This window comes from Chenopodium quinoa, unplaced genomic scaffold (assembly GCF_001683475.1).
Source record: "Chenopodium quinoa cultivar QQ74 unplaced genomic scaffold, ASM168347v1, whole genome shotgun sequence".
NCBI classification, from domain to species: Eukaryota; Viridiplantae; Streptophyta; class Magnoliopsida; order Caryophyllales; family Amaranthaceae; genus Chenopodium; species Chenopodium quinoa.
Window position 1 is genome coordinate 7678911 of NW_018745410.1, and position 72089 is coordinate 7750999.

A 72089-nucleotide genomic window follows, 5' to 3' on the forward strand; every position below is an offset into this window, starting at 1 on the left:
TTTTCATATCCTCAGCCATATTAAGAACAACAAAATCAACATGTATATAAAATTTACCTACTCTAACGGGGACATCCTCTAAAACACCTAAGGGGTATTTGAAAGAACGGTCGGCCATTTGTAGAGTAATATTAGTGGATTTTAATTTACCCATATTCAACTTGGAACACACAGATAATGGCATGACACTAACGCTAGCACCCAAATCACACAATGCAATATCAATCATTATATTGCCTAGATGACAAGGGATAGAAAAACTACCCGGATCTTTTAATTTAGGTGGAGATTTATTCTGAAGTACGACACTAAACTCTGCAGTGAAAGTTACTGTCTCTACCTCACTAATAGACCTTTTTCTTGTCAATATTTCATTCATATATTTTACATATGATGGAATTTGTGTGATTAATTCAGTGAAGGAAACTGTTACCTTCAAATCTTTTACCATCTCCAGGAACTTACCAAACTGCTCATCCAAGTTTGTTTTCAAGTGGCGATTGGGGAGTGGAAGTTTGATAACTGGCTTTGGAGCATTATTGCACTTATCTGGAGTGGCCACCTTCTCTGGAGTCGTACCCTGCAATGTAGAATAAGATATTAGTATTATGCTTTAGCCCTGCAGGGCTATTAGCTACATTGTCAGGTTTAACGGAATCAAGATTAGCGTTATTTAATAAAACAGGTTCATCAACTCTGGGCATAGGGGGCCCTTCATAGTTTGAACCACTCCTCAGAGTAATTTCATAGGCTTGATCCGTAGGCCTGGTCGGTTGTGCTGGCAGAGCTCCTTGTTGGTGGGCTTGTAGAGTAGCGAAAAGTTGCGCAATATGATTATCTACTTTATTGTCCGCTAGGATTGAATCAATTTTCGCATCTCTACTCTCCATGTGCTTCTGAATATTGACCAGCATCGTTCTAATCTCTACCAGAGCAGGATCGGAAGATGAGGAAGGTTGTTGTGGTTGGTTCTTCTTGCCAGCATTGGGATGGTAATAATTCTGCTGCTGTTGCTGTGGCGCCTGTGGTTCTTGTGGTGGTGAATTTTGAACATTAGTAGTCCGGTAGGAAAGGTATGGATGATTCTGATACCCAGGATTGTAGGTGTTGGAGTATGGGTTATTTTGCCTATAAGCTTGAAAGACATTAACTTGCTCCACTGAACTCCTGCAATGTTGTTCTCAATGACCTATAATTCCACAATTTTCACAGAAAGCCTCATTAGCATTATTATTAATTGCAGAAACATTAGCTACATTAGCAGTGCTAAGATTATCTAATTTTTGGCAGATAGAGGTCAATTGAGCTGGCAAAAAGGATACAGAGTCAACACTATGCTTTCCTTTGTTAGAAAATCCTCTAGGATTCCCATATTGGAAATTATGTATCGCCATATCTTCAATAACCTAACCTACATCATCAACATTAAGATTCATAAATCTCCAACTAGCTGCAGAATCTAAAATTATTCTAGAAGAATTTGCAATGCCATTGTAAAAGGCTTGGATTAACTGCCATTGTGCTAAATTATGATGGGGGCATTCTCTTTGTAGGTCCTTGAACCTCTCCCAAGCCTCATATAAAGATTCATCGGCTTCTTGGGCAAAGTTCTGAATTTCACTCCGTAGTATGCCTGTTCTCTCTGCAGGATAATACTTGTTATAAAAATTCAAAACAAGAGTTTCCCAGTCAGTTATACCAAGTCCAGTTCTATTTAAGCCATTAAACCACAATTTAGCTTTTCCAGTTAAAGAGAAGGGAAAGAGAATCTCCCTGATTTTGTCTTGTGTGACCTCGGCTTGCCTGATGGTATTACAATATTGACAATAGTCGGCAATGTGAAGATTTGGGTCTTCACCCTTGGCTCCACTAAATTGCTTCCTCTCTATCATCGTTATAAATTGAGGTTTAATTTCAAATTTTACCCCATCAAGAGACGGAGTGGGAGTGAAATGCGGAAAATCTGTAAGCTTTGGTTGTGAGTAATCATTAAGCTTCTTTGGAGCCATCATCTCTGATTCTGGATCTGATGATACCTCTTAATCGCTAGAGCCAGTTGGGGGGTCTCGGTGATTATTATTATCACTAGAATCCGCCAGGATTTGCTAGTAAAGATTTTTCTGTCTATGGAAAGAACGTTCGATCTTAGGATCGAACGGGATGTACCCTGATCTGGAACACTTGGGTATAAAACAAAAGAAAAAAAAAAAAACTAAAAGCAAATATGAGATTTGCCTCAAAGAACTTACGTTCTCTAAGACCAAAAGAAATAACCTAGACTACAAAAATAATAAGAAACAAAAATAAAACCGTTTCCCCGGCAACGACGCCAAATTTTGACAGGGTATAGTTGTATCCCCAAATCAAAAGTAATTCCTAAATCCACTAAGTAATGTAGATTGGGAAGTAGGGTCGAATCCGCAGAGAAACGGATCTTTCTATTCCTAATTAACTAATGTAATCTAGATTAAGAGGTAACCAATATTTATATTTGATTAATAAACTAAACTACGGAGATTAAGAATAAGGAGAAAATATTATATAAAAGGATCTAGGGCATAGGTTCACCAATAAATAATATTCCAAGGTTGAATATAATAATCATTCATCAATGCATAATTAATCAGATCATAAAGGGCTTTCGCTACGTATTACAATCACACAATTAATTTACCGGTATTAAATATCATCTTTTGAATTTCGACTTAACCATTTATAAGTAAACATGCTTATTGAAACTAGACCAAAACATCAATTCTCATCTGTCGAATCTCGAATAAATATTGTCAAACTCATGCATAAAAGATCAGGCCTAATCTAGTCACAAAGCATTAAATCAATCAAGAGGAAATTAATCTAGCATTGACAATTAACAACAATAAATTACCCCTTTATATTATTTATGGAACCCCACAAACCCTAGAAAGAAAACTACTCACACATAATAAAAGTTAAACTAATCAAAGCAATAAAGTAGGACATGATCAAAGGAATGGAATAAACAACTAAGATTAAGAGAAGAGAAATAGTTACCAAAAAAAATCTGGAATTAAGAATAAAGTAGAGAACAAAGTATAAGAAAGAGAAAATCTAAGAAAACAATTAAGAGAGTACAGAAAGAGAGTAAGGAGATCCTAAAATTGTTTTACGGAGAAGTATTTATACTCCGTACAAATCCTAAACTAAAACAAACTTAAACGACGAAATTAACCCCTAATAATTACACGCGCCCGATCAGGCGAGGCACTGCCTGATCGGGCACCCTTTTTGCTCTTCAGTACAAATCTCGCGCACGGCCAGGTGCGTAACCGAGCGCCGACCTATGCTTCTCCCGCCCGTCCGGGCGCGCCTCTGGGCGCCAGCCTCTTTGGCCGGGCGGCTCTCTTGGCCACTAATTGGACTATGATTGGGCTCCAATTCTTCGGGCCAATCTGGGTTTCCTCTTTGGGTCTTGAATACTCGGTCCAAATGCCCAGTTATCACCTATATTGAGCCCTTAATCACCGGTTCGATGGCTTTAACCGGCCCTAGGCTGTAAAATCTGGTCATGCTTCTCTAGTGCTCGTATTTGCTTTATAATATCTCGGGAAAATACTCCAAAAGTGTAAATCCCTGCAAAAGTCAACCAAATCTACGAAAACACTAGAAAACACCAATTAGTAATAAAAGTGGTTCTAAAGAGACAAAAACACTACTAATTACGACCAAGGGACGGGGGTAAAATACTATATAAAATAGACACATCATGAGTCGGTCAACCACATTAAGTCAAGTATACACCTTGAGTCGTGTCAAGCTATGTTTGTCAAAACGCTTTGAGTCGAGTCATGACTAGTCATATGTGTTAAAAACATATTGAGTATTATGTAATGAGTCAAGCAACACTAAGCCTTAGGTTAGCTATAAAAGAAAAGATAAGCAAAGTCCTATAGTCCAAAATATAAATGTAGGCACAAAGGATTTTAAGCAAAAGGACGCAAATGGCTTAGCAAATCAACTAGAGTCAGATTTTGAGAAATCATCTTAGACTTAGTAAAATCCTGAAGGATAAGGTTTTCAACAGAGTTTCAAGACATCGGAAGCTATCAATTCCAAAGAGCAAGCAAGCAAGAATGTTCCCGGATTTTTTTCGAAACACCGCGAATATAAATGCATGAAATTCTTCTAAGATAAGAGGAGTTTTAGAAAAATATACATGGATCAATAAATTAGAGATGAAGAGCTTTAATTTGCAAAAGATTTGATCATATTTGGTTGAAAGGAAATGACCAAGTTGTAGGTTTAGAGCGAAATTGAGCAATGAACAACAAAAACGGAGAACAAAGGAGTTTTTAGTTGTCTGGCGCTGATCTTTGTCGCCTGGCGACAGAGCTAAAACTTGCGACATGTATTCCAGCGTGCGCTGGTGCGGCGACAAAATATGTGACCCTCGTAAATGACTATGCGGACCTTATGAAGCAATTTTGGGTTCCTTGGTAAGCTAGTTAGCCCCTATAAAAAATTTTACATGATTAAGTAATCGGCTCGATTACAATCACATTAGATGATCGACCTGATAAAAATTCGTCTCACTTAGCTTAAAGCGCCTAAACATTGGCTCATTGCAAAAGCACCGACATAATGGTTCACAAGCAGCAAAATGCGCCGAGGTACTAGCACCGCGGAAATTTCAACAAACATCACAACATTAAAGTTCAAGCGAGCTTTAAGGATCGACAAGCATTGGTCTTCGCTAATTTTCTTTGGAATATTATCACAACAATTGAAGATGGCTGCTAGCAGAGTTATCTTTGACAGCTTTCCCTAACTTATGGAGGGTTGCCACAAACAACTAAGGATGGCTTCAAGCGAAGTGATCTTCGACGGTGTTCCCTAGGATGTGAAAGGTTGTTAAAAGCAGGAGGTGGCTTCAAGCAAAGTTATCTTCGATCATATTCCCTAGGATGTGGAAGATGGTCATAAAACAGCAAAAATTAGAGGCAACTGCAAGCGTGGTAGTCTTTAGGCGATATCCCTTAGCTTGAGGAAGACCGTCACAAATCGGTTACTACAAAGACGTGTGCTCGACGGTGAAAAATACGCGTTTCCTAACTCTCTTATCTGTTTTTACTAGCGCTAGTTTGCAGGTATCGGTGTTACAAGAATTATTTGGGATCGTAGAACGTTCTGAATCATTCTCCGTCCCTATCTCTACTTTGACTTTTGTTATCGAAACATAAGTTTCTCCAAACTCAGTCAAAGTGGGGGCTTCTGTAGACACCTAAATAAGTCTCCCCAAAACCATACCCAGTGATGAAAACCTTTTATGTTATTTGATTATCGAACAAAGCGAAAGCATAAAAAGTCTAGTGATGAGGATGTTTTTATTAAAATATCTCTTCTTTCTGTTTTTGAAAATATCCTTACCATATTAATTAAAAACGTGAATTCTAGTTTATTTTTATCCATGATATGGGTCCAAAAATAGTTTAGATGGACGGGGCTTGAAAAACCTTTCCAACGTTATATTATAAGCCCAATTCCGATGAATAATGAGGATGTTATGGCCAAAATACTAAACTGGGCTCAAACTGGATTTTACCTACGGCCCAATGATCATGTGGAGGGATCAAAGTATTAATCCTAGTCCTAAACTAATTAGAATTTTTTAGAAGCTTCTATGAGTTTCTAAAAGATCTTAATTATCCTTTTTGAAAAGATAAAATCAAAGAGTTTGAAATTGAATAAAACTTTCCTTTTTTTTAAATCCTAATTCTATTCTAATGTAAAGATGTTCAAAGATAGTAAGATATTATTTTTTTGCTTAGTAATATTTATCCAAATCTTATATGCGTTGATAGATCTTGAAGTTATCTTTCCAATGATATATTATTATATTAATTCCGAGCTATAACGAAAAAGATATGAATTGAATACGAAACTTTATCCAAACCTAACACCCTTCCACTATTTCGGCCATATATTTTTATCTAAAAAAGATTTTAATCATATTTCAATTGGGTTGGAAAGTAGAATTCAATAGATTTCCAACGATATATTTTATGACTTATTTGAACTTTTTGAAATGTGTCTAAACCAAGGTATTATAAATTGTACTTGTATGGTGGAGACTTATTGTCTATGAACTTTGGGACAAGCTCATGATCCGGAGGTCTTTGTGGAATAAGAGCAACCTTTGATCGCCATCTGGAAAAGAAGTCAATGAAGCCTTATTCTTCCCCTTGCTTAAGCAATTAGAGATCGCGCAAGGTAGTGGTGAGCTCGATGTTATCTTCATATTGGGATAAAAATGCTTTTCAACGTCACTCCAAGTGGAAGTTTGTTTTGCACCGAGGTTATAAAATCATGATCTAGCAGTTAGGTCCAATGAAAGAGGAAAAGTACATGCATATAGGCTTGGCTCAACCCCTTTCAATGCCATAATTCCAATAAAGCTCATTAAGTGAGTCCTAAGATTGTATGTAACCTTAAAGGTTAGCAAATCCTTAGTCAAGAACTTTTCTGGGAGAGTCTTGCCACTAGGTTGTGGTGCAAGCTCATAATTGAAGTACTTATTCCCTGAATTAGCTCGAAGGATAATTTTCTTTAGGGCCTTTACTCTTTCTGCTCTTATTTTTTCTTGCAGAATATTTTCTTTTTCTTTTTCTCCTTTTATTTTAGCCTTTTCTTCTTTTTTATGAGCCTACATTTGGGCTTCTTCTTCTCGTAAGGCCTTTAGGTTTTAGAGCTCCTCTTTAAGTTTCTCCAATGCTGCTTTGTCACCCATGATTGGACTGGTATGCGAATGTGGAATATGACCTAGTAATGTGTGTCACGAGAAATTGAGCGCGTTCACTTAAACCTTTTCTGCCAAGCATTCAAACAATGAACCAAAGTCAAAATGATTGTTTTACTTCTTTTTTTTTTAAATTCTTGTAATACGAATTAACTTTAAGCAAGTTTGAAGAATGTCAAAAAATTCACGAACAACCATTAATGGAATGTTATGATTTGTGTTGACTTCAACAAGGTAATCATCTAAGGATTTTACTTTAAATGAATTGTTTTCGAAAAAGGTAGAAGAGAAAGACAAAAAAGTTGGATTGAAAATGCTCATCAAATTTTAGGAATATTAATCAACCCGAACATACTCCTTAAAATGATCAAATATACTATGCTATTTATTGATCACTTAGATTGCAATAGAGATCTATATCATTTTTTTCAATTATGATTCTCATATTGCTCGTCTTTAAAGGATAATATATTACTATTTGCTTAAAAAGAATGATGGCCTCCGAATGTAAAATCCAAGAAATAATTAAATCAGTTTTCTTGGTTTTATCATTCATTATCTTCTCCTTATTTATTGAGAATAATATTTTCTTTTGTATCGTACTTTTTTTTTTATATAAATTTTTTTTAAGAACGACATTTCTTTTTTTTTTTCGTTCTGTTTCTCTCTCTCTCTCTCTTTTTTGTGTGAAGCAATCATCCCAAGTAAAGTTCTCGGGATTTTCTTTTTAAACCATAGAAGAGGTAAATAAATTATACTCTTGAATCAAGGTTGACCAATTACAATTAATAAATGATGAACACAAAATAGGCACATTTAAGAATAAACATGTTGAGGAAGTCCTATTTATGGGATGCGAACTTCTAATGACGAACCTCATACGAAGTAATGTCATTAGTTCGATTATAAAGTACGTAAACGAATCATTATAATAAAAAATAGTATGGCGCGCAATTTTCCGTCTTGTGCTAAGGTGGAAAGTGCATCTTCAAGAGTAGCATCTACCACATGCGGTTTTTTAATTTTTTTTTTTAATTTTTTTTTGTTTATTGTTTTTTATTTATTTTTTTTGCAAAAACGCAAAAAGAACGATAAAAACTTTTTTTTTTGTGAAAATGCAAAAAGAACGATAAAAAAAACATGTTTTTGGATTTAAAAAAAAACGAAAAAAATGATCATAGTGAAAGTTAGACAACGTTGTTAGCCGAAGAGATATTTTCAGCACCTACTTAACTATTAACTTTGAAGTGGTAGTATCGTTCTCTCCGTATGATATTACTCGTAACGAGCTAAAGTCAACGTTTAACAGTGGGTGCGCGCAAGACACAGTGTTGCGTGGAGGTGTCGCGCGCAACTTCTGAACAGATGGCGCGCGCAACATTGACAATTGTGCGTGCCACCTGGTTGGTTCGAATTTTCTATTTTTGAAAATCTCTACGTAACAAGTTGGAATTAGTTAGATTAGACACGAAGCACATATTCTTGTAGTCACATAAGCACATAAAAGGAACCGTCAATACATACAATGCCATTCTAAGGTCAAGGCTTGGGTGTCCAAAGGTATCATATCTTACGAAACGATGCACAAATCAATCACTCAACGTGTTGACTCATGACATCGCCTTCTCAACATTTTGTTGAAGATATGGGTGGGATGATTGTTATTGATTTTGGGATAGAAGCCTAGTGTTGGCAGCCTCTAATCAATGAGCCAATACCCAATGGTTAAAGTGTGCTATTCTTATGCATGATGCAATGTTGCTTTTTTTATTTTCCCTTTTGTGAAAAAGGAATATATTATGCATTCAAGTCTCGCTCTCTAAGTACAGATTATCGAAGTTAGTTCTCGTTATAATCCATAGGCAACCTAGTGTTGGAAACCTTGAACCATAACTGCGAACTAATCTTGTAACCTCTAAGTCCCAAGTAAAGTCGCCACTGTAAGGAAGGTGGTCCCATCGTAGGGGGTCCTTCCTGATGCCCATGGCTGCTTAAAAGCCTAGGACTTTACACTTTTTAGGGTGTATTACGATTTGAATTCCTGACTGTTTGGGAGACCTTGAATTAGAAATAATATTCTCATCACGCTTTTTTGTAAGAAACAAGTAGGAGTCGCCAATGAGTTTTAGGAAAACTCATAAACCTCGTTCATGCCTTTCTCCCAAGTAGAGTTCGAGGGATAATTAGCGCAAATCGTAAGTTTACCCATGCAAAAATTGGTCTACATAAACCAGAAATGAGTTCGGGAGCGAGGGTACTAAGATAAAGTTCCCTTTAGAGGGGAATCGCTATCTTAGCCCTAGTATGGCCTCTACTAGCTCTTCCCTTTTCACAATTTCATTACCAAACAATATATGCAACGTGATACCTAAAGACTAAGTTAGTTAATTTTATTTACAAGCATTAATCACGTAGGAATTACATTGCAAAAGTTGTTATTCTTATTTAATAATATTCGTGAAAGAACAATAAATAAACAAGATTTGCCTTGTCTTAAGGGATAAAGCAACAATTAATTCTTCCAATTCTAGTCTTGATTAACAAAAGAGTACTATATGAATGAATTAATTAAAAGTTTGTTTAAAGCAATCAAATAACACTAATTAATCAATTAAAGTTATTTAAACAATAAAAGAAAAGTGATTTATCTAAGTTCTCTGTAAACTAACCGTTCTTCTTTAATGTTAAATCTCCGTTTAATATGTTTATGGACTTTCTTTCTTCTTTGTACCTCCAAGGACTTCAATGGATTTAATTAGGTTTGGAAAGTATTAAGGAAGAGAGATTAAAAATTAGTATGATAGTAAGAGAAGTTGAGAGATTATGGTTTTGAGAATAATAGGGTTTTTAATTCTGATATTATTGAGTCTCCCGTAATGCTGAACGAAGACCCCTATATATAGGCGTAGGGATCTAGGTTTAGGGTTTTAGAGCCGCGCCGTTAGGTGGCGCGCGCAAATCTCTAAGTCACGCTGGGTGTTGCGCGTATCTCATTGAGGTGCGCGCGCTAGGCGCGCGCAACTAATTGAGTCGCGTTGGTTGGTGGTTTAGGTTATACGAAAGCACGTTGTTAATACTTCCATAACTTTTGATTGCAAATTCGGATTAAGGCGTGTGAGACATCATTGTAAATATCTGCATGTCTACTTTTTAATGCCGTGAGAATTAGATTAAATTTGTTATGGTTCAAAAGTAATGGCGGTTGGAGTGCAAGGGTGTCGGTTTTAGGGCCCGATTTAGTGTTTTGATCATAACTTCTTTGTTTTGGATCAAAATTGGCTTATAATATACCGTTGGAAAGCTATTAGAAAGTGTTATCCATTTGTATAGGCCTTGCATGGGAATTTTATATGTGGTTTATCTGTTTGGCTTGGTTTTCAACAATATGGGTTCCATTGGATCAAATCATTGCATTTGACGTATTTGGGTCCGTTATTAATCGAGTTTAAACATGTTTTATGCCTAACTAGTAATCGGACAAGGCTCTACGATAACTTGGTCTCAAATATGGGTTTCAACTTACTTCATAATTCTTTTCGTAGTCCATAAACATTTCAAATTTGATCTAACATGAAGAACGGATTCTTGTAACATCATTGGATTTCCTTTCGGGACAAGAGGCCAAAAGTAGATGTCTACACCATGCTATTTTTTTTATAAATAGGGGTTGTATCTCCCCGTTTTTAATCATTCACAATCATCATCTCTCTCCTTCTCTCTCTAAAAGATAAAAGCTTTCTCTCTTTATTCTTTTATCTAAACCTTCTGTAGACACCTAAAAATGTCTCCCCAAAACCCAACCCGATGATGAACAACCTTTCACTGACATTATTGGTCGGGTTGAGTATTTAATATTGGAGTGCTTTAATCCATATTTCTATTTCATAAAACCAACCTAACTCCTATCCCATTTCCGCAAACCATAACTTATTTTTCTCTTTTCGTTCCTTTAAACCCATAATAATTAATTTCGTGTCCTTTAAAATCATTCAATTCGTGTCCTTTTTACAAAAACATTTATTCCAGTTTATTTTGGTCCATAATGTGGGTCCAATTATTGAATAATCGGATGGGGCTTGAAAAGAGATATCCAACAACATATTATAAGCCCAAAACCGAGTCATAACAAAATAAGTTATGACCAAAATATTAAACTGAACCCAAACCGAACCTAAGCTCACCTTACCTACGGCCTAATGATCATGTGGAGGGTCCATATTATTTAATCCTATTAATAAACAAATTAGGATTAATTGGAGGCTTCTAAAAGTTTCTAAAATATATTTATTATCTTTTTGAAAAGATAAAATTAAAGAGTTTGAAATTGAATAAAACTTTTCTTTTTGAAAATCTTATTTCTATCCGAATTGAAAGACGTTCAAAGATAGTCAGATATGATTTTCATGCTTCATATTTTTTATTCAAATTTTATATTGTTGGATATCTCTTGAAATTATCTTTCCAATAATGTATTATAATATCAATTCTGAGCTACAACGGAAAAGATATGAATAAAATGTCAAACTCTAACCGAAACTGACACCGTCTCACTATTTCGACCATATCTTTTAGTATACAAAATATTTTAATCTGATTCTAATTGGGTAAGAAATTAGACTTCAAGATCTTTTGAACAATATCTTATTTATCGTATTCCAATATCTGGATCAAAATATATGATAAAAACAAAAACCGTAAAAAATGCAGTCTATTGAGTTTTATTCCGATTTAATTCGGATCTTATCTTGTTTTTTCGACCTTTCTTTTTTCTATAAATAGAGGTCATATCTTCGCTTTTTCAATCATCAACAACCTTGATCATCAAATAATTCTCTTCTCCCTCTTAAACCTAAACACTAGCCTCCCCATTCTTTCACTATTCCTTCCTTTAAGCACTCGAAGGAGTTTATATAATACCTAAAGTTCTATACTTAAACCAAGGCGTGAAAGGTAAAATTAACAGAGGGTTTGGACTAAATCAACTCTACTTCTTATTTAATTTAATTGTTTCAATTTGATTTATATTTTTTTTGAAGTTACTAACAGTTTATTCATGATGTAGCAATTTAAAGGAACGTGCGGAATGTGAGTAATTAATTAATTTAATTACTCTTATTTTATTTTAATATTGCTAGTGTCATGATTAAGGTTATTTTATATTTGATTTGACTAACGCTATTATTGTTATTTTTCTTCCAATATTAATATTTTCTATTGTTATTATGATCACTATATTGCATGTTTAAAGGGAATATGTAATTGAAAATCACGCCTAATAAGATAATTTGGACAACCGGTTTAGGTTCCTTTTTAATCTTGTTATTTAATACAAGTGATCACAAATATATTAGAATTATGTGTTGCATCAATATTAAACCAATTTAGCCTAATAATAGTTTGGAGCAAATTGAATATTTTATGCCTTTGAGATTGCAGGAATCAGTTTTCACTATAAGAATCGAGTAGAGGCCAATACGGGCGAATGTGTCTGCATGACTCACTTTGTACCATCATCCCCGATCCTCCTTTCGTGGTTCTGAACCATATGGAGATAGTAATATCATGGATTATGAATGGGGTGAAACCTTTATGGGTCAATCATTGTTGCCTATCGTTGCCCCTTTTTCGTGGTTGCCTTTTATGATCCGTGAACGGTTTACAAGTTCCTTAAAAACTTGTTGGCGGCTCCCTACTTTGCTTTTTCCCTAATCGTAATGTCAGTTCCCACTTCCTATGAGTGCCAAGCATATTCACAACATGCTTTAACGCAGGCGCACTTCGAGCGACGCCTACATTTTGGCGACTCCACAGGGGAGGATTCTTGGTTATTTATCGATTTGAGTGATCAATATTTAATTGAGATGAGTGGATGAGACTTAAGAGATTCTTGAATTGTATTCCTGTGATTTAATTGGCATTGTCACATATGCATATGCATTTTAGCTTACATATTTTGCCACAATAGTACGTGTTCTACGTATGTGGTTAGCCCGAGGGATTTAAGCTCTATCAACCCAAAAACGCTCATGGCAATAAGGGTTCATCCGAGTTTTTAAATCCACCAAAACCATGGAGTCGAGTTCGATTTCATCACGAACCCGCAGAGCCGCCCGTTGGCATACACCCTCAAGGGAGACTGCCTTGCTAACGCGTCCAAACTCTTAACCATGGTACCCTTTGACACCCAAAAGTTTGACCATAGTCGAACATAGAACTTTACTTTAGGTTGCGAACTTCATTACATCATGCGTGACGATATGCTTATGTGTACATTTTTTTATTGACCTTTTATTAATTTTTTTTTTCTTATCAAACCCTTTTTTTTATTATTAGAGTCGAGCCATAGACTTTTTTTTTTTTTTAAAATTTTTGAGTTAACCCAGATTTTTATTCTCGTATCATGCACAAGAGGCAACTTGTTTTGGTCATAGCCGGAGTTATAGAAAGAGTTACGTGTTGTGCCACCTATGTATTTGTAGCCCCGAGTTTTATCTTTGATTTAGTGTTAGTTTCGTCCCATTCAGAGTGACAAATCAAAAGTTATAACTGATATACTACAGCCTGTCCACTTTAGGTGTCTTTTTAGCGTAAATTTTTTTATTTTTTAATTTTTCTTTATATATTTTCTGATCAAGCTAGTCTTAGACAAGTCCTTTAATTTGTGTCAACTCGAATAACATAGGATTATAGATTTTTATTTAATTTTTTTATATCCATGAGTCCTAACTCTTCTAGAATTCTAGTCCTCTTCCTAGTTTCTTGTGATTTTTTGTGCTAACCTTAACATGTGTTCTTTGTCTTTGATTGTGGTTGATCTTATTTATGAATAATGATGGCCAATGGAACCTTTTCACCTAGTAAATAGCGTAAACATTAAAATTGGACAAAATTAATCAAGTTAGTTTGTCTTTTAGTCTTCCGTTCTATTTGGTCATTGGGTCCTTTGTTTTTCACAACGTCCTCATATCTAGCCATGAGATCATACCATGAGTCTTAATAAACTCACCTAATACACATGTTGAGTCATTGCAAACACTTTGTCTTCGAGTAATGCACTATATTGTTTATGATCGTATACTAGGACCATGCATGCATCGTTTTCCATCGCAATAGGAATGAGTGTAGTATTTCCCATCAGTTTTCAAAATCGTTTCATACACTCTTCCTTTTCAATCCGAGTATTGAGTGAATGCATTAAGTGAGTTCTTTCTTACAAAGTATTTGAGTCTAAAATAACTAGGAAATAGTTGGAAGAATAAGGGGAACGTCTCTCCTTCCTTCTTTCCTTCCAATCAAAGCATCAACAACAAGAAACTATTTTCCTCAGTAGGCAGCTAGAAGTAACTCATAAACAGCCATGAAGACAAAGCACGATGCAATCTTATTACCAAGATTTCATGTTTTCTTCTTCTTTTGTTTCAAACCCTTCCCCTAAAAAGTCAAGCATAGGTTTTCCTTATCCATGTGTCTATGTGTCACATTTCTTACCTTCATCATAAATGAACATCTCTTTCTGACATTCGATCATGTAATTAGCAAAAAAAAAAAAAAAAAAAAAAAACAATTGCCGTACCGAACACAAGGTATACCAATCATTTGAGGTACCTTTGCAACCCATTCATTCCTCATTAACCTCTCAATCACAGATCCATTTCTTCATCAACCACTTTGACCCTCATCTGATGATGGACATTTTTTATTCAACCCACATTCACTTAACCCTAGGATGGGAAGGTGTGTAATTGTATAACATTAAAAAAGCAAGTAAAAAAAAAAGTAGCAAAGCAACAATAAAACAATGTCTAAGGGCAAGTATTCCAATGTCTTTGATATGAACACGTCTCAAATTGCGTCTCTCATCAAGTGCTTGGTACCGTGCCTGAGAAACATGAATGCTAAGTGAGTGATGGACCGCATGATCTGAGATTGCCCACATTGATTCAAAAGAATGTAAAAAAAACGAAAAGCAAAAAAAAAAAAGAAAAAAAAAAAAGACTTGCAAAATTCAAAATTTTCAAATTCACAATTACACATCTTGGGGATTCTCTCGGGTCTTGAGCCTTGTACCCTTTTCTTCTTTAAACCATCAACTTAACCATATTACAACCCTTGAAAGACCTCTTTGAGGTGTACATACAATTGTGCAAAGTTCGATTAGTGCTACGTTCGGCCTGATTCCTAACGGGTACGTAGGCAACCTCATATTGAGGTGCGGCCACATTCATATCCATGATCGAGTCGAAATATATCCAATGCTTAATCCTATGACCTTATCCATATAGAGATAGACTTGGGGGCTTGAACCCACACCATTTAGCCTACCTATCCTAAAGAGTCACCATTTTGACTCTTCAAACATAAATTTCCATCACCATAGCAGTTGCAGCCAGCCTTAGTATCACATTCACACACTTCACTCACACATCCATATCCATATCCATATATATGATCTTTTCCTTTAAGAACCTTTTTTCATGAAATCTTGTTTCAACACTGTGCATGCTTCATCATCTTTCAAGAAAACATTCATTAAAAGAAACATTGTATACTTGCTTAGCTTCCTAACCTGAGCAAAATTCATTGTTTCATGCATCGCATATCGTGCTCCTTGACCTAAGCAATATTCATTAAGTAATATTCAATAATAACTTCATCTATATACGTTCTTAGCTTCGAGACCTAAGTGATGTTCAAGATCGTTTCTTTACACCATATATGATGCTTAGCTCCATGACCTAAGTTCAATTCATTAATCTATCGTGTCACATGATTTAAGTTTCCTTAGCCTCCTGGCTTAAGAACATGCATCATGCATACATTATTTTCAAGACAAGCAATTCAATCCATACGATTCATTTCGTCTATCTCAAGGATGAAGTTCAAAACTTCTTCTCTTCTTCATTATTTTCTTTTTGGGAAGTTCAAATACTTTTTCAAAATTTTTATTGAGGGAAGTTCGAAAACAAAACTTCATTTTTCACGTCTTTCTCGGAAGAGAGTCGGTACCCTCCACTCATCTCATGACAAAAATGAAGGAATTTTTTTTTACTTTTTCATTTTCGATTGCTTGTGTCTGTGCACACACTCAAACTATACACACACAATCACAAGTCTTACTCATGTCATGTCATGTCAAGTCAAACTTGGTCAACTCAGTTGGTCAAGTCAATCATAGTCTATACGATTCCCTCGGCAAATTTTATTTTGCAGGTCTCAATTATAGCCCACGTCCGGGGACAAGCGGGCCATTTACAACCCACGTCCGGGGATAAGCGGACCATCTACAACCCACGTTCAGGGATAAGCGAACCATCTACAACCCACGTTCGGGGACAAGCTAACCAATTACATCTTACGTTCGGGGACAAGCGGACCAACTACAGCCCACGTTCGGGGACAATCGAACCACCATAATTTCACGACGCAAGGTTCTCGATACACAGAGACTTGCAATCTCATCATTTGTTGACTTTCCTCAGGCATGGAAAGTATTATCGGTGGGTTTCTTCAAGCATAGAAAACCGCCAAATTCCTCTATCGGCTTTCCTCTAGCATGAAAAGTATTATCGGTTGGTTTTTTAAAGCATAGAAAAACACCAAATTCATATGTCGAATTTCCTTAAGCATGAAAAGTATCATCCGGTAGGTTTCTTCAGGCTTAAAAAGCTACCAAACTCATCAGTCGATTTCCTCAGGCATGGAAAGTATTTGAACAAAATGTCATTCGGTGGATTCCTTCAAGCATAGGAAGCTACCAAACTCATTTGTCACCGATACACAAGTGTTAGATAAGCATTCTATTCCTTTACTCTTTTATCTGTGGAACTAACATTTTTCTGCAGGTATCGGCATATACAGAGTGATTTAGGATCGCAGAACGTCTTGAATCATTCTCCGTCCCTATAGACTACTTTGACTATTGTTTTTGAAACTGACGTTTCTACAAACTCAGAAAAAGTGGGGGCTTCTGTAGAAACCTAAAAATGTCTCCCCAAAACAAAACCCAATGATGAACAACTATTCACCGTCATTATTGGTCGGGTTGAGTATTTAATCTTGGAGTGCTTAAATCCATATTTTCATTTCATAAAACCAACCTAACTCCTATCCCATTTCCCCAAACAATAACTTATTTTCCTCTTTTCGTGCCTTTAAACCAAAAATAATTCATTTCGTGTCCTTTAAAATCATTCATTTCGTGTCCTTTTTATAAAAACATTTATTCCAGTTTATTTTGGTCTATAATATTTGTCCAATTATTGAATAATTGGATGGGGCTTGAAAATAGATTTCCAACGATATATTATAAGCCTAAATCCGAGTTATAACGAATAGGTTATGACCAAAATATTAAACTAAGCCCAAACTGAACCTAAGCCAACCTTACCTACGACCCAATGATCATGTGGAGGGTCCAAATTATTTAATCCCATTCCTAAACCAATTAGGATTAATTCTAGGCTTCTAAAAGTTTCTAAAACATTTTAATTAACTTTTTGAAAAGATAAGATTAAAGAGTTTGAAATTGAATAAGACTTTTCTTTTTGAAAATCCTAATTCTATCCGATTGAAAGACGTTCAAAAATAGTCAAATATGATTTTGTGCCTGATATTTTTTATTCAAATTTTGTATGGTTGGATATCCCATGAAATTATCATTCCAATGATGTATTATAATATCAATTCCGAGCTACTACGGAAAAGATATGAATAAAATGTCAAACTGTATCCAAAACTGACACAGTCTAACTATTTCGGCCATATCTTTTATTTTAAATTTTTTTTTAATCTGATTCTAATTGGGTTAGTAATTAGATCTCAAGAGCTTTCCAATGATATCTTATTATATTATTCCAATAACTGGATCAAAAGATATGATAAAAACAAAAACCGCAAAAATTGCAGTCTATCGAGTTTTATTCCGATTTAATTCAGATCTTATCTTGTTTTTTCGACCGTTCTTTTCTATAAATAGAGGTCATATCTCCCATTTTTCAATCATCAACAAGATTGATCATCAAATAATTCTCTTTTTCCCTCTTTAGCCTAAACACTAGCCTCCCCATTCTTTCACTATTCCTTCCTTTATGCACTCCAAGGAGTCCATATAATACCCAAAGTTCTAAACTTAAACCAGGGTGTGAAAGGTAAAATTGACTAAGTTTTTGGACTAAATCAACTCTACTTTTTATTTAATTTAATTGTTTCAATTTGATTTATATTTTAATTGAAGTTACTAACAGTTTATTCATGATGTAGCAATTTAAAGGAACGTGCGGAATGTGAGTAATTAATTAATTTAATTACTCTTATTTTATTTTAATATTTCTAGTATCATGATTATGGTTATTTTATATTTGATTTGACTAATGCTATTATTGTTAAATTGCTTCCAATATTAATGTTTATTCTATTGTTATTATGATCAATATATTTCATGTTTAAAGGGAATATGTAAATGAAAATAAAAATAATGTGCAAAGGTTTGATAACCAAAGGGGTCAATGGAATAGGAATTACAAAAAGAAAGGTAATTTTGACAACAATAACCAAGGTGGTGGTTATAGGAACCAAGTGAACCAAGGTTCTCAAGGTAACTAAAACAATCAAGGTTATAGTAGCACAAATAATAACCAAAATTATGGTAATCAAAACCAAGGTTATGGAAATCATAATCAAGGTAGTGGTAACCATAATCAAGGTTATGGTTAAAATCAAAATAGGGGTAATTGGAACAATCAAGGTAGAGACAATTTTCAAAATAATGCTCAAAGACTCAAGATGATAATTCTTATTCACAATCCTTTTCCTCTAGGACTAATTTGGAGGAAATCATTGAGAATCAAACAAAGTTGTTGAACACTTACATAGCTGTAAGTTACAAGAAATTCAATGAAATGATGACTCATAATAAGATGCTTGAAAACCAAATTTCTCAACTTGCCAATGCTATGAAAGACCATGTTAGTCCTTCTTCTTTACCTTCCCAAGGCTTAGATCCCAAGAGACCCGTGAATGCTATTGTTACAAGGAGTGGTAAGGTTCTTGAGGAGAGTTTGCCTAGAAAGAGTGAGACTAAGGAGGTCTCCAAGGAAGTTTTGGTAGAGGATGAGAGAGATGGTGCATCTTTGAGTGAGGTTGTGATTGAGACACCTAGAGAGGTGAGAGTAGAGAAAGAAATTTTGAAACCCAAGCTTCCTTATCCACAAAAATTCATGAGACATAAGTTGGAGGAACAATTTGGAAGATTTATTGACATGCTTAAGCAACTTCACCTTTCTCTACCATATACCGAAGTTGTCACCCAAATGCCCAACTATGCAAAATTCCTCAAAGACATTTTGAGTGGTAGGAGGAATTGTGATGTTGTGGAGACGGTTAATTTGACCGAGAATTGTATTGCAATTATAAAGAACAAGATGCCACCCATGTTGAAAGACCCTGGAAACTTCTCTATCCCTTGTGCCATTAACAAGATGCAAATTGATAATGCCTTATGTGACTTAGGAGCTAGTGTTAGCCTAATGCCATATTCGGTCTATCAAAGAGTTGAGTTATGGGAACTTTTGCCTTTTAAAATTACCTTGCAATTGGTCGATAGTTCAATTAAGATTCCTAAGGGGAAGGTGGAGGATGTTCCTTTGAGAGTAGGGAAGTTTGTGATTCTTGTGGATGTTGTGGTTCTTGAAATGGATGAACATGCTACCATTCCTATTATTCTTGTTAGACCTTTTCTTGATACCTCGGGTGTCATGATTGATGTTAAAAGTGCAAAAATTTCACTTAAGGTAGGAGATGAGGTCATTGAATTTGACTTGAATGAAAGCATGAAGTATTCATGTTCTTCTTTAGAATATTACATGTTGATTGATTCTATTGATCATGTTGTATCTTCTATGCATGAGCACTTGCTCACTTCAAATGATCCTCTTGAGAATGTCTTGTTGAATAAAAAAAGATAGGTGCTCCTATCAAGGAAATTGCAATGTATGAAGATTTGCTAAATGGAAGCATCGAGGAAGTGGATGAGCATATGTTCATGAATATCTCAAGCTAAGAGGCTTTACAAGCTACCATTTCAAAGGAAGGTAAAGGTGTACCAATGGTTTAGCTCAAACCTCTTCCATCACACCTAACCATCAAGGAGTCAAGATGGAGCGGTCCCAATTTGACCAAGAGTGTTTTTCCAAATGTTATTGTACAGGTCTCTATGATGGATTTTTCTTTTTCGTTTAAGGTCAATGACTATCGTCTCAAGAATTATTTCCACGGTGCTTTTGTTGACTTTGTTCACTCATTTATTCTCCGACAACAACCTTAATTGGTTGAGGACGTCGAGCTATGACGTTAAACAAGCGCTACCCGGGAGGCAACCCGATTTTCTAACATTTTTCTTTTGATTTTACAATTTTCTATATTTATTTCTTTGAGAACTTTTCTTATTTCTCTTTATTTTTGTTTGTTCTTTTGATCTTAAGTACCATGAGATTGGATCGAAGAAAATTTCCAGTAATTTTTGTGTTACTTTAAGATTTCATGAGGTTTGGTTAAGCTTGGAGGACGGAGTTCTTTGGGGTTATATGTTATCGTGTTTACATTTCCATCGACTTTTATTCATGTTCAAATATATTTTGGATTGTTTTTTATGAAATTATTGAGTACTTGATCATGACAGTCGATTGCGACGGCTATCCTTGGCATTTTATTATCATATCATAATTATTGGCCTATGAATTTTTACTAGGATTTGACATTCAAATTGAATTTCATTAAATTTGACTGTCCTTGGTTGTTGACTTTTAGGGGTGATTCCCTTTTCTATCTTTGGTTGTTATATCTCTAACATAAATTAGTTACTTTTTGTCTTTTACTTAACAATATTGTCATTTGTTAGTCAATATTAATTCTTTCCTAATGTTAATTCCTTCCTAATTTCATGTAACTAGTAACTTCTTTTATTAACTAACAATTTTGTTATTAATAAGCTTGCATATTTCACATCTTTTATGGATATCCAACACCACATCCAAAATTATATCCAAAAATAGAAGTCATCCAAAATATTAGTCATACATGGATATATAAAATTATATCAAAAATGTTAGTCATACATGGATATCTAATATTATATCCCAAATAGGAGTCATAAAATACAATTCCATCTACTACAGATATCTAAAATGTAAGTGTTCATAGATAAGTACACTGAAGTTTTTCCATCTTTCCTAAATTATACGCATAAGTCCTTAACCAAGTCTTGTACATATGGTTTAGCTTTGTTGAATTCTGACATGTCGTCTTCACACAACAACCATGCTCTCTCATGTGCCATATCAGTAACAACCTATTTTCATTGAATCATAATTTTGTTTTGATTCCAAAAATTCACAAGTATTATGGGAACTAAGGAAGCAATATAATTATACCTCTCCTATCTTGATCACAAAGTTTTGTGCATTCCTCTTAATCGCCATCAACATATGTGTAGACACCTATTTTTGGCCTCTTATCCCAAAAAGGAAGTGCGATAATGTTATAAAATCCCGTTCTTCATGCTAGATCAAAGTTGAAGTGTTTATGGACTACGAAATGCATTATGAAGTAAGTTAAAACCCATATTTGATACCATTTTATCTTAGAGCCTTGTCTGATTACTAATTAGGCCTAAAACATGTTCATACATGTTTAAACTTGATTAAGAATAGACCCAAATGCATTAAATGCAATGATTAGATCCAGTGGAACCTACATTGTTGAAAACCGAGCCAAACAAATAAACCAACCATCAAATTCCCATAAAATGCCTATACAGATGGATAGCCCTTTCAAAGAGCTTTCCAACGGTACATTTATAAGCCCAATTCCAAGCCAAAGCAAAGAAGTTATGATCAAAACACTAAACCAGGCCCTAAAACCGACACCCTTGCACGCTAACGTCCATAACTTTTGATCCATAACATATTTTAACCTAATTCTAACGGAATTGGAAATTAGACATTCAGAGATTTCCAATTATATCTCAGACGCCTTAATCCAACTCCGCAATAAAAAGTTATGGAAGGTTTAAAAACGTGTTTTCGTAAAAGGCAAACCGCAAACCAGCGCAACTCAGTAACCTGCGCTCGCCTGGCGCGCGAGACTCATTGAGATGCGCGCGGAACCCTGCGCGACTCAAAGATTTGCGTGCGCCACCTGAATGTGCGGCTATTAAACCCTAAACCTAGATTCCTACGCCTATAAATAAGGGTCTTCGTTCAGCATTACAAGGACAGAAAAATCAGAATTAAAACCCTAGCATTCTCAAAACCCTAATCTCTCAACTTCTCTTACTATAATACTACTTTTCCTTCTCTCTTCCCAAATACTTTCCAACCCTAATTGAATCCATTCAAGTCCTTGGAGGTACGATGAAGAAAGAAAGTCCACAAATATATTTAACGAAGATTTAACATAAGAGAAGAACGGTTAGTTTCCTGAGCACTTAGATAAATCACTCTTCCTTTATTATTTACATAACATTAATTGAATAGATAGTTTTGTTTGATCGCTTTAAACAAACTTTTAAGTAATTAATTAACATAGAATTCTTTTGTTAATCAAGACTAGAATTTGATAATTAATTGGTTTTTTTATCACTTAAGACAAAGCGAATATTGTTTATTTTGTTCTTTTCACGAATATTGATTATTAAACAAAGAATAACGACTTTTGCAATGTAATTCCTATGTGATTGATGCTTATAAATAAATTCAACTAACTTAGTCTTTAGGTATCATGTTGCCTATATTGTTTGGTAATGAAATTGTGAAAAAGGAAGAGCTAGTAGAGGCCGCACTAGGGCTAGAATTGCGATTCTCCTTTAAAGGGAACGTTACTTTAGTGCCCTTGCTCCCGAACTAATTTTTGGTTTATGTAGACCAATTTGGGCATGGATAAACTTATGATTTGTGCTAAATATCCCATGAACTCCACATGGGAGAAAGGCATGAACGAGGTTTATGGGTTTTCCCAAAACTCATTGGCGACTCTTATTTGTTTCTTACAAAAAAGCGTGATGATAGAATCAATTCTAATTCAAGGACCCCAAACAGTCAGGAATTCAAATCGTAATACACCCTAACAAGTGTAAAGTCCCACGCTTTTAAATGGCCATGGGAATCTAAGGAAGGATCCCCTATGATGGGAACACCCTCCTTACAATGGCAACTTCACTGGGACCTTAGATGTTACAAGATTAGTTCTTACTTATGGTCCAAGGTTTCTAACACTAAGTTGCCTATGGGTTGTAATGGGAATTAACTTGGATAATCTCTAGTTAGAGAGCAAGACTTGAACGCTTAATATCTTCCTTTTGCACAAAAGTAAAAACCAAACAAGCAACATTGCATCATGCATAATCATAGCACACTTTAACCTTTAGGGATTGGCTCATTGACTAGGGGCTGCCAACACCTGGCTTCTATCCTGAAATCAATAACAATCATCCCACCCATATCGTCAACAAAATGTTGAGAGAGATATGTCATGAGTCAACACGTTGAGTGATTGATTTGTGCATCGTTTCTTAAGATATGGTACCCTTGGACAAGCCTTAACCTTAGAATGACATTGTATGCTTTGACGGTTCCTTTTATGTGCTTATGTGACTACATGAATATGTGCTTCGTGTCTAATCTAACTAATACCAACTTGTTACCTAGAGATATAACAAAAAAAAATCAAAAAAATGTTTTTTTTATCATTCTTTTTGCATTTAAAAAAAAAAGAAAAAAAAAACGCATGTGGTAGATGCTACTCTTGAAGATGCACTTTCCACCTTAGCGCAAGACGGAAAATTGCGCGCGATACTGTTTTTGATTATAATGATTTGTTTACGTACTTTATAATCGAACTAATGACATTACTTCTTATGAGGTTCGTCATAAGAAGTTTGCATCCCTTAATAGGACGTCATCAATATGTTTATTCTTAAATATGCCTATTTCGTGTTCATCATGTTTTTTTTTTTTTTTTTTTGGTAATAAAGAGGTTATATTGCCAAAAAAGATCGATTTACAACCAAGTTCCAAAGAGGAACAAAACTAGACTAGGAGGAACCTGGTAAACAAACAAAAGCTACACAAGCTTATCTATCCACTCCCTATTCTCCTTTGCTATCTTTCTTGTGTTCATATTCCTAAGTCTAGTTACAATATCAAATTTAATGCTCTTTACAACAGTATGTATACAAAAAATCTTCTGCTCCCACAAAGCAGTGTTTCTTGACATCCAGATCTGATATATACAAGCCAGTATACACATATGCAAGACCCTTCTACATAAGTCTTTCTTAACTCTTCTTATGGCACGTCTAGCACTAGCTAGATTAACTAGTTTAATCCTAGTATCCAGCCAATTACTGACTTCCTTCCAAATCATCTTACTGTACTTACATTTGAAAAACAAATGTTCATGATCCTCCTGCACATCACCACAAAGTAAACAACTAGCCTCTGTAGGAGCACCAAACCTCAGCAATCTGTCCCTGGTCATTAATCTGTTGTGCCAAGCAATCCAGCCAATGAACTTATGCTTAGGAGCAGCCCATTTTTCCCAGACCAACTTATCCCAATTGCAGCCAGTCAGATCAGGTCTCAGGACCTTATACATCCTGCTAATGTTGTACATACCCTGCCCAATTTGAGCAAGATCTAACACACTCTTCATTTTATCTTTAACTCTGCAGATTTTCTTCCAATACCAACTTGAATCAGCATTTGGCTGATAATCAAGGCAGTTCTTATTTTAAATATAGACTGCATTAATCCATCTTACCCACAGATTTTCTTGCTTCTGAGAAATTGCCCAAACATGTTTCCCTAGAGATGCAGAATTCCAGTCCTCTATGCTTCTCACACCCAAAATACCTTCCTTTTTTCTTCTGCAAACCATGTCCCAAGCAATATACCCTAATCTGTGCTTCATATCACCTCCCCAAAGATAATTTCTGCATATTGCATTAATCTGCTGAAAAACAGATTTAGGAAGAACCGTAATCTGAGCCCAATACACTTGAATGCTCAATAACATTGAATTAATCAATGTCAGTCTTGCTGCAAAAGACAAATGTTTGGAACTCCAAACTCTGATTCTTGAACACATTTTGTCAATCAGATGCTCACACTCAACAGCTGAAATTCTCCTAGAACAGATAGGATCTCTTGCATAGTCATAACATCCATTCCAGCACAGAAAATGGAAGTTTTTTCAGGGCTAGCTTTCAAACCAATTGCTTTAGAAAAAGCATCAAAACCCTTCATAACCAACTTTACAGATTTCAGATCCCCTTTACAGCAAAGAATTAGATCATCTGCAAAACAAAGATGAGTCAACCCCACAGCCTTGCATCATGTTTTAGTTGTAATTGATCAACCTTGATTTAAGAGTATAATTTATTTACATCTTCTATGGTTTAAAAAGAAAATCCCAAGAACCTTACTTGGGATGCTTGCCTCGCACAAAAAAAAAGAGAGAAATAGAACCAAAAAAAATTTGTTAAAAAAAAATTATAATTCTAAAAAAAAAAAAAGAAAGAAAAGAGAGAAGATAATGAATGATAAAACCGATAAAATGATTTAATTATTCCTTAGATTTTACATTCGGAGGCCATCATTCTATTTAAGTAAATAGTAAAATATTATCCTTTAAAGATGAGCAATATGAAAATCATAATTGAAAAAAAAAGATATAGATCTCTATTGCAATCTAAGTGATCAACAAATACCATAGTATATTTGATCATTTTAAGCAGTGTGTTCGGGTCGATTAATATTTCTAAAAAGGAAAAACTGCTCACATTAATCTGAACTTTTTCTCGTCCGCCCATATTAATCCGTACTTTCGATTATTATCTATCACTCCCAACTTTAGAGGGTATTAATTTCTATTGCACCCAAATGACTTGGAACCGATTGAAGAGGTCAATTTTGCTGACTTGTGATTAGTTGCACACGTGTCACATCACGATTGGTTAAAAAAAATTTAAAAAAATTTAAAGATAAAAAAAACAAAAACCAGCCAACACAGCCCGTCAGCCCGCACCCACCCACCCACAGCCAGCCAGCCAGCCAACACTTTCCCCCGTAGCACCGACCACCGCCCAGACCCCCTTACTTGCCTGGCGTCGGCGCCACAGCCACTACCCACCCTCCCCTACTCCTTCACTCTCCACGACCACAACCACAATTACCCCATCGTCTCTCCTCTCCGCGCACCAAACTAGGGAAATTGGAGAATGGAAAGGGGGAAAAAACGGCAGGCGAACACTTGTTGAGGGCGGCTGCGGGTCATGGTGAAGCTATGATTTGCTAATTGCAGCTACTGCTCGCGATTTATGGTGATTTTGGTGACGGTGGCTGGGAGCAGAGGTGGTGCGGTGGTGGGGGAACGAAGGGAGGGGTTTTTGGGGGTAGGGGTAGGGGAAGGGGAGAGGTAGGTTTCGAGGGAGGGGGAAGGCTGGGTGGCGGTTTTCGGCAGCAGGGGAGGAGTTTTCGGGGATGGGGCTGATTTTCCGGTGGGGTGGAGGTGGGGATGTGGTGGCAGCTGCAAGGCATGGGTGGTTTGTGGGTTTTTTTAAAAAAAAAAAAATTAAACCAATCGTACACTGACATGTGTCTAGGTAACTTGCTACATCAGGTTGTAGACCTGTTGGGTGCAATAGAAATTAATGTCCCCTAAAGTTGGGAGCGATAGATAATAATCGAAAGTAGGGATTATTTTTGGCGGACGAGGCAAAGTTCAGATTAATGGGAGCAATTTTTCCTTGTAAAAATCTGATGAGCATTTTCAATCCAACTTTCTTGTCTTTCTCTTCTACCTTTTTCGAAAACAATCCATTTGAAGTAAAATCCTTAGATGATTACCTTGTTGAAGTCAACACAAATCATGACGTTCCATTAATGATTGTTCGTGATTTTTTTTTTTTGACATTTTTCATCAACAAACTTGATTAAAGTGAATTTATATTACAAGGATTAAAAAAAAATACACCAATCATGTTGACTTTGATTCATTGTTTGAATGCTTGGCAGAAAAGGTTTAAGTGAACGCGCTCAATTTCTCGTTATATACATTACTAGATCATCTTCCACATTTGCATACTAGTCCAATCATGGGTGACAAAGCAGCATTGGAGAAATTTAGAGAGGAACTCTAAAACCTAAAGGCCCTACAAGAAGAAGAAGCCCAAATGAAGGCTCATAAAAAAGCAGAAAAGGCTAAAATAAAAGCAGAGAAAGAAAAAGAAAATATTCTGCAAGGAAACAAAAACACGAGCCGAAAGACTAGAGGCCTTGGAGAAACTTGTCCTTTGAGCTAGCTCAAGGACTAAGTACTTCAATTATTAGCTTTCACCACAACTTAGTTGCAAGACTCTTCCAAAAAAGTTCTTGACTACGGATTTACCAACCTTTAAGGTTGCGGACAATCCTAGTTCTCACTTAATGAGCTTTATTGGAATTATAGCATTAAAAGGGGTTGAGCAAAGTCTATATGCATGTACTTTTCCTATTTCATTTGACCCAACTGCTAGATCATGGTTTTATAACCTTGATGCATAACAAACTTCCACTTGGAGTGACGTTGTAAAAGCGTTTTCAACCCATTGGAGATAACATCGAGCTTAAAACTACCTTGCGCGATCTTGAATTGCTTAAGCAAGGGGGAGAAGAAGGCTTCATTGGCCTCTTTTCCAGGTGGCGATCAAAGGTTGCTCTTCTTTCACAAAGACCTCCGGATCATGAACTTGTCCCAAAGTTCATAGACAATATGTCTCCACCACACAAGTGTCATTTACAATACCTTGGTTTAGACACATTTCAAACGGTCTATACTGTGGGAACATTAATTGAAAGGGACTTGATAAATTAAACCATGAATCATATAGATGGACTTGATTTTTAGAGAGGATTTCACCTACGTCAAAAACGGACAAAGCTCGAAGATGCAATCTCAAGAAGTTGTCAACAATTCAAGATGTAGCACCCTAGGTCTTGTTTTGTTTCTTTTCTTTCTTTTTTATTTATTTTTTTATTTTCTTTTATGATAGACTAAGAGATTCATGCTGTCAAATCTACTTATTTTGTACGTCTATCTTGTTCTTTTTTCAATCTCTTTATTGTTATTGCCTCGAATTAAATAAAATGTATACATACAAACAGGCAATATCAAAAGGCATACATACTTAACACTTTAAGAATCTTGATGAGGTTTGGCTTACAAGATGTATTATTTAATGAAAGAGGTCCATCTTAGGCCCACAAAGAAAGGATATGATGATTTCACCAACAAAGGAGGCAACTTGAAACTCCACATATATAATCCCATGTTCTTAACCTTAGAGAAAATCCATCTTTTTGACAACCTTTTTGAACTTCATCAATTGAGCCTTAGTTATTCAACCTACATTATTCCATACCTTAGGATGGGAATGGTGCAAATATACAAATAGGAAAATGGGGGAACGAAACATAAGAGGGGGACACAAAGTTAGTTTAAACCCAAAAGGAACGATCAAATGCAAAAGAGAAAAAAATTCGTTCTAAACCTAAAACAACACTTGTCAAAAAAAAAAAAAAAAAGAGAGATGAGAAGGAAAAGACACCTAATGTAGGAAGTTACCACACAAAGCAGAAAGGTTTAAATTTGAGAAGCTCCAAAAGTAAGGGATTTTGGGAGTATACTTCAGCCTGTCCATTCTTCATAACAACAAGCCTAGCCACACAACCTTGGAAAGGCCCTCCTTGAGGTAGACCATAACCATATACCAAAATCATCATTCCATGAAAATATGGCCAATCCTAGGCCTTTACACATATGGACCTACTATTGAGTAGCCATTCCCATGTATAAAATGCATGAAGTGTTGAGTTATGATTACAAGATCATATAAAAAAAATTCAAATGATTTGAATGATTTGATAGCCATTGGCTTGGTTACATCATGTTAGTAAAGCAATCGAATCAAACTAAATTCGATGTTTTCCATATCTCTTGCCAAAGAAAAATGAGATGATTATCACTTTTTTTTTAAAAAAAAAACAATCATCTTATTTTCTTTTAATAATAGGGCTATTTATTACCAAGGTAATTCAGGTTCTATATACATTGCCTAGAAAGAAAAGGAGTTAATACAATAAATTGATTTGATATATCGACACCCTTGACGTCAACTTTAGATGTCTTTTACAACTCTTGATCATTGATCTTCTCACTTATCATGAGCAACTAACATATCTGCCTGCGCGGGATATCTCCATCTTCTCTAAACAAGGAACAATGATTGAATATGAACGCTAAATGAAAAAATGATCGTTATCGCTATCACACGTATACCTCACTGCCAATTCATCACGATGATTCAAATATTAAACATGTCTTATTCTCTTTTGTTATTCTTCTATAGGAAATATTGGATCCCCCTTCCTTTTTATAAAAATCCGTCTTTTTTGTTCATTTCTTTTTTAGGGGGTAAGTCGGGATGATCCCTTCCATTTGACAACTAAAATACTCGAAAAATAGTATAAAATTTTCGCTCTTTACCTCAAATTTGGGGCTTAAAAAATCTAGGACATCCCCACATCTCTCTATTTACAGATTTGAACACGCTATTTATGCTGCGATATCAATGTCATGCAAAGCTTATTACGATCCATCTTAATAACTTTAAATGACAAAAGGAAGAATACCACTTCTTATTAGTTGACCAAGATAATTAATTATGTTACTTGATCAAACAATTTGTGATAAACATATGCAATATTCCACAAAAAATAAGTCTTGGGGATTTAAATTAACATGAGAAACATCCCCTAGCATATGTATACATGAATTCCAAAAGCCACCTAAGTCTACACTTGGGGGCTTCAAATTAAAAATATAGGTCTCACATTAACTTTCATTTTAAAAAGAAACCATATATTTAGAAAGTGATTCGAATGATTTTATAAATTATTCTAACACTTCACCAAACCTAGGTTAGATAAACATTCATTTTCAAACTACGGTGCTTATTTAATTGAAAGAACTTCACTTACAATTAGAAAAATATGACAATGATGACAAGAAGAAAAACATAAATAAAATCAGATATACAAAAGTTTGCTCAAATTTTCATATCTTTGTTGAAATAAGTTGCAAATTACAACTTATCTTCACCAATCTTAGACCAAAAAGTCACACTCAATTACGAGCTAGACTTTAATTTCCATTTAGGGTCTTGTTTTGAAAATAATATAATTATTGGACCCTTTTCAAATTTTGAATTCTAGTTCGAAACAACATGTTTCTAATAAAAATAGTATTCAAAATTTCCTTTCTGAATTTTTGTTTTCTCAAATAAATAAATTTTCAGATTCTCAAAAACTGTTTGGATAATACATGTATATAAATAAATATTTCCAAAAGGAATGAATTAAGATTCGAATTCTTCTTGACTCGAACTTGTTCTTGCTTAGTTCTCCTGCAAATATTGGCTAAAGGATGGTAAAAAAACCACCTACAGGGCCAAAATCAAAGATTAATAATAACAAAGAAAATATTTGATGTTCTGAATCAACTTTGAGAATAAAATCACCGCAATGATCTTTACAACCATTTAGACATTAGGTAAGATTACTAAACCTTAAACATAATTGTTTTGGTTTATAAACAAGCAAAGAACTAACTTGCTTTCTTGAATATGACTTTAACTGAAATGTGAAAGCCATGTCATTGTCCTAAATATCTCAAAACAAAAATAGGACATATACATAGGTCTATATCAGTATCATATGAATGGCCTAAACAATAGTAAGTCATTAGAACTACCCCAAATTGGGGGATGCAAGACTTGTGAAATAGCAAGAATGCGCATATCCCGACACATGGGGGCTGCAATATCCACACAAAAAAGAGATATTCATTCCATTTGAGCTACTTTTGGGAATCGCCTAAGCTACAAATGGTTTACGTAGATCTCGAGCCTTACAATTTTCAAATGCATCACAATGATTTAATAATCATTTTGTTCCTTTGAAAACTACTTTTGCAACCGAACTTGGCCATTAAACAGGTTACATATTTTAGCCATTTTTGAGTTCAACTTCAAAAACTAATCTTAGTGCATAATTGTTGTTTCGATACTTCAATTTACTCTAAAAGTTAGAGAGTATGACTAGTATAGAGCAAAGAAACAAAATCATACTTGCTCATACGAAATTTTAGTACTCAATCATTCATCATGAAAATTTATCAAGACACTTTATTAACATAATACAAACAATTTCATTAGTTAGAATGTAAACAAAAGACTCCTAAATTCTAAATTAAGGCGTTTTCATTTAAAATTATTCTCCATTGTTGCACAAATTGGAATTTTGCAAGGAGGATAACATCTACTTTCTCGACCTTCAAAACAATGAAAAAATTTAAACTCAAAATATAGAATTCAAAAGTAGCAAGAATAGACGAAAAATTTGAATAACATTTCATTTTTCCTCTCACTTGTTCTAATGAATGACCAATATTATTATACTAAGAAAATTTTCTTTGTTAAAACTATGAATGGTCAAAAATGATTTAAACACACTAGTTTAATTGTTTCCAAGATCCTAGTTGTTATCATAATAAGAAGAAACACATGATTTTTAGACCTATTTTAAGCAACATGAAAGGGTCTAATTATTAACAACAAACAAATCATCGAAGTTACCCAACACTGGGGGCTACAACATTCGAAAATGTAAAAATGGGGGCTTACGAAATCGAAATATAACCAAGCTACACCAGTCCGATGATCTCTTAACGAATTTCCTAAACTATCCAGTTTTGTGAAAATCTTGAAATCGCAGTTTTATAAGTGAATAATAATAACCATCAGTTATTTTTATCATTGATAAAGCCAATTTTGCAACTTACGCATGCAAAAAATGAGTCGCAAGAACAAATTCATGCTATTATCAAAGTTTAAAATTTCATTTATAATTTTAATGCATAATTGTTGTCCTAAACACTTAAATTTACATTAAAATTAACAAGTATAGTCTATGTGAGCAAAAAAGAGAAATAAATTTCAAGCACAAATTTAAAATTAGAATGAAAAAAAAAACACATATATGATTGACATGCTCATACAGGATCAATACTTTACAACTTCGCATGAAATTTGTTGCACTATATTTCTTAAAACAATGACAAACAAACAAATTCATGAGAACAAGTCGAATCGCAAACCTTAACTCCAAGTTAGGATTCTTCATTTAATTTCTCCATTTTATTGACCAAGATAAAAGTCTGGTAAAATAAAAGGAGCAAGATTTACTTTCCTTAGCTTTACACGATAACCAAAAATGGGAAGAGATCTAAATTGGAGAAAGAGGAGAAGAAGAAAGTGAGCTGCAGATCGCGCTTCTCCAACTATTTTACTAATTCAAATGTTGCGTGCAACTCATCAAGTTGCGCATGGCGTCCCAGCACAACCTAGTTTCTTGCGCTCGCCAGGCCAGCGCGACTTACTATGTTGCGCTCGGACACTGGTCACTAAAAAGATCAGTACTCAGATTTCGATCTGTTTTCAAATTTTTCCAACGGTTTTGTACGTTGTTAGACGTAATAACGCACCAATTATTGAAATCTTTTAAAATTGCTTTGCATCCACTAGTTTCTTTTCTTCTTTGATAGTTTTTTGCATCATCCTGCATGCACATCGTGCATTGTGCCTTCGTTAAGCATACGTTTTGGACGTTTTTTGTAAGAGTGTCTTAAGACGTTCTGTAGTGGTGCTTTACGTAAAAGCTCCCATATACAGGTTTGTCATTTTACAGTACTGACGTTATAAATGTCCGATTTTTCTTCTTTTTTCACGTCCACAACAAAAAGGAAGACGTCATCATGCAACGTAAAAATACAAGGCGTTATCATACAATGTAAAATTGTATGGCGTAGGTGTTGCGTAAAATTTCACTTCTTCCCCAAGCTTTGCGAGATTTACCTCTCGGAACCAAAATGTAGAGAATTTCTTTTCTGTAGGCGTTAGCTCACGAGTTGACAGGCACGCCGAACCATTTAGGAACAGACACTTCTTGATTGGAAGTAAATATGGTAGTTAGTGCGCTTACTAGCTTACCGGACAATTAATGTGTCATCCACCCCCCTGTATAAAGAGCGACGAGACGATGTCGCACCTATGTAGTCACGTGCCCCCAGTCCTGAGACACGTGTACTCATTTTGTGGACAAAACTGCTAAGAGAGTTGTCGATTTTCTTCTCTCTCCCTGGATTTGGATATATGCTTCCAGAGACATGTAATTCTATCTTATGGACATCGAGTATTGCGTTTTGACAAGGGAATTGTCAAGAACTCTATTCCGGCTGCGAAAGCCGAAATGTTTAGGCTGGAAAAGCCGAAACATTCTTTTTATCTTCTTTTTTAAATTGTTAAAAATCAGGCTAAAGTGACATATCGAGGGACTTTAGACCAACAATGACATGATTAAGAGGAAATCATCCCCTTTACTCTTTTTTAAACCGATCTCTTCTCATGACTTGACATCACCCAGAACACCTTTACTTGTAAAAGCGTTCTACAATTGCAAAAGATCAATCTAAATTCTTTAGCGCGTTAAGACTAGAAAAAACTTTTTGTAGCCTTAATAGCTACTTGTTTCAAACACTTATTAAATCAAGGATCGTTTCGACATCCTTAACATTACTGAAAGATTCTCTATCCTTAGAGAACTTCGCAGAATGAGTCTCAGATTTATTTCCTTGACTACTTTGATCATCATCTATTCTAGACTCAATCAAAGTGGGGGCTAACTGTAGACACCAACTTTTGGCCTCTTGTCTCGAAAAGGAAGTGCGATGAAGTTACAAAAACCCGTATTTCATGCTAGATCAAAGTTGAAGTGTTTATGGACTACGAAATGCATTATGAAGTAATTTAAAACCCATATTTTAGACAAATTTATCTTAGAGCCTTGTCCTATTACTAATTTGGCCTAAAACATGTTCATACATGTTTAAACTTGATTAATAACGGACCCAAATGCATCAAATGCAATGATTGGATCCAATGGAACCTACATTGTTGAAAACCGAGTGTAGGCGTCGCTCGAAGTGCGCCTACGTTAAGCATGTTGTGAATATGCTTGGCACTCATAGGAAGTGGGAATTGACATAATACGATTAGGGACAAATAAAGTAGGGAGCCGCCAACAAGTTTTTTAAGGAACTTGTAAACCGTTCACGGATCATAAAAAGGCAACCACGATAAGGGACAACAAAAGGCAGCAACGATTGACCCGTGAAGGTTACACCCCATTCATAATCCATGAGATTACTAACTCCATATGGTTCGGAACCATGAAAGGAGGATTGGGGGATGATGGTACAAAGTGAGTTATGGAGTCACGTTCGCCCGTATTGGCCTATACTCGATTCTTATAGCAAAAAATGATTCTTGCGATCTCAAAGGCATACAAACAGAGATTCAATTTGCTCCAAACTATTATTAAGCTAAATTGGTTTAATATTAATGCAACATATAATTCTAAATATTTGTGATCACTTGAATTAATAACAAGATTAAAAGGAATCTAAACCGGTTGTCCAAATTATCTTATTCGGCGTGATTTTCATTTACATATTCCCTTGAAACATGCAATATAGTGATCAATAAATAATAATAGAATAAACATCAATATTGGAATCAATTCAACAATAATTCCAACAATATAAAATCGTTAGAAAAAAATAATAGAAATAAAAGGAACATAATTCTTAATTTGATTCTGTTTTCTTGCAACTATAAAATAATAAACGAGTTTGTAACTTCAAGGAAATAATAATAAAACAATAATTAAATTAAATTAAATGAAATTGAGTTTATTTGGGGCCTAACCCTCAAACAATTCTACCTTTTACGCCTTGGCTTTAGGACAGAACCACGAGTAAACTATGGACTCCTTGGAGTGCTTGAAAAAGGAATTTTGAAAGAAGAAGGGTAGGCTAGAGCATAGAAGAGAGAAAAATAGAGAATTAATTGATTCCCCGTACATCAGAAATGAGGGGGTATTTATAGAAAAAATGTGCTAAGGGAACACACGGAACCCTAAAAAGATAAAAACCCTAAAAAAGTACACAGCAACACGGCAAAGTGCACCGTGACACGGGAAATCCCACCGTCAGACGAGAAACATTCTCGTGACACGGTGAACTGCTGTGTGACGCGGGAAATATTTAATGAACGGGAAACAAAACACGTTATGGGTTTACGTGGAAAGGACACAGAAACCCCCGTGTCACAGCAGGTGCCCCGTGTCATGGGGAATCATACCGTCAGACGGGATAGTTTCCCGTGACACGATGGAAAAATGCTGTGACGCGGGAGTCTGTAGTCCGTTTTTCCGTCTAAATTCATTTTTAACCCTAATTTCGTTCAGCATTTTAAGTGACGATTGATAATTTCTGGCCATTTCTGATTTATTATTAAGTAAATAAAATAAATAAAAGGTTTGGGCCAAAATAAATAATAAAACAATAAAATAAATTAAAAAAGGTTTTGGCTGAAATTAAAAAAACTATTCTTTGACTAAGCATAGCATCCGGACTTATCCATGGACTATTAAATACGAATTTTTAAGCACTCTCGGGATTAAATAGTGGCGGTGAAAGGTTGTTCATCATCGGGTTTGGTTTTGGGGAGACATTTTTAGATGTCTACAGAAGCCCCCACTTTGACTGAGTTTGTAGAAACGTCAGTTTCGAAAACGATAGTCAAAGTAGTCGATAGGGACAGAGAATGATTTAAGACGTTCTGCGATCCTAAATCACTCTGTTTACGCCGATACCTGTAGGAAAATGTTTATTCCGTAGATAAAAGAGTAAAAGGATAGAATACGTATCTGACACCAGTGTATCGGTGACAAATGAGTTTGGCAGCTTCCTATGCTCGAAGGAATCCAACGGATGACGTTTGTTGAAATGCTTTCCATGCATGAGGAAAGCCGACTAATGAATTTGGTAGCTTTCTAAGCCTGAAGAAACCTACCGGATGATACTTTCCATGCCTGAGGAAAGTCGACGTATGAATTTGGTGTCATTCTATGCTTGTAGAATTCCACCGATGATGCCTTCCATGCTTGAGGAAAGCCGACTTGGCGGTTTTCTACACTTGAAGAAAAATCCACCGATAACGCTTTCCATGCTTAAGGAAAGCCGACTTGGCGGTTTCTATACTTGAAGAAAAAATCCACCGATAATGTTTTCCATGCTTGAGGAAAACCAACTTGGCAGGTTTCTATACTTGAAGAAAAATCCACCGATAATGTTTTCCATGCTTGAGGAAATCGACAACTGATATAATCGTTAAAATTTGCAAGTGTATGATGGTTTGATTATCCCTGAACATGGGCCGCAGATGATTCACACCTTCAAGTCGACTATCCGACCATATTAGGTGTTTAAAATGTCGACAAATGTACTTTGACGCTTGCTAGGGGTAAAACAGTAATTTTGATACCCTTTAAATGTCAGTTAGAATTTTCCGCGTAATTTTACTGAAAAACTAACTGTCCAACTTGTGCGGAAAATCGTGTAATTTTGGTCAAAATGCCAGGAATATTCGTTGACAGCTTCAAAGAGCGTGCAGGACAACGAAATGGGCACCGCGCCACGTGGAAATGTCCCACGACACGGTGCACCAATCCCGTCAGACGGTGCAATTCTCGTGTCGCGAGAATTTTTTTTTTGCTCAAAATGCTCACGCTCCACGTGCAAAACACCATGCCACGCGTGTGAACACTGTTACTTAGTAACAAAAAACGTGGAACGGAACGGAGCCGCGTAACAGTCACTTTTTGTCTTTAAATTTGAGCTGTTCTTCACCATTTTCACCATTTTCTTATTCTTCTTTTCTCCTAATTTTTTTTTATTTTTTTATTCCGAGAACTACCGTGCCACGTCAGCTCGGCATCGGCACACGCCTGTCTTCACCATGTCACGTTTTCAGTCACCGTGACACGGTGGTTCTGTTGCTATGTTGATTTTTTTTTATTATTTTTCTCCGCTACTGCTCGCCACTGCTGCTGTTCCGGTGCTCTTCGTCTCCGTCATAAGGTCACCGCGACACGGGCAGGTGTACCGTGCCACGGCTGGAAACACCGTGCCGTGGTATTTGGCTGCTGCATTCCGCAGTTTTTCTCGAGCATTTTCGAGCTTTCCGAGCTTGTTTCTTCACCAAATTCACTCAAATTTCTGCTCTCTTGCTTATTTTCGAATTCCTACAAAGATCCATGTAATTTTTCTTCCTTTTTGTCTCGAATTTCGCTTCAAGTGAGTAATTTCATGTAAAAACCCTTGAAAAATCAATTTGGGGATTTTTAATTTTGTGGTTTTATGTTGAAATTCTTGTCATGAATTAGCTTGTATATGTATGTATGTGTGTTTGTGAGCGATTTGAGACAAAATTTGCATGATTTGGTGAAGAATTGAGCAAATCCTCGTTTTTGGTACTATTTGTGTGAAATGGTGTTCTTGTTGTTCATGTTGTTCTTTTACACTTGAAATGATGATATATTGGTTGTAGATTTTGTAAAATATGCCATGGTGTGCCAATTTATTGTTCTTGTGCAATTTTGAGACATGTTTTGTTGTGTGTATGTACTACATTGTCAGGGAGAACATGATATATATCATGCCATTAGGAGAACATAGTATTAGTTTGTCATGGAGAAACTAAATACTAGAAATAATTCCATTATTTTGCTAATTTTTAGCCTTGAGGTAAAAATTTAGCGTATAATAGAAAATGAAACTTGAAATAATCGTTAAGCTGTTTGGAATAAATAACTAAATAACTTAGGAAATGATGCTAAGCATTTAGATTTTTATTTTTGTAATAGCATGCCTAGACAACAGGATCGCGATCTTTCCACTCGTGGCCGGCGTCAGGCTTTTCGGGAGGACACTCCCACAGTTCCTGAGGGCATGGACGACGATGCCCTAGAGACCGAGCCTCATCTTTTTTCGAGTAGGGGTAGGTGGGTTCCACCTCCATGGTCGCCAGATGAATGGGTTTTCTGCCGTGAGAACCACGTTTCTCACCGTCCACTTACCGACATATTCGATGGCACGCTTCGCCATCACGGTTCCGGAGCTGGAGATTTGATTCCTTGAATTCATGAGATTATCAAGAGGGATCCTATTACGAACGCCTTGTGGGAATCTACTGGTTTAGTAGATTTTTATTCGGCGATCGTAGGGTTTGGCAGCCCCCGAGGTTGTGGCGCGACAGTCGTTCGCGCGTTGTTGGAGTATTTTTGGGATACTACCAACACTTTTCACTTTGCTTGGGGGGAGACGACAGTGACTCCTCTGGATTTTAGCATGATCAGTGGTTTACGCTTCACCGACCAGGTCGTATAGCAAATGTCTGATCTTTCTTAGGGGGCGGCCGAGGCAGCCGATTTGTTAGGTACGATCGTTAAGCACATCAAGACTAAGCTGGTGTCTCGAGGTGGTCCTAGGAGCAGGTGATCAGAGTTGGCTTCTATTCTGGCCCGTGGTTTTGACATGGATGAGACATCACTTGAGCAGCGAGTGCGGATCTTCATTTTGATTCTCATTTCCATAACTCTTTCTTCTGATAGGAGTTCGCGTGCGCTCATTTTCTACCTTCCTTGTTTTCTCAGGATCAGTGAGATAGAATCCTTTAGTTGGGCCAGCCTTAGATATGTCAATCTTCTCTTGTCGTTACGTCATGGCTGTAGGCAGCTGAACGACCAGGCCCCTGTCACTGTCTACGGTTTATGGAGAGTCATAGAGGTGACGATCTTTCTCGTCTTGTTTAGTTTTAATTTGTTTGACTTATGTGCTCAAAGATTAATTTTCATTGTAGCTGTGGTTCTATGAGTACTTTCTGAGATTGGCCCCTCGACGTCGTCGTGGAACGGTTCATGACTTCCCTATCGGGGCCAGCTGGCGTGATCGAGGCGAGTCACGAGTGGAGTCTTTCCCTGCGCTACGCGGGCTGCTACGCCAAGGCACCTCTTCTGTTGGTGTAAGAATTACTTTTGTAGCCCGTTATTTTCTACCTTAACGTTATTTTCGGCATTTCATTGCAACTTTTTATGGTTGTCAGGTTGCTATTAATATCTACTATTGGCCTTGGGCTGGGATGACTAATCTTCCCGAGGCCTTGCAGCTTTCGGCGTACCTCACTGTTTTTGTTGAACTGGACGCTTTGTCTGGTATCTTGGGGAGCGTGTCGTTCGTTAGCACAGTGGTGATTGCTTTGTGGTGCCCTTGTCTCCACCGGAGTCGATGCTGGACTCTCGCTTGCTTAGGGAGTTGATAAACAGGGGAAAGCGCTACACTTTTCCTTGGCAGGAGCTTGTGCGTGTGGAGGTTGATTATGCGCAGGACTTGCTTCCCTCCTTGGCTCCTCCACCCCATCTTCCTGAGGTATGATTTCTTTTGAGAATTGTTGCTAGTCTTTGTTTAAACCGTCGAATAACCTAATTATTCGATCGTATTTTCAGATGACTGTTCGTCGTGTGGGGAAGATTGAGATCCCGCCTCAATTTGTCTGCTACCTAGGGCCGATTGGTATTACTGAGGACCATATTTTTGACGCGCCAGAGGGTTTCAAACAGGTACAGGAGGCTTTGCCTAATGTTTTTTAGCCGGTAAGCTTTTTGATACATTATTCATCCCTTTTTATACCGCTTGTTACTGATTTTTTCTTTGCTTTGTTCTCAGCCTACCCGCCCAGTGATGATGGCATTCAAGAAGCTGGTTGACGCTTTGAAGTACTGCATCATCAAGCTTTTTCGCACTATTGACATCTTCTGATTTTGTGTCTTTCTGGAGCGACGGAGGTCCCGCTCGCGCTCGAGGCATAGAGGCTCGGACGAGGGGGAGCCTAGTCGTGGAAAACGATCTCCTGAGGTTCGTTGGCATTCTTAGTCTCAGCGGGAGCCTTAGCTTTCTCAGCCGTTTCAAGAGGCTCATTGGCAGCAGCCTCAGTCTTCCCAGCCGTTCCAACACTTTCAGGGTCAGTGGTAGCGACAGTTGTTTTCACAGTCTTCACAGCCTGAGTTCAGGCCAGTTATCACTCTTGTGGATCAGGGCCTATACTCAGCTCCATCATCGGGGCGCTTTCTCCACCGATGCCAGGCTTGTGTTTGAGTTCCAGTGTATGGACCGATGCCTCCACCGATGCTTCCTACCTCTTGGATTCAGTCCACGCCGTTTGCTAGTTGGACGGGTCCTGCTTTGAGTTTTACTGCTACTGGAGTTACAAGGACTAGTAGGGATACTACTCCTCGTACCCGGATGATGGCGGGACTCTTTGGCTCACCGCTCCCGTATTCACAGGCTGGAGATGACACTGATCCTCACTCTTCTAGTTCTACAGATTTTTTACCGAGGGTCTTTATTTGTACTTTAGTTGGTGACACTTGACGCTGCTTATGCATCATGACTCATTTTGTACATTATTTACAGTTTATGTATTTATTAGTGTGTGTTAGTGTGTGCTTGAGACTCATTGTGTGTGATTGTGTATTTATTAATGACGCGAAAAAAAACGTAAGTGAAGGGTACCGACCTTTCCCAAAAGAAAAAAGAAAAAAAAAAAAAAGAAAAGAAAAACAGGATAAGTTTTACAACTCCTCCAAAATAAATAAGTATGGAAATAGGACAAGGTTTACAACTCCCCCAAAGAAAGAAACAAAAAATAAAATAATAATATTAGAAATAAGAATAAATAATAAAATATAATAATAAATAATAAACATAAATAGAAATAAGAAAAAAGTAATAAAAAAATAATAAAATAATAAAGATAAAAATAACATAAAAATAATAATAATATAAAAAAAAAGTTGAGAATTTTATTAGGAATGAAACTCTCGAAAAACAGAATTTAAAGATAAACGCTGAAGATAAAACAATAAAAATCCGGATAAATATAGGAAAAGGATAAAAAATGCACCACGACACGACAATGTACACCGTGTCATGGCAAAAGCTGCCATGTCGCGGCATAAATTCCTGTGACACGGTGGAAATTCCTGTGTCACGGTGCGCGTATTCTGCAACGGTGTGGTTTACGCGTATAGAAAGATATATTCTGAGTATTTCCGAGCTTTTTTGCTATAAAATAGGACCAGCATATTGGTGATATGCATAGTTACGAAACATAAATAATTAGAATTTCATATTTTAATAATAATGTCTTAGAATTTTTATAATACATTGCGCGACTAGTCATATTCTTTGACCAATGCTGACAAAAGAGAGTTGGAATTGTTTCATGTCAGGGGCTTATTATCCCAGAGACATGTGGCGATTGAACATGATTTTCTTAGGGCAGCATTAGACTATGGGAGTCCAGAAACACATTGTTTTAAAGTTGATTACGATGAAATATGTCCCCTGTCGCAGGAATTTGGTGCCATCTTTGGGTTTCATGCTATAAATCTTATTGCCATGCTACCCTACATGAGTATTATTACCAAGACTTTGAACACCATCTGAATCTGACATATCCAGATTTAAATAGAATTGTGTGTGGTAATGAGGTAGACTTAGATAAACTTGCAAATTTATATTTCAATCGCCCTGTCTCTGAGTCTTATCATGTATACCCTAGAAGGGCTTATATTTTTTGCATGTTTAGCAAGATTTTATTTGCAAATGGTAGGGTAGGACATGCTTGTCTAGCGTCTGTACTTGAACATGTTGAATCTGGGAGATCTCCTATGCCTACGTGCCTTGGAGAAACTTTGCGCAGCCTTGATGAAGCAAAAGCTGACCGGAAAGCCGTCAGGTTGGGCTCTCTAGTACTGTTGCAGGTAAAAACACTCCTTGAATAGCCCTTGTGACACAAAACAGGCACGGTGCTACGGTGCACTTCTGTCGTGACACGGTGCATTCTGCCGTGTCACGGTGGATTCTGTAAATTTTTTATTTCATTTTTAATTTTTTTTTCTTTGACTGATTTTTTTTTATTTTGCAGATTTTGTTGATGGAGCGTTTAGAACTTTTTGAAGCCCTTGACGATATTGAAAAATATGGTCCCAACGATCTAGCCCGCAAGAAGAAGAATTACTCCGTGAACACGTCGTATGAAGATTGGAAGAATTTCTTTGCAAAGAGAGAATTTTCCATTCTTTGGGTGGTGCCTTGGTGGAGGCTTACTAGGATGGTTGGTACGAATGATACTCAGTATTGTCGTGTTCCTAGTATCTCAAGGCTGACTTTTTATTGTCCTCGATTGATGCGACAATATAGACTTGAACAAGTAGTTCCCCGCTATAACAATAGTCCTCATGAAGTATCCTTCCATGAAAGTAACGTTCACAAGTACAAGGCTTATTGGATTGGAAGACCTTTGTGGACCGTTTCTGCAAGTAACCAAGCTCCTCCTCCCTTATCTAGTGCATACAAGGCATGGTTGAATCCTAGAAGTAGAAGGGATCGAGTCGGATCACGCAACTTTGATGCGAAGGGCCATCTTGGAAGTAAGAAAGCGCCTCCTAAAGATCGTCTAGGTCCGAGAAAACAAGGGATTGAGTTTAAGACTCCTATAATTCCTAAAAGAAAGAATTATGTGAAAGGGAAGGGTAAGGAGAAGATGGTTTATAGAGAAAAGCAACCAAAGAATTCTAAGAAAGGTGAAACGGGTTAAAGTTCGACTAGGGGTGTGACGGTTCGGGATACAAAAGACACATTAATGGTGAAGGCCGACCTAGTTGAAAAAGAGAAGGAGGTTCCTAAAGTGAAGAAGGATTAGATCAATACTGCTTTGCTTATATGATTTATAATTTTTATTTTTAAAATAAGGGGCATGATGCCAATAATTGTAATCACATTTATTTCAATAATAATAGCATATTTATTTTCGCCTTGAATAAAAAATCGAAAAGTCTTGTAGGCGTCGCTCGAAGTGCGCCTACGTTAAGCATGCTGTGAATATGCTTGGCACTCATAGGAAGTGGAAATTGACATAATACAATTAGGGACAAATAAAGTAGGGAGCCGCCAACAAGTTTTTAAGGAACTTGTAAACCATTCACGGATCATAAAAAGGCAACCACGATAAGGGACAACGAAAGGCAACAACGATTGACCCGTGAAGGTTACACCCCATTCATAATCCATGAGATTACTAACTCCATATGGTTTGGAACCACGAAAGGAGGATCGGGGATGATGGTACGAAGTGAGTCATGGAGTCACATTCGCTCGTATTGGCCTCTACTCAATTCTTATAGCGAAAAATGATTCTTGCAATCTCAAAGGCATACAAATGTAGATTCAATTTGCTCCAATATATTATTAAGCTAAATTAGTTTAATATTAATGCAACATATAATTCTAAATATTTGTGATCACTTGAATGAGAATATATTACAACTCACCCGGTTTTCTAAAGGTACTCTCCCATTGTAGTACAAGATTAAAAGGAACCTAAATCACTTGTCCAAATTATCTTATTAGACGTGATTTTCAATTACATATATTCTCTTTAAACATGCAATATAGTGATCAATAAATAATAATAGAATAAACATCAATATTGGAAGAAATTAGACAATAATTCCAACAATATAAAATCGTTAGAAAAAAAATAATAGAAATAAAAGGAATATAATTCTTACTTTGATTATGTTTGCTTGCAACTATAAAATAATAAATGAGTTCGTAACTTCAAGGAAATAATAATAAAACAATAATTAAATTAAATAGAGTTAATTTGGGGCCAAACCCTCAAACAATTCTACTTTTTATGCCTTGGCTTAAGGACAGAACCACAAGTAAAGTATGGACTACTTGGAGTGATTGAAGAAGGAATTTTAAAAGAAGAAGGGTAGGCTAGTGTTTAGGCTAGAGCATAGAAGAGAGAAAAATAGAGAATTAATTGATGCCCCGTACATCAGAAATGAGGGGGTATTTATAGAAAAAATGTGCTGAGGGAACACCCAGAACCCTAAAAAGATAAAAACTCTAAAAATGTACACCGCGACATGGCAAAGTGCACCGTGACACGGGAAATCCCACCGTCAGACGGGAAACATTCTCGTGACACGGTGAACTGGTGTGTGACGCGGGAAATATTTAATGAGCGAGAAATAAAACACGTTAAGGGTTTACGCGGAAAGGACACGGAAACCCCCGTTTCACGGGGAATCCTACATTCAGACGGAACAGTTTCCCGTGACACGGTGGAAAAATGCAGTGACGCGGAAATCTGTAGGCCGTTTTTCCGTCTAAATTCATTTTTAACCCTAATTTCGTTCAGCATTTTAAGTGTCGATTGATAATTTTGGGCCATTTCTCATTTATTATTAAGTAAATAAATAAATAAATGGTTTGGGCCAAAATAAATAATAAAACAATAAAAAAAAATAAAAAAGGTTTGGGCTGAAATTAAAAAAACTATGCTTTGTCTAAACATCAGAACTGATCCATGGACTGTTCAAAAATTGAATTTAATTAAATATGATTTTTTAAGCACTCCCGTGATTAAATACTGAACTCGGCCAATAGTGGCGGTGAAAGGTTGTTCATCATCGGGTTTGGTTTTGGGGAGACATTTTTAGATGTCTACACCAAGCCAAACAGATAAACCAACCATCAATTTCCCATGCAAGGAATATACAAATGGATAGCCTTTTCAATGATCTTTCCAACGGTATATTATAAGCCCAATTCCGAGCCAAAACGAAGAAGTTATGATCAAAACACTAAACCCTAAACCTAGATCCCTAATCCTATAAATAGGGGTCTTCGTTCAGCATTACAGGGACCGAAAAATCAGAATTAAAACCCTAGCATTCTCAAAACGCTAATCTCTCAACTTCTCTTACTATTATACTACTTTTTCTTCCCTCTTCCCAAATACTTTCCAACCCTAATTGAATCCATTGAAGTCCTTGGAGGTACAAAGAAGAAAGAATTTCCATAAACACATTAAACAGAGATTTAACCTAAAAGAAGAACGGTTAGTTTCCTAAACACTTAGATAAATCACTTTTCCTTTATTATTTAAATAACTTTAATTGAATAAATAGTGTTGTTTGATCACTTTAAACAAACTTTTAATTAATTAATTCACATGGTATTTTTTTTAATCAAGACTATAATTTGATAATTAATTGGTTTTTTATCACTTAAGACAAGGCGAATTGTTTATTTTGTTCTTTTCACGAATATTGATTATTAAACAAAGAATAACAACTTTTGCAATGTAATTCCTACGTGATTGTTGCTTATAAATAAAATAAAATAACTTATCTTTAGGTATCATGTTGCATATATTGTTTGGTAATGAAATTGTTAAAAAAGAAGAGCTAGTAGAGGCCGCACTAGGGCTAGAATAGTGATTCTCCTTTAAAGGGAACGTTATTTTAGTACCCTCGCTCCTGAACTAATTTCTGGTTTATGTAGACCAATTTGGGCATGGGTAAACTTATGATTTGTGCTAAATATCCCATGAACTCCACATGGGTGAAAGGCATGAACGAGGTTTATGGGTTTTCCCAAAACTCATTGGCGACTCCTACTTGTTTCTTACAAAAAAGTGTGATGATAGAATCAATTCTAATTCAAGGACCCCCAAACATTCAAGAATTTAAATCCTAATACACCCTAAAAAGTGTAAAGTCCTAGGCTTTTAAATGGTCATGGGCATCTAAGGAAGGATCCCCTACAATGGGTACACCCTCCTTACAATATGTATTCCACAATTATGGCTGCAATGACATAAACTAAGAATTGAGTACACAATTAAGTAGAACCATAATTGAGTTTACAATTGAACCATACCAAACTTACATATCTTGTTGACGGTGCATCTGTTGAACTCGTCGGGGCCACTTTGTAAAGGTGTACAGTCTCCAATTTTCGTACAATCGGATAAATGCCAAATCCATTTTCATGGCCTAAAATCAAATATACGTTAGATTCATGAGATTTTATTCATAACGAGTCCTACACATAAATCATTCACACTGGGTTACCAACTTAGTTAGCTCATGTTTGTTGACGTATAATGTTGTTGTTGTATCCAATGAATATATGACCACCATATCTTCCCTATTTAGAGTAAAATGCAACACAATACCAATGGTCCTAAAATAGGACTGGAACAAAAACCTATTTTCAACCAAATATCAAACTAAAAATCAATAATTAACTTTTTAATGAACCAAATCCAACCAACATTTATTGTACATAACATGTTTGAATAGACATTCTAATTTTACCACATGTATTCTGTTCAAAGGAGTGCCCTTAATATGCCCAGTGTATATCCAAGCTATCCTCTTCATTTGAATCTCAATACCGCTTGTGTATTGGATCAGTATCTACATACCATAGTAGTCCCAGTTAAATAAAGATACTCATAGTGAAGCAATGTAACAAAAAGTAGTGAGTTTAAAAAAATGTTGTTATGTTTCCACAAACGTGGGGTCAAGCATAAATCTCTGAATTTTATCAGCAAATTGTTTCTCACAGACATTTTCATATAGTCTTGCACATACCTTGACATACTACAAAAAGTATTATGTGTGTATTAAATTAATATTAAATTCAATTATGTTTGATACGTATAAAGATGAAATTTTGATTGAACCTAACCTGATCAATAACCATGCCATTATGATGGACTGTTTCTCCACAGAAACCCAGCTTTACATAGTCTCCTCCGCATTTGATGAATGTGTGTTCAAACTTGTAATAAACAAGTACCCAAGTTATACCAAAGTCCAAGTTATCCAAAACTTTATAAATATTATCCAACACTTTATGAATATAATAATATATGTTATTGTGTAACTTGTATTAACACTCACTCATCTTGTGTGAACCTTGGTGAAGCTACCGTGTTGTTCATCACAAAGTGATAAAGAGGTTCAAAATACCACCTTATACACTTCGGCCTCCAAGTTCTAACGTAAGAGGCTCCCAACAAAGCTGGAGCCAGCTACTTTCTCTTTCTGCTTCTCTCTGTCTTCCTTTTCAGTATTTGTTGTTGAACTTTGGTTAACTTCTCATGTGGCGTTACAAGTTCCTCATCAGAAGAGTAGCCTATGTAGTTTTCGAGATCTCTCGATTGCCGAATCTCAACCTCACTAGTGGAGGTGACCCCTACTTCATTGATGGTCGTTTTAACTCCTTTGCAGCATGGCCTCTACAAGAAATAGACAGTAATATCAATACTTTAACATTCAATTATTCACAATCACTATCCAGAACACAAAACAAGGTGAATATTAACATCAAAGTATGACCACAAAAAACATGCACCAAAAGAATTATAGATTTGGCCAAAAACACCATCCTTATAGCCAAGAAGTTCTAATGAAAGTATGAAGAGTTCAAATATTAACAAGCAACTAAGAGAGTACCATTACTGACATACTACTCTTTACCCATTCAAGTCCTTGTGTAATTATAGATATATAGCAAATTAGTAACTACATTATAGTTTCTATTATTATATGGAAAAACACGAGTACCATTACTGATACACTTTCACCTTCAGGCTTCTGGCTAGTTTGCAAAGGCTCAAACACAATATGTTTACCATCCAAGGCATACTTTGAATACGGGATACCGGTTTCAGTTCCCTTATCCTCCTGTTTGAGGAATTTTTCAAAGTCTTCATAATTGAATGAACGTTGGTGTTCCAAGGGCACTCCCTCTGGATTGTTAAGCACATACTTCGTCAAACCACTAGGGCCTTTTTGACATCACTTGTGCAATTCATTGCAACCAATATTTTAACATCTACTTCTGGATCATCAAATTAATATCCACAACTTCAACAACCTATCATTACAAGGCAAGCATACCTACATAAATTCTATAGAATACCTATATAAATTCCGTTATATTGTTACAATATGAGGTTATATTGTCAGAATAGTCACATCTATTGCACAAGATAGTCACATCATTGTAAGGAGGGTGATCCCATTGTAAGGGGTACTCTCCTTAAATGCCCATGGCCCTTTAAAAGCCTAGGACTTTACACTCGTTACGGTGTATTAGGATTTGAATTCCTGACTGTTTGGGGGACCTTGGATTAGAAATTATTCTATCATACACGCTTTTTTGTAAGGAACAAGTAGGAGTCGCCAATGAGTTTTAGGAAAACCCATAAACCTCGTTCATGCCTTTCTCCCAAGTAGAGTTCAGGGGATATTTAGAATGAATCATAAGTTTACCCATGCCCAAATTGGTCTACATAAACCAGAAATGAGTTCGGGAGCGAGGGTACCAAGATAACGTTCCCTTTAGAGGGGAATCGCGATCCTAGCCCTAGTGCGGCCTCTACTAGCTCTTCCTTTGCACAATTTCATCACCAAACAATATATGCAACGTGATACCTAAAACTATGTTAATTGATTTTATTTACACACATCAATTCACGTAGGAATTACAGCTTAAGGTCGTTATTCTTATTTAATTAAATCCGTGAAAAGAACAAGAAAATAAACATTATTCGCCTTGGCTTAAGTGATCAACCAACAATTATTTTATTCAATTCTAATATTTATTTAACGAAAGATACTATATGGAATTGATTAATTAATTATTAAGGTGATCAAAAAACACTAATTAATTAATTAAGGTTCTTTTAAAACAGAAAATAAATGTGATTTAACTAAGTCCTCGGGAATTTAACACTTCTTTTTGCTAGATCTCCGTTAAGAACAATTATGGATTCCTTCTTTTGGGGAACCTCCATCGTAGTTACAAAGTATCAAAAGGGGTAATTTTTTAGGACAAGAGGGTTAGGAAGCACAAGTTCACAAGTATTCTGCCAGTGTTTTAGGTTATTTTCTTTGTGTTTAAGCCTTGGATTAGGGTCTTATTTATAGGGAATGATTAGGTTTAGGGTTAAGAGCATTCTACGGCAGCAGGTGTCGTGCGCAACTGGATGAGTTGCGCGCGGCTGTCATGCGCAAGTGAATAAGTCGCGCGCGGATGATGCGCGCAATTTTTTGTCTTAAGAGCATCTCTATGGTAAGATTCGATTTTCCAATATTTTGATACTCGGAATCTTTTGCGAGCGCATCTCCAGAAGTTGCGCGAAGTGCTGCACGCAACAGAATAAGTTGCGCGCGACAGCTGAGCGTGACTTTGTGAGATGCGAGCGACATTTTCCGCGGCAGCTTAAATTTTAACCTAGACGCTCCTAAATGCGTCATTATTGGGTTTTAAGCACGGGATTAAGCCTAATTATGATCGGGTTTAGTTAATTGGACCTTGTATTGGCCTTGTTCTTTTATTTGGGCTAGTCTTTTGTGTTTTGTGGCTTAACAAGTTATTTATAAGAAGTATTCTTCACTTTGATCCAACACAAAGATGGCTTTATTTATCGTCATTGCACTTCCTGTCGGGACAGCAGGCGAAAAGTAGATGTCTACAGTTAGCCCCCACTTTGATCGAGTCTAGAATTGACTATGATCAAAGTAGTCAAGGAAAATCCCGAGACTCATTCAGCGAAGTTCTCTAAGTTTAGAGAATCTTTCAGTAATGTTTAAGGATGTCGAAACAGTCCTCGGTTTTCTAAATGTTTTAACAAGTATCTATTAAGGCTAGAGAAAGTTTTCCCTAGTCTTAACGCGCTAAAGAATCTAGGTTGATCCTTTGCAATTGTTGAATACTTTTACAAGTAAATGTATTCTGGGTGATGTCAAGTCATGAGAAGAGACCGGTTTTAAAAAGAATAAAAGGGGATGATTTCCTCTCAATCATGTCATTGTTGGTCTAAAGTCCCTCGATATGTCATTGAAACTTTAGCCTTACTTTAACAAATGGACATATTATTTTGTTTTGTTTTACATATGACACTTTTTTTTGTATATGTCATTTATATTCTTATTATTATTTGTTTCCACTTGTACGCATATAAAAGAAAAAAGCAAAAAAATTTCTGTGGGAGGGAAAGGGTTCCCGACTTACCCCCCTCGAAAAAAATAACAAAAGAAAGGAAAATAGGAAAAAAAAGACTAAAAAGGAAATAAGGAAAATAGAAAAAAGAAAATAGGAGAAAAAAGGAAGAAGGAAAAGAAGAACAAGAAAATAATAAAATAAAATAAAAAAAGAAAACAAATAAAAAGGAAAGAAAAGGGACACAAGAGTTAGCAAAAGGCGAGCATATGATTAGTCTTAAGATTTCGTGAAGATTCCATCATTATGTAAGCCAAAATACGAAAATAAACCTAAACCACATGTCGCGACAGAGAAGACCCGTGCAACTGGATGAGTTGCGTGCGGCTGTCACGCGCATGTGATGTAGTTGCACGCGGATGTCGCGCATAACTCATGAGTTGCGCGCGGCACCAGTTTGTGAACTTTCAATCGGGCAAAAATTGCCGAAAATAAGCCCCTCTTGGGTCTATTTAAGCACGATTTCGTGTAGGTTTTTTTATTATCTCGCATTCATTTGCTTAGTGATATTATAAGAACTAAAAAGAAAAATCTCTCTAAATTCTTACTCTCCCCCTTTTTTTTACATTGAACAATGGTGAAGACCTTTGAACAGCGTTTGAAGCAATGTGTTACCTCCCTTTCAAACGAGGACAAACTGGCTTTCAAAATTTATCACCTAGACCCTCTATTGAATTATATGCAATTAGTGATTAATTTTGATTTTCTTATGCCGCAGTTAACCATTGGGACTCCTACCACCATCTTTTTTTATTTAAAGGGGACGAAATTATTCCCCTTCCAGGTGAGTTCGAGGCCTTGCTAAGCTTCCCTACAAATACTCTCCCTGTGATTTATTCGCCCCCATTGTCGGATCCCAAACCTATATTCCAAAGATTTTTCAGCTTGTCCGACAATGATGTGACCAATACTGGAACTGAAGAAGGCGTGAATTTAATTCAATTTATTGAACATTTCGTCGCCCCTCGTGACAACATGACTAAACAACGCTTTAAAATTCGTGCTTTATGCTATTGTCTTGTTGTCAATTGTTTACTTAGGACAGGCAAAGAATATGGAGATTATTCCATGGTGTCCGTAGTAGAGCGATTAGAGGGATGTCATTCACCTGCTCCTTTAGCTTTGGCAGAAACCATTTTATGCTTGAACCGCCTTAGAGGAGACCCTAACGAAAATGGTTTCACGGGATGTCCAATCTTATTACACGAAAGTTTTTTTTTCGTTGTTTTTTGAGCGCAAGCCATGAAGTTGCGCTGGTATGTCCACCGCAAGCCATGAAGTTGTGCTGGTATGTCCAGCGCAATCTTCTGCGCTGCGCGCGGATGGTGCGCGCAACTTATTCTGATGCACGCGCCACCTGCTCGTGTAAAAACTGATTTTTTTTTATTTTTTCAGATTTGGCTCATGGAGCGTTTTGCGAATAGTTGATCAGCCACAAAATATTGAGGCTAATGGAGTACAGACATTCCCTGGACGTCGAATCCTTTACAAGCACAAGAATGAAGAGGAATGGACGTCGTTTTTCTGTCACGGGATTCCAAACATACGTTTTGTGATTCCTTGGTGGAACATAAATAGTATGGTTGGGAGTAGTCTCAATTGCCCTTACATTAGGCTTTTAGGCCTATCTAGTGCCACTTATATTTTTACTTGCAGGGTAATGAGACAATACGGGATGAAACAGATTATTCCCCCGCAAGACTGTGATGCACCCAAAGATGTGACTTTTAGACCCGAGCGAATTTTTCATTGGATAGAGTATTGGTCAAGTCTTCCAAGGTGGGTAGTACAATATCCTGCTGTGAGTATTGTATTATCTTCCTTTTATAAATCTTGGATGAATGCGGCGGATAAGGGCGAATTAAACAAGGCTTGATCTCTATATCAAACTGCCACGGCGCGCAATCCACCTAAGCCTTTAATGCATTCGGCCACCACTAGCCCTCCTAGTGGCCAAAACAATGGAGTGAGAAGAAAATTGGACTTCTCATCTCCTAAGGCGCGTTCGAAGGAATTTAAAAGGAAAGCTCCCTCCAAACCCGCACAAAAAGGTGTGATAATCAAGGAACCTTCGCAACAAACTCGAAAGAGGACTCCAACAAAAGTTTCGAAAAAGGGAAAAAGGGTTAAAAAGGCTCCTATTTCCAAATTGAAGAACTATGTATGGGTTAAGAAGAAGACTGTATGAGAAAGCTCTAAGGTTTGTGAAAATAATGCGATGGAAACTACTCCTCCATTATCCGTTACAATTGAGAATATAGTGAAGCCTTAGAGTGTTACACAATTTCTCTCTCTCTCTTTTATTTTATTTTAGTTTTTTGAATAATGTTTAATCACTACTATGCCCCTTTTCTTTATTTATGATCTAGTTGAACAATGTCTCCTTTTTATTGAATTTGAATGAAATAAAAAAGAGCTTTTTGTTTTGATATTTTGATATGACCGAATCATATAGATTGCCTACGTATTCGTATCACAAAATCAGGTCATTGCGTAGTTCTAATTCTTTTATTATGTATATTTTATTTATTTATTTATTTATTTTTTTAACTCCTTATGTAGAAATTAAATGAAAAAATTAATCAAACTTTGTTTTAAAAGGATTAAATCCAAGTTTAAAATTTATATTTTCCGAGCACATGTTTATATTCACGAAATGCCCTCCTTTTATCGTAAGTAGAAGTTACAACTTCGTTCAAACAAAAAAGTTCGGGTTCGCAGTTTACGATCAGGTGGTGCGTGCAACATCTAAGGTTGCGCGAATCTGTCGCGCACAACTGAATGTGTTGCGCGTGACATCCGCGCGCAATTATTCCAGTTGCGCGCGATACCTGTAATACGAGTGTTTCGAAAAAAGTTTATTATTTTCTGCGCTATTACCCCCCCAGTGTGAAGATTTTTTTCGTGAAGTTCAATAAAAAATCTGAACACTTAGAACGGTTTATCATTTCTAAATTACCCCCAAGTGATATGTATTTTATGGTGTCATTCAGTAAATTGCATAACACTTAGAATCTTTTAATTGAATGCTAATTAAAGTTAGTTGGATGAATGAACGAGTTAATCCAGATTTCATATGTATTATTTCTTAAGTCGATCAATGTTTATTAATTGGCGAATTTTATCTCCTCCAATGTCCATTAATCTGACGGCTCCTCCTGATAGGATTTCAATTACGCGGTAGGGACCTATCCAAATTAGGTTTGAATTTCCCTCTTGGATCGTTAGGTGGACTCCTAACCTCTTTTAGTACAAAGTCACCTTCTTTTATATTTCTAGTTTTTACTCTTTTATTGAAATGACGCACAATGCGCCTTTGGTAGACTTGTACATGATGCAAAGCTCTTAATCGTCGTTCATCGAGCAAAAAAAGCTCCTCATACCTCGCTCTTACCCATCAGCTTCCGGTAGCTTACTTTCGAGTACGATGCGTCTGGATGGTATTTCTAGTTTGACTGGTTGAACTGCGTCCTTCCGAAAACTAAGGAGTATGGAGTTACTCCTATTGATATTCGTACAGACGTTCTATAACCCCATAGTGCGAAGTGTAGTTTATTCGGCCAATATTTATAATTTTCTGCCATTTTCTTAATGATGAATGTTATATTTTTATTTGCCGATTCTACAGCTCCATTCATTTGAGGTCTGTATGGGGATGAGTGATGATGTTTTACTTTATAACGAGTTAAGAGGGTCTCAACTTCAGCTTTGAATTGAGATCCCTGATCACTAATTAGTTCATGTGGAACTCCGTATCTACAAAATATGTTTCGTTCGAGAAACTTTGCAACATGTTTAGAAGTGATATTCACGTAAGAAGCTGCCTCAATCCACTTGGTGAAGTAATCGATGGCTACCAATACGTACTCGTGCCCTCCTACTCCTGTTGGAGAGACTTTTCCAATTATGTCAATTCCTCAAGTTGAAAAGGGCCAAGGGGAAGTGAGATTATATAGTTTGGATGGTGGAAGGTGTTATAAATTAGCAAACATTTGGCACTCTAGACATTATTTGACATATTGTATGCAATCATGTTCCATAGGAACCAATAGTACCCTTGTCGTGAAATTATTTTTTCGAGCATTTACCATTCATGTGAGGTCCACAAACACCTTTGTGAGTATTCTCCATAAGGCGTGTGGTTTCAGGTTGGTCTATACACAATAAACTTTGACCATTAGGTCCTTTTTTTGCATAATTGACCATTTAATAGACCGTATTGAGCCGCAAGTGTTCGTAAGGCTCGTTGGTCTTTCGATGAAGTATTTTCGGGATATGTTCCATGAGTAATATATTGGAGGATATGATCATACCAAGGAATGTGTTTGTTTCCTTTGATATCATTTATTTCCTCTATTGCGTTGCAATATGATAGTTCTTCTCTTCTATCAACACATAATGGCATCATATTCAAGTGATCTGGAATGTTGATCATTGAGGCTAATTTTTCTAGCGCATCGGCAAATTGATTATCATCCCTTGGGAGATATTTAAAGTCAATATGTTTAAAATTCTCGATGAGTTTCTCTAGGTGTGCTTGGTATAATGTCATTGTGGAGTTTTTTATTTTCCATTTTTTCAGTATATGATTTATAATCAAACTGGAATCTCCATATACCTCTAATTTTTGCATACCTATGCTAGTTGCTGCTTCTAATCCAATAATGCACGCTTCACATTCTGCCGCATTATTAGTAACCTCAAAGTCTAGTTTGACAGATATTGGAGTATGTGCTCCCTCTGGACTTATGAGTAACACTCCTACGCCACATCCCTTTTGGTTGGATGCACCGTCGAAGTACACTACCCATTTGTCATCTTGTGTCATGAGAATCTCTTCATTCAGAAGATGAGTAGTTTCTGCATGACTTGTTTGAATTGGATGTTGGGCCGAAAATTCGGAAATCACTTTTCCCTTCATTGATTTTTCTAGAATATATTAACTCAAATTTGGCTAACATCACCAACCATTTGGATATTCTTCCTTGTATAGGTGGTTGTTCAAACAAATACTTTATCGGATATTGTTGAGAAATCACATGAGTAGTGTGTGATAGCATATAATGTTGTAATATTTTAGTTGCCCACACTAATGCTAAACTTGTATTTTCTAAGGAGCTATATTTCGTTTCATATTGGATGAATATTTTACTTATGTAATATATTGCACGCTCGACTTTTTCTACCTCTTATGCTAACATGGCGCCCGTGGCCGTGTCTGTAACTGTAATGTATAGCCTAAGAGGTAGTTTTGGTACTGGTGGTGCTAAAATTGGTGGACTTTTGAGATAATCTTTGATTATCTCAAAGGCCCTTTGGCATTGATCGTCCCATTCATGTTTTTCCTCTTTTTTCAATTTATTAAATATTGGCTCCCAAGTCATAGTCAATTTGTTGATAAATCGACTAATGTATTGTTGTTTGCCAAGGAACCCCCTAATTTCTTTTTCTGTTTGAGGGGGAGGCATGTCAACAATTGCCTTTATTTTAGAGGGATCGATCTCAATACCGTGTGTGCTTACTACGTATCCGAGTAACTTGCCGGAAGTTACTCCGAAGGCGCATTTTTGTGGATTTAATCGCATGTTGTATTTTTGTTATGCGAGTGAAAAATTGCGTAAAGCTTTTATATGTCCCATTCTATCTTTGGACTTTACAATCATATCATCCGCATACATTTATATTTCTTTATGCATCATATCATGCAAGATAGTCGTAGCCGTTCTTTGGTACGTAGCTCATGCATTTTTTAAACCAAATGGCATGACTGTATAGCAATATGTACCCTAAGGGGTGATAAAGCATGTCTTTTCTTCGTCTTCTTTTGCCATTAAAATTTGGTTGTAACCTGCATATCCATCCATACAGGGTAACATCGCATGTTCAGCCGTGTTATCTACCAATATATCAATATGTGGTAGAGGAAAATCGTCTTTAGGGCTAGCCTTATTAAGATCCCTAAAGTCGACACACATGCAAACTCGTCCATCCTTTTTAGGGACTGGGACGATGTTCGCTACCCATTCTGGATAATTACATACGCGAATGAAACCTGCGTTCAATTGTTTTTGTACTTCTTCTTTTATTTTTAACGCGACGTCAGGTTTCATTCGTCGAAGTTTTTGTTTTATTGGTTTAGAGATAGGGTTCAAGGGAATGGCATGTTATGCAATTTCCCTATCTATTCCAGGCATGTCCTTGTATGACCAACCGAACACGTCTTCGAATTCTGTAAGCGTCAATATGAGGGTCGATGGCTCTTCCGGATTTAGAGTTAAGCCAATTTTGACTTCTCTATTGTTTTCATTAGTTCTTGTATTGATTGTTTCTGTTACTTTAATGATAATCAAATTAACCCAAAACAAGATTATTAATTATCTTATGAAGCGTGATTACAAGTACAAATTCCCTTTAAACATGCATAAAAGGCGTGATCAAGCAATAACAATAAATATCAAGCAACATAATAATCATATTCAAAATAATAATAATTATAAAAATAATCATAATCATAATTATAATCAATAATCATCATCATGTTAAAGAATAATAATAATAATAATAGCAAGATCCTAGGCATGATACTAACAAGATTAATAACAAACCCTAGCATGTCACTTAGCAATAAAGGTCAAAGCTTTAGCCCTAACATGATACTAACATGATATTAGGAAAGAAAAATAGGAAACATCATAGAAATCATACTTTATATTAGGAATTTTAGTTATTACCCTAAACATGATACTAGGAAGAAATAAAACATCCTAACATGATACTAGGAATCAAGATAATAATCTAAGCATGATTTCTATATCATAATATCAATAAAGAAATTAAAGTACTTACTTGGATGCCTTGTCCCTCTTTCTAATAACAAAATACACACGTTAGTAACTTCAAGGAAAATATAAAATCAAACAAATTAAATAAAATTATTGAAATAGAGATTTAGGACAAAACCCTTAGAAATATCAAACCTTTCACGTCTAAGGCGAAGGCAACTTCGAACTTGGCTAGGTGTTTCTAGTGCTAATGTATGAGGAATTGTGTTTGTAAAAGGCTAGTTTAGAAAGAGAGTGAGAATCAAGAAATTCTTGATCAGAGTAGATGCTTTGAAAATGGAGAGATATGACCTCTATATATAAAGAAAAAAGAGGGTCGAATAATAAGAAAAGAATCTGAATTCGAATCGAAATAAAACTCGATGGACAACAGTTTTTGCGGATTTTGTTTTTATCATATCTTTTGATTCAGAAGTTCAAATAAGTCATATAATATGTCGTTGGAAATCTCTTGCAGTTTACCTTTCAACCCAATTAGAATCAGATTAATAAATTATGTATATAAAAAGATATGTCCGAAATAGTAGGACGGTGTCAGTTTTGAATACAGTTTTGTATTTCTTTCATATCTTTTTTGTTATAGCTCGAAATTAATATTGTAATATATCATTGGAAAGATAATTTCAATATCTACCCAACCATATAATATTTGGTTAAAGATTATGTGGCACAAAAAAAATATCTGACTGTCTTTGAACATCTTTAAATTCGAATTGAATTAGGATTTTAAAAAAAGGAAAGTTTTTATAAAAGGAAACTTTTTATTTAACTCAAATAATTCTTTAATCTTATCCTTTCAAAAGGATAATTAAGATCTTTTATAAACTTATAGAAGCTTCTAATTAATCCTAATTAGTTTAATAATAGAATTAGACCTTTGGACCCTCCACATGATCATTAGGCCGTAGGTAAAACCCAATTTGGTATTTTGGCCATAACTTCCTCATTATTCATTGGAATTAGGCTTATAATATATCGTTGGAAAGGACTTTTTAAGCCCTATCAATAAATACCATTATTGGACCCATATCATGGACCATAATAAACTGGAATGCACGTTTTTCAAAAATAGGGTAAGAAAAGAAATATTTTCAAAAATAGAAAGAAAAGATATTTTAATAAAAACATCCTCATCACTAGACTTTTCACACTTTTTCTTTGTTTGATAATCAATGACATGGAAGGTATTCATCACTGGGTTTGATTTTGGGGAGACACATTTGGGTGTCTATAAAAGCCCCAACTTTGACTGAGTTTGGAGAAACGCAAGTTTCGAAAACAAAAGTCAAAGTAGCGATAGGGACGGAGAATGATTCAGAACGTTCTGCGTGAAAGGAATGGTGTCCTTCGAACAAGTTTACTATTCCGTTAGTGGGTTCAGAATTATTAGAAAGTTAATATATTCAGTAAGGTCAAGTGATCGGAATGCCTGGGTGGAGTCCGCTTTCGATTAGTAATATTAATGTATAATTAATATTACAGCTTAATCTTGACTTAACCTTTCGGGTCACACCCAAGCAACAAGCGAACCGAAGCGACTAATTAATTATGAATTAATTAATAAGTCAACCGAGTAATTAATATTTAGACGTCGGGAATTCGAGCTTAGAGCGTCGAAACCGAACGTCGGAAGTCGAGTCGAAAAATAGTAAAAGACGAGACATGAAAATAATAATAAATCAACAAAGACCAAAATACCTTTAGCATCGGGATGCCCCGAGCAAACCGAGTGCTAGAGGCATATGACCTAGGATGGTGGCTAGCATGCGCACCAAGCCTAGCCTAGGCTGGCTGGTGCGTGCTAGCGCAACAATGCTAGCATCGCAAGGATAGTCACGCCAACTGCAGCAATGCTGGGCCAAGGCGTAAGGACCAGCAGCAGCCCGCATCTTTGGTGCGTGGCTCGCTGGTTGAGTGCACGAGCAGCCCGCACAAGCTGCTGGGCTTGTTGGCTAGCAGCGCTAGCAACCCGCCCACCTTGGGTGCCTTGGTGCCCCAGTGTAAGTGCCACGTGGCACTAATTGAGAGGAGGTTGAAAGGGTGTGTTGGCCGGTTTTTGGAAAGAGAGTAGGGAACAAGTTTGGTCCCCCCCTCCAAATGGTCCTCACCTAACCTCTCACATGAGCTTGCCACTTGTTGATTTATTACTAGTTTGATTATTAATTTTATTTTAGCTTTAAAATAAAATGGAAAAATCAAATTCTCCCACAATTATGGGAGAGCTTTTCACTCTCTTATTTTCCCTATAAATACCCAAGTTGGGGTATTGGGAAAATCACTTGAGTGATAGTTGAAAAAGGCATCACCATTGTGAAAACCTTTGAACTCATTAATCACTCAGGTTTTTTGCCGGGCCTTGCTAACTCCAAGACATTAGACCACTTTAAGTGGTCGGGTTGTGGGTGGACTATCATAGGAGGCCGTTATATTTTCGAGGCTTGCTTTCGAAGTAAGAGCCCATTTCGTTTGGGCGAAGCACGCTCCAAAGGTAATTATCTTATCTTAATCTTGTGATAATTTATTTATGCTTTATGGTTTTTTTAATTGCGAGTGGTTCTTTGGGTCGGGGTTGTTTCCGCGGTATGTTGGACTTACCAAACCCCAACACTACGATCCTTATCTATTCTTGTAACGCCGATACCTGCAATCTAGCGTTAGTTAAAACAGATAAGAGAGTTAGGAAACGCGTATCTTGCACCGTCGAGCACACGTCTCTGAGGGTGTTGCATTTGTTGTTGTAACAACCTTCCCTAAGTTAGGGAATGCCATCGTAGATAAATTCTCTTGAAATCACCTCTAGTTGTTTGTGACAACCCTCTACAAGCTAGGGAATGCCGTCGATCAATGCTGCTACATCTCAAGCCTTTTTCTTGAATCATAGTGACAACCTTCCCAATCATAGCAAAAGTCGTCGAAGACCGCCTCATCACGAACCGTTCTTCTCAAATATTGGTGACAACCTCCACAATCTTAGCGAATGTCGTCAAAGACCGCCCATCTCGTGCTATCTTCTCAAATCTTAGTGACCACCTCCACAATCTTAGCGAATGCCGTCGAAGACCGCCCATCTCGTTCTATCTTCTCAAATCTTGGTGACAACCTCCACAATCTTAGTGAATGATGTCGAAGACCGCCCATCTTGTGCTATCTTCTCAAATCTCGGTGACAACCTCCACAATCTTAGTGAATGCTGTCGAAGACCGCCCATCTCGTGCTATCTTCTCAAATCTTGGTGACAACCTCCACAATCTTAATAAAATGCTGTCGAAGACCGCCCACCTCGTGCTATCTTCTCAAATCTTGGTGACACCCTCCACAATCTTAGCGAATGCTGTCAAAGACCGCCCATCTCGTGATATCTTCTCAAATCTTAGTGAGAACCTCCACAATCTTTGAGAATGATGTCGAAGATAACTTCACTTGAAGTCAACCTTAGTTTTTGCGATAATATTCCAAAGGAAACTACCGTAGACCAACGATTGTTGATGCTTAATGCTAATTTAATTTTGTTGTTGTAGATAGTTGTTGATGTGCCAGTACGTCGGCGCTTTTGCTTTTTGTGAACCATTATGTCGGTGCCTGCGATGAGCTAACGCTTAGGCGCTTTAAGCTAAGTGAGACGATCTTTTGTCAGGTCGATCACTTATTGCGATTGTAATCAAGCCGACTACTCAATCATGTCAAATTGCTTATAGGGGCTAACTGGCGTACCAAGGAACCTGGAAATTGCTGCACTAGGTCCGCATAATCTAATATGGGGGCCACGTATTGTGTCGCCGCACCAGCGCTTGCTGGAACCATTTGGCGCCATGCTTTTCTTCTGTCGCCAGGAAACAACATGTTGCCTCCTGGCGATAGCCTTGTTGTTTGGTGTTGGAGTCGGGTCTTCCCAATTTTGCCCTTGCTGCTGTTGTTCGTTGCTCGTTTTCGCTTCGAACTTTGAACTTGTTCGTTTCCTTTTAACCAAATCCGCTCAAATCTTTTGTAAATTAAAGCTCTTCATCTCTAATTTACTAATCCATGAAATTTTGCTCAAAATTCTCTTATCTTGGAGGAATCTCATGTGGTCATATTCATGATTTTCGAAAAAATCCGAGAATATTCTTACTCGTTTGCTCTTCGGAATTTACCTGCACTTATATTTTGGACTATAGGACTTTGCTCATCTTTCTTTAGGGTTGACCTAAGACTTAGTGTTACTTGACTCATTGACTTGACATGACTCAAGGTATGATGACTCGCTTCATGTGACTCATGTGTGCGTAGACTTAACTTGATGCGATGACATGACATGACTCAATGTGTACATGACTCGCGTGTGCATCGTAATGTGATCGTGCGACTCGAAAATGCAAAAAAGCAAAAAAATTTCCGTCATTTATGGGGAGGGTACCGACTTTCTCCCAAAAAAGGACGCAAAATAGAATCAAAGTGTTTGAGGGTGCATGTTTAATGAGCTTAGTTAATTGTCATTTGGTACTATCTCTCAAAGTGCATGGATTAATTCATCATAGGCTATCTTTGATGAAAATATTTAGGTAACTTAGACATGGAGGCTAAGCACTTCATACTTCGTTATGCAATGATGATTGATGATGATATGACAAGGCATGCTTCAGCATTGTGTTAAATTTTCATGGCAAAGGGTACCTAAGGGAAGGACTATTTGGTCATGTATCTGTGATATGTGTGAAAGTGATACTAAAGTTAGGCCGTAAGGGCTAAGTATGGGAAAATATATTGAAAAGAGTCAAATGGTGGTGACTCTTAGGCTGGATAAGCTAATAATGTAAGGATCAAGCCCCCAAGTCTAGCTCTAAATGGATAGGGATGAGCCTTGGAAATTCGTAAATACGATCAATTATGAGCGTAAATATGAATGCATTTTTATTACAGCCGCACCTCGATGTGAGGTTGCCTACGTATCCGTTAGGAATCAGGCCGAACGTAGCTCTAGCCGAACCTCGCACAAGTGTGTGTATACCTCAAAGAGGTCTTTTCAAGGGTTGTAACGTGGTTAGGCTAAAGGTTGAAGAAGAAGGGGATAAAGGCTCAAGACCCTAGATAAGCCCCCAAAGTGTGCAACCTTGATTTTGAATCTTTGTATTCTTGAGTTTTCTCACTTTTGAGCTCTTTCTTTTTTAAATTTTTTTTTATTTTTGCTCTCTTTTTTTTTGCTTTTGCATTTTTTTTTATTTTTATAAGTGTGGGAAATCCCGATCATGCGATCTATCACTCACTTGACATTCATGTTTCTCAGGTACGGTATCGAGCACTCGATAAGAGACGCAATCTGAGACGTGTTCATATCGAAGACATTTTCATATCAAAGACATTGGAACACTTGCCCTTTTAGACACTTTTATTATTGCTTTTTTTTTATTTATTTTGATCTTTTGAAATCACTCAAGCTTTTTTTTTAAAAAAAATCGCATAAGTTGCACACACGCCCATCCCCAGGTTAGGTAGTTGTGGGTTGAAGATAGAAAGGTCTATCGTTAGACGAGGCTCAAAGTGGTTTAGCAAAAAAAGATTGCATATTTGAAGGGTGAAAGGTGATACGATGTGGCTACAAGGGGTGCCTCAAATCATTGGTATACCTTGTGCTTAGTTCGACAATGATATATATATATATATATATATATATATATATATATATATATATATATATATATATATATAATGCAATGTAATGAAATGATCATATGCAAGAAAATAAATGCTCATATTATTATAGGAAAAGAAAGAATGATCCTACAAATTAAATCTAGGGGGAATAAAAAGGTGCCTATGCTAGACTTATTGGGGAAAGGAAAAAATGAAAAAGAAAAAAGAGGTCATGAAATCTTGTCGTTTAAGCTCGCCTCTTGTCCTGTGTCATTTGCTTTATCATCACTCGCTCCTCTTGCTAGCTGGAGGTATGGGAAGCTTGTTATTATCGATCAAATGTTGGATAGCCTATTTTAGCTTCCAACAACTATCAGTAGTATGACCCCTACCTTGATGGTTGATAAGTCTATATTATATATATTTTTATTCTTTATCCCATGGCCATATTTGTGCTTAGTTGAGCTCTACGGAGCTATTTTTATTACTAATACAAGTTTTCTAGCGTTTTTGTAGAGTTGGTATCATTTTGTAGGAATATGTAGATTTATGATAATTCCCGAGCTTATTGAGCCGCTACAAAGATATTTGAGTTGGGTCGTATTTTATGACCTATATTTAAAGCCCAATGTCGAGCTAAATAAATTTGGTTTGATAATTAAGGGCTCAGTTTATTTGGAGTATTTAATTAATGCAAGTCCAATACTCATATACCAGGAGGAAGGAATTTTGGTCAATTCAGATAAAGGCTCAAGTTACAAAATCAAGTTACAAGTCCAGACAAAGAAGTGAAGCCCAAACGTTGCTAGCGGACTGATGCCCAATTCTGAATCGGGTGACTGTTGCGTGATATTGCTGCCGTTTGTCCGTAGTTTTTCTATTAGTGGACTTTCTCATATAAGGCCACTAGGGTGGACGTAGTACGCAGCTTTGGATGAGGGGTTAATTGGGAGTCAAACTCCTTTTTCCTTTCTTATTTAAAGGAGTAGTAGTACGTAGGTTGGGAGAGATAAGTTGTAGTTTAGTTTTAGTTAGCTTTTAATTACTAGTTTTATTAGTTTAGTTTTAATTCTTTTTCTTTTCTTTTCTACTTTTTATATCCAGATTTATTATTTTTTCTCTTACTTTTTGATTTTAATCATGCTTTCTTTAATTGCTTTAATTAGTTTAGTTTTAATTATGCACTAGTAGTTTATTTCTAGGGTTTGTGGGGATCCATAAATAATATGAAGGGATAATTTATTGTTGTTAATTGTCAATGCTAGATTAATTTCCTATTGATTGATTTAATGCTCTGTGACTAGATTTGCGAAGATCTTTTATGCATGAGTTTAACAATATTGATTCGAGATTCGACAGATGAGAATTGATGTTTAGGTCTAGTTTCAATAGGCAGATTAATTTATAAATGGTTAAGTCGAGATTCGAGAGATGAGATATAATACCGGTAAATTAATTGTGTGATTGTTATACGTAGCGAAAACCCTTTATGATCTGATTAATGTATGCATTGATGATTGATTATTATGTTTTACCCTGGAATATTATTTATTGGTGAACCTATGCCCTAGGCCTTTTATTTATTGTTTCTCCTCCTACTTTTATTCTTTCCCACTTTTACTCTTAGTAGTTTAGTTTCCTTCGATTATTATATTTTGGTTACTTTATTATCTAGATTATATTAATTAATTAGGAATAGAAAGACTCGTTTCTCTGTGGATTCGACCCTACTTCCCTATATACATTAGTTAGAGGATTTAGGAATTACTTTTGATTAGGGGATACGACTTTACCCTGTCAATGGTACTTGCAATTTGCATTTGGATTCCAACTAGGCAATCTCTTTTCAGATGCAGGATCTTGAATAGGTCCAATGGGAGTAATGAGTCCCTTAGTATGGAGTCGATCGAAGGCAGCATCGTAGCTCATTCCAATGGGGGTGAAGTCTTTCCTTAGTTGCTTCTTAGATCCTTGGTTATCCATGGCTAAAACTTCACTGAGATCAAAGGTACTAACATTGTTACTAGAGTGGGCGTTTTCGGAAGAAGAAGGATTGTCGTTCTTCTTTCCTTTCCAGCTACTGTGGTTACTATTGTTAGTAGCCTTTTGCTTAGCGAGGTCATCTTCAATCTCGATACCTATGTCATAGACAGCTTTGAAAGTATTCAAGTTGTGTTGATATTTTAAGTGCTTTGAATACTTTTCTTGTAAATTTTTGATGAACATCCTCACGGATTCTCTTTCAGTAGGGAATTCGATCATATTAGCGAAGGTTTCCCTCCACTTGTTGAAGAAGGAGGTGAACCTTTCATTTTCCTTTTGTTTTAGCATCCTAAGTTGTCTATGGTTGGTTTTAATTTGAATATTACACTTATATCTATCAATGAAAGCATTTTTTATTCCTTCCCAGGTAGAGGTCTTCTCTTTATTAAGGGAGAAGAACCAATGTTGACAAATGGTTTCAAGAGATAGCGAGAATAAAGAGTGAAAAATATTCTTATCAATCCCTTTCATTACAGTTTCAAAGGACCTTAAATGAAAGTAAGGATTGTCAGTTGGCTTAAACTTAGGGATGTTAGTGGCATTTAATTTCTGTGGAAGAAGCTCCTTGTCAACTGAGACCCCTTGTGAGTTTATGCCTTGGAACCTGTAGTCATTGGATATTTTGCTCAAGCTTTCTTGCATGAGCTCTATTTGTTGTTGTTTCACAGGATCATGGATATGGAGGGTTAAAGTCTTCAACACCTCAGTCACGTTTTCCATTTGCTTCTTAAGCTCATTGACTTCTTCTTGAGTGGCCATTATCTTCTTAGTTTTTCTCTTCTGACTGACTGGTTTATATAAAAGTTGAACTTGAACAAAGAGGTTGTCCTTAATTAAACGCCCTTCTCTCCTTGATCAAGTACTGTGGAAAGGGAAATTAGGGATAAGTTTTTTATTATTTATTTTGACTCAAGCTCTATTCAACATGGAATTAAAGGTGGAAAAGAATGGGAATAGATTGGACCCCCCCACACGAATGACGGAAAACGACTCATGCATAAACCTAAGACATGATCATAGTGACATGTACACAAAGTGTGTGCTACGACTAGTGAGTGTAGGTGACATGTTAAGACTTGTGTCATGACCATGTGGCTAGAATATGTGACTAGACTCAAGCAAAGACTAAGTTAAGACTTCATGTATATGCATTAAATTGGACAGGCTGTGGTATTTTAGTCATAACTTTTGATCTGTGACTCTTATTGGGATGAAATTGTAATACCCCGTATTTTTATACGTATTTAATTTAATATATACATATTTTATAAGGGTATTTAAATAATTCTAGCATTTTAATTATAATGTTTTAATTACTTATCCCATGTAAATTGGGAATATTTTACAAAAGAAAAGTTTATTTAATTAATTAATTAATAGAAGTTGGGGTTTTATTTTAAGAAATTATGATTTTTAACAAGTTTTAGTAGGGAAGGGATTAGGAAAAACTAAAGGAGGAAAGTTTAGGGTAAAAGGGGTGATAGAGAAGGGGTATAAATATCCCTCTTATGAGGCAATTCAACTTTGCCCAGAGTGGAGAAAACCCAAGGTAAACTTCTCTCCCTTTTCTCTTTATTTTCTTCTTTCTTTTTCTTTTTTTTCTCTCATTCCCTTCCCCTTTTCCGCGCACAACCACCACCGGAAGCCACCACCACCACCAGTGGGCCGCTACCACCAGCACTAGCCGGCAGCAGCGGCGACCACCGGCAGTGGCGCCGGCCTGCTGTCGGCAGCCACGTTTTTCGAAAAAAAAAAGTTGTTCTTTTTAAAAATCAAATCTTTATTACCAAAAACTAATCTAGGCTTTAGTGTAATTGTAAATTATGAGTTTGGAGATTTAATTTTGATGTTTGGTTATAGTAATTGTGGTAATTAATTTTCAGATTTGGTTTTTAATTAAAAAGCCCTAGTTTTTGAAACCCTAGGTTCTTGATTCATGATTTATTGAAGGATTATGATGTATTATAGGGTAAGCCTTTGTTTTAAGTGTTTTAAAACTTAATTACAACAAGTTTTAATTATAATAAAGTGCTGGAATTTTATGTAGAACACTTGATATTATGTTTCTTGAAGAAATTTTAATTACCCATTAATTGGGACTTAATTTATGGTGTTTTAAATATAATTTCAGCTTATTCTAATTATTTATGAGGGGTTTTAAAATAGTATATATTGCTGGAAATTTGTTTAGAGTGGATATTAATACTCTATTATGGATTTAATGTGTAGGAGACTTTGAAGTAAGCAATTTCTACTAGTCGTGGCAGTTTTAATAACGTACTCAAGATACGTTCGGGTACTTAGCATAATTATGTTGATGTAGTAGCATGCTAAATGTGTTTGATTGATTTCAAGTAATGTCATGCTAGGTTTGGAATGAAAATTTTGATTGGAATGTTATTGGTAATTGGATTATGAAGCATGATTTATTTAAATGGATTATTGATTGGAAAATAGTAGCTTAGAATATTATTTATGAACCACATATTTATTTATGGCATGATAAAGAGCATGTTTAATTAAACTAATTGTTTTATTTGGCTTGGAATATTAAAAAAGGAATTTTATTATGGTTCATATAATTTTTATTGATGCTTTAAGCATGAGGAAGGAGCTATATAAGTGTCTATGTACACAAGGAATAAATAGTATGTTGGTGCCTTTGTGCACCTAAGGTATTTTTAACACCGAGGGATAGGATTTTTGGCGCTTTATGCGTTTAAGATGTCTTTGACACTGAGGTAGAATTAAAAAGGGTTCAACATTAAATATTATGTGGTCACTAATTATTAAAGAATTAAATTGGTATATTTTTTGATTGAATAATTATTGTTGATTGACTTATTATGCTTTGAGAGTCATCACCAAGTCTAATAATATGTAAATAACGTAAAGTGAAAGAGATTACGCACCAAAACTCTTGGAACGTATATACCTTGAGTATGAACAATGGGGGGAGTTATGGGGTTTTATATTTAACCATAACTTCTAATGGAGTACAGGTTGCTGTATATTCCTTTTTATTTATTAATTATGCATAGGAATTCCGCCACCTTTGAGTGGTTTTGTCGCTGGCACGATTAGCCCCCGTGTAAGTTAACCTCAAATTTATTTGGGGGAAGTTAGGAGGAGGAAACCCGTTTGATGCGTAATCAACACAAAATGAATTAATTAGTGTCTAGTCATTGTGTCTTGTTGATTGGTGTGTGTGCTTGTGAACAGGTGCAATGAGGTATGTGTGTGTTGGTAGGTGAAAGCATGTTAGTGTGGCTAATTTACGCCTATGTACTCATCTTTGCTGATTGTGTGTGTTTGTGTATTTGGCAATGTCTTTATCTTGGCCCTATGATGACTCATTTTTAATGGAGAGTAGTGGAAACAAGTAGAGATAAACTTTTCAGGTATTGAAGCATGATCATGATGGGGCATGAGAGAAGAGTGAATCTTACTAGTTTTCATTAGGTTACAAGGTGTTTTATGCTTTATTTATTTACGATATATTTTGTGTGGACTAACACAAAGGTTTTGTTTTGGGAACGATTTTTGAATAAGGGTCTTTAATGGTTCTAAGTTGTAGTTTGATTTTATTTGACTTGTTCGTTTGGTTTTAAACTTTATTTTTGTTTGGTTGACTTTGAGTTGACTTGTTTAATCGGTTTTTAATTTTGAGTCTTCCACTGTGTATCTTTGATAAATGCCTTAGCCGTTTTCACGGTGGCGGTAATGTCTTAGTTATTCCTAAATCGTATTTTTAAAAGAGTAGAATGGGTATTTAAAGGAAAGGAATTTCTAGGGTGTTACAGAAACCAACGCCAAATTATAGATAAAACTCGGGGCTACAGATCCATAGGTTTTATGACTCGTAACTCTTTTAAGAACTCCGGCTATTACCAAAACAATTTGACGCTTGTGCAGTATACGGGAATAAAAATCCGGGTTTACTTAAAGGAACTATGACTCGATTTTAAGGTATATTTTTTAGCTCAAATTAATAAATCAATTAATTAAGCAAAGCCCTTTAGTCAATGGTTAGTTTATTTAATCATATTCATAATTACAAGTTAAACCAAACGGTTAGTTTAATCACATGTAATTTATTTTAATGGCATGGTTGTCTAAACAATGAGTCAAGAATGCTTGATTATAAAAAAACATTTTCTTAATATGATAAACTGGCAAAAGCTCAAAGTCATGAGCATGATTTGTGTTCCGAACATCTTTAGCAATGTAACATCGACAAGAACGTACTCAAGGCTCTATTAGATAGGCTTTTGATAGTTGATCGATTCGGAATCGTTCTAAGACAAGCAAGTCTTACTTGTTGAAACCGACAAAGTAAAGAGCTATTGTTCTTGGTATAGACAATTAACTCCGAAAGCTAAAGAGGATTCATTAACTTCAACGTTTCACAAAGAATTTGAAAGAATATAGCTATATTCATCAAACATGAACAAACTTGACCTTGAATAGTTCAAGAGTTTATTGAAGTAAAGAATCGACTTCGCAAGATATCAAAACGTCTAAATTAGATCGAGAGATGTTTGCTTGAGCCAAGCATGAGCATCACAAAGTTATGAAATTGAAGTTTTTATAAATAACTCCACAAAGAACATAGTGTGATTTCATGGGAACCTCGATGCCATTTAAAAATGACTCGAACAATGATGGATCACATCCCTTCCTATAAAAGTTCTTAAGATTTGCACAAAGGACTAATGTTACACTAAACAAAATGTCGAAGCTATGAAAGGACGCCATATTCAGTTATGGATAGAATTATCTTCTAGATGTCTTTTCAAGTATATGTCTAAAACTCTTAGCCACAGTGGTAGTTCATTGGCTTAGTGGGAGCTCACTGGCTTTGCAAGAGCTAGGTGGTTGAGTGGGAGCTTAATGGCTCATTAAAGGCTAAGATAGCTCAAGTGGGTGTTAACTTTTTGTTTCATTACAACGAAATTTTATCCAAAGGCAATATACATGTCTCTTTGTAAGCATTCAAGTAAGGCCATGGGCATTACTTCCATATCTTAATTGAGAACATAGTGTTTGTTGCTCTGAGTGGTGTCTTTTTGGAAAATAACACATTTCCAAAACGACAAGTGGGAGGAAAATGAAAACTATGGCAATCGAGCTTAGAAACAAACTAGAACTGAGAATCTCAGAAGACCTTAAAAGGACTTTGTGAGAGTTCTTGATCAAGAATACTCAAAAGGACTTTACAAGTGCCATAAAAGAGAATTCATTACTCACAAAACTTCAAAAATGTTGGAGTACGATCAACATAATAAAAGGGCTTTGGAAGCGCCTTGAAACTCAGTGGTTGATGCAATTGCCTCGTATATGTATAAATTTCACAAAAGGCTTGGATTGAATCCTATAAATTTCTATTAAGTTAGAAATAAACCTAAGACTTACAAGCATACTATTTACTATTAAATAGTAAAGGAATAATGTCTTGTATGATAGCTACGACAAATCCAAATTCCGAATAATGGTTAGAGGCCATGAAAATCCAAAACAGACCCCATGTTTGAAAATCATGTTTGAAACTTGATTAATTTTCATGAAGGGTGAATGACCCATAGATTGCAACTAAGTTTTCAAGTAGAAAACTAACAAATGTGGAAATGTATAAGCATACGTAGCTAGATTGGATGAAAAGGATACAATTAAATTCACGGAGTTGATTTTATAAAAACCTATTCACCAATCGGAATGCTAAAGTCTTTTCGTTATTGTTTTAGCAAAATTGCTCATATGAAATATGAAAAAATAGATACCAAAAACGCCTTCCCAAAATAGGATTTTGGAAGTGACTATGGAATTGTCTAAGGATTTTGAAAATCAAAATAAATGCTAGATTTAAAAGCATGCTTAAGGAATCTGTCATGGGATTAATGGAAGCATTGCATATAGGAATTAGAACATGTTTTCTCATGAAGTTAATAAGAGAATTGACTTATGGAGAAAGATAAAAATTCTTATGAATAAGAAGTTTAGTGGGAGCAAAAGTAAATTATATAAAGGTCCAACGAGAAGTTTACGAACTCTATTGTGAAATAACTATCAAATGCTAAATGCTTAGATTTGAAAGTATTTTTGACAATGGACCAAGAAAAAGACGATACTTAGTACGTATTGGGTATTAAGTTCTATTGTATTGACTTAATAAAATGTTTGAACGTGTAAAGGAGATTACCATGTTAAACATGAATTGAAGACTTTGAAAGAATTTCGACCCGTATGTGTAAAACTAAGTAAATGTTTTAACTAAGTATAAGCTAGGCTAAATACTAAGTCAAACATAAAAGACTCTAATAGAGACTTTTAACCATATCACACAGCAAACTGTTTAGCAAAGACTCGGTGAAACTGAATGAGCTAAAATGACAAATTGATGGAATAAGATTGAGAATTACTCTGCAATTTAATCCATCATGTACGCTGTGATACGGAATCGTTACAAGACTTACTTGCTTAGAGTATCTAAAGTATGTATGTAGTACCAATCAACTTGAATCTATGTAATAGATCGTTAAATTATGGCCAAGAACATCCAAAGTACTTGGATAAGTAACATGATGAGTTCTTGACTTGTGGAAACAAATACGATTTGAGAAATTGATGTTGCAAGCACAAAACTTAACAAGGATTAGATCATTAACAAGGAAGCTGTTTATAAGCACGAGCTAACAATAAGTCGTGGCTTGAGAATGGTAACATAGACATGGATCCATGTGTAATGTGCAGGAATTTAAGGAAAAATTCCATGATCACAAGTGATTAGGGTATCCCAAATCATTGTGAGTCGTTTGGAATGAAACCTAAGCAAAGCATCATCAGGAAGTCTACTAAAATATATGTTGAGAATATTATTGGCATAATGGCTATAATAAAGAAGATGTTCTATGGAAAGTTCGTTGCTGAATGTTAATGATTATAGGTTGTCAAGTTGAAGGTCTCAATCATGAAAATCAGTGGGAGCCATCACTTGGAAAATAAATCCTAAAATACATATAATCCATGACACTCTCAAATTTTATCATCTTATTATGAAAGTGATCAGTAATGAAGATGCTTAGATTAGCAAAGTAATTATAACTAAACCTATGCAAAGAGTGAACGATAACATTCACAATTACATGAAAGAAACCATGCATATTAGATATGGGTGTGATTTCTATAATGTTTTATAAAGAGTGATACTCTTAAAACATTCCGACAAACCATTTATCATAAGATGAACCATTTAGGTTTTGGAGTAATTTAAAATTTTCATGCAATTTTATCACTCCGTTTTCTATTTAATTATGGTTTAGAATTAAATAATGTGTGCATTTGATTCTTGGAATATTCAAAATAGGGTATCAAGACCAATCTTGTTAAGGAAACACCTATTAAGTGAACATTAAATATTTTATAATCGAACATTATCCCTAAACAAGGTCATTTAAACGGTGAACGATTAATGACCAATTGAGATTTGTGTGTAGTCTGATTTATAGAATCGTTTCTTGTGCTACGAGGACATGATTGTCATAAATCATTTGCACAGGTATTGGTTTAGAACCATACTGGATCGACCTATGAGAATACTTTAAAAGATTAAAAATCGTCATAAGTATACTTCTCATTATGGCTATTGGAACCTATTTCCTCGACCATGAGTATTGTGAGTTCTCTTTTTTTCGTACTAGTCTGCTTTAATGTTGTCAAACGTCTGCTGTAATAGGGGATTATAACGGCAACACTCGGGCGGCTAGGTCCTCTCATTAAGAGGAGCTACATTACAAGACTGGGAATGTCCCCCTACTAAAATAAGGAAGATGTCT

General features: G+C 36.0%; 1 protein-coding gene across 1 annotated transcript; it reads left to right on the top strand.

Annotated features, from left to right (window-relative positions):
• The first annotated feature begins 18726 nt into the window (after positions 1 to 18726).
• Positions 18727 to 19737, top strand: LOC110713293. Its single transcript, XM_021891752.1, has 2 exons — positions 18727 to 19123; positions 19283 to 19737. The coding sequence occupies exons 1-2, from the start codon at positions 18727 to 18729 to the stop codon at positions 19735 to 19737; spliced, it is 852 nt and encodes a 283-aa protein (XP_021747444.1).
• The last annotated feature ends 52352 nt before the right edge of the window (positions 19738 to 72089 follow it).

Coding starts and splice junctions, on each gene's coding strand:
- LOC110713293 (XM_021891752.1), top strand. CDS start 18,727: ATGAAAGACCATGTTAGTCCTTCTTCTTTACCTTCCCAAGGCTTAGAT. Junction 19,124..19,282: donor CCTCAAAGACATTTTGAGTG/GTAGGAGGAATT, acceptor TATGTGACTTAG/GAGCTAGTGTTAGCCTAATG.